The sequence below is a fragment of the Rhinolophus sinicus genome, linkage group LG06, assembly GCF_036562045.2.
Source record: "Rhinolophus sinicus isolate RSC01 linkage group LG06, ASM3656204v1, whole genome shotgun sequence".
Classification (NCBI taxonomy): Eukaryota; Metazoa; Chordata; class Mammalia; order Chiroptera; family Rhinolophidae; genus Rhinolophus; species Rhinolophus sinicus.
The window spans coordinates 154,851,836-154,923,924 of NC_133756.1; the positions used below are offsets into that span (position 1 = coordinate 154,851,836).

At 36.0% G+C, this 72,089-nt stretch overlaps 9 protein-coding genes and 1 pseudogene across 9 annotated transcripts in view; 3 read left to right on the forward strand and 7 right to left on the reverse strand.

Moving 5' to 3' along the window:
- Positions 1–526, reverse strand: part of OR8U3 (olfactory receptor family 8 subfamily U member 3) — a 960-nt gene extending 434 nt beyond the window's left edge. The window contains exon 1 of the mRNA XM_019713417.2: positions 1–526. This exon is cut by the window's left edge and continues 434 nt beyond it. Coding sequence (XP_019568976.2) covers positions 1–526 — 526 coding nt within the window.
- The window catches only part of LOC109435463 (olfactory receptor 5AL1), a 5,185-nt gene extending 4,418 nt beyond the window's left edge, over positions 1–767 (forward strand). Inside the window, exon 2 of the mRNA XM_019713398.2 lies at positions 675–767. Coding sequence (XP_019568957.2) covers positions 675–767 — 93 coding nt within the window. The remainder of the gene's footprint in view (positions 1–674) is intronic.
- A 5,126-nt stretch (positions 768–5,893) lies between these two features.
- On the forward strand, positions 5,894–6,846 carry LOC109435485 (olfactory receptor 8U3; annotated as a pseudogene).
- A 7,203-nt stretch (positions 6,847–14,049) lies between these two features.
- LOC109435482 (olfactory receptor 5M5) lies at positions 14,050–14,988 on the reverse strand. Its single transcript, XM_019713419.2, has one exon. The coding sequence runs from the start codon at positions 14,986–14,988 to the stop codon at positions 14,050–14,052; it is 939 nt and encodes a 312-aa protein (XP_019568978.2).
- Positions 14,989–21,479: 6,491 nt separating this feature from the next.
- On the reverse strand, positions 21,480–22,415 carry LOC109435477 (olfactory receptor 5M8). The gene has a single exon (XM_019713413.2). It carries the CDS (start codon positions 22,413–22,415, stop codon positions 21,480–21,482), a length of 936 nt encoding a protein of 311 aa, XP_019568972.2.
- Positions 22,416–30,294: 7,879 nt separating this feature from the next.
- Positions 30,295–31,281, reverse strand: LOC109435465 (olfactory receptor 5M5). Its single transcript, XM_019713400.2, has one exon. It carries the CDS (start codon positions 31,279–31,281, stop codon positions 30,295–30,297), a length of 987 nt encoding a protein of 328 aa, XP_019568959.2.
- Positions 31,282–39,956: 8,675 nt separating this feature from the next.
- On the reverse strand, positions 39,957–40,925 carry LOC109435476 (olfactory receptor 5M11). The gene has a single exon (XM_019713412.2). The coding sequence runs from the start codon at positions 40,923–40,925 to the stop codon at positions 39,957–39,959; it is 969 nt and encodes a 322-aa protein (XP_019568971.2).
- A 6,546-nt stretch (positions 40,926–47,471) lies between these two features.
- On the reverse strand, positions 47,472–48,460 carry LOC109435466 (olfactory receptor 5M5). The gene has a single exon (XM_019713401.2). It carries the CDS (start codon positions 48,408–48,410, stop codon positions 47,472–47,474), a length of 939 nt encoding a protein of 312 aa, XP_019568960.2. The 5' UTR covers positions 48,411–48,460.
- Positions 48,461–55,919: 7,459 nt separating this feature from the next.
- LOC109435481 (olfactory receptor 5M10) lies at positions 55,920–56,867 on the reverse strand. The gene has a single exon (XM_019713418.2). It carries the CDS (start codon positions 56,865–56,867, stop codon positions 55,920–55,922), a length of 948 nt encoding a protein of 315 aa, XP_019568977.1.
- Positions 56,868–68,361: 11,494 nt separating this feature from the next.
- LOC109435484 (olfactory receptor 5AR1) lies at positions 68,362–69,306 on the forward strand. Its single transcript, XM_019713421.2, has one exon. It carries the CDS (start codon positions 68,365–68,367, stop codon positions 69,304–69,306), a length of 942 nt encoding a protein of 313 aa, XP_019568980.2. The 5' UTR covers positions 68,362–68,364.
- Positions 69,307–72,089: the final 2,783 nt, after the last annotated feature.

Genomic DNA, 72,089 nt, shown 5'->3' on the forward strand with positions numbered 1-72,089 from the left:
GATTAATGACATTGGGGCCACAGTAAGTTAGACGGAAGGTGATAATGGTGTGGAATAAGGCAACCAGAAAGCTGTATACATATGGAACTGCCACCAATTGAGTGCAGACTCTTTTTGACATCAGTGTGGAATAGTGCAGGGGTCTGCAGATGGCTACATAGCGATCATAGGCCATGGAAGCTAAAAGGAAACACTCGGTGATCATGAAGGTGAGAAAACAGCCCAGTTGTACTGCGCAAGCGTGGAAAGGAATAGTATTGTATTCCACAACAAAATTCATCATCATCTTTGGCGTGATAGCTGAGGAGTAACAAAGGTCAACAAAGGCCAAGTGACTCAGGAAATAATACATAGGTGTGTGGAGCTGAACATCAATTCTGATTAAAGTTATCAATCCAAAGTTACCTAGCACTGTGACCACGTAGATGACTAAAAACACCACAAAACATGGGGCTTGAAGCTCTGGCCGGTCTGTAATTCCCTTGAGAATAAATTCAGTGACATAAGTGATATTAACTTCTGCCATTTATTCTGGTGGATTTTGTTGCAAGTTGAAGAATAAAATGACAATTTTTCAAGGCTCCTGCCAGGGCTGAGGAAAGGTGATTGTGGGTGTCTTCTCACCTTGAATCATGTCATCTTAGCTCTCTAATGACATGCTTGTCTTGCCCCAGGGAGAGGAGTCTCTTACTCTCAAAATAGTCTTCTTAACAAATATTTTGCTTTGTAATTTTAGAATAGAAGGGAAGATGTTGGTTAAAAGTTAAATATGATCTGAAAAAATCTCTTGAGACTACTAACACTAATATTTCAGTATTTTTGCACTACTATCCTTTTAATGCATATATAAATATGGCAGCACAAAAGTATGTAATTCATAAATGAGTCTGTATTAATATTTCCCTATGTTTCAATTCTGTGCCTGTTTCCACAGCTTTAAAATATATCAAAATAATCTATTATGACTTATCCATTTTCCTATAATCCTCCCCACTATACCTTAAGCACTTTAAGCTATGTAAGCTAAAAAAATTAATCAGAACTATATGAAAACATACAATTTTGTTTGCATAGGAATTAAAAAGATGATTTTTGTTCAATTCAAAATTCACCACATTTTGAAGTTTGTTGCCCAAAGAGTTAATCAAGTAGATTATCAGATAGCTAGTTATTCTAAATTACATGGAGATAAACATCTTTCCCCATAAATACCTGTCAATCTATTTCAAGGGCTTAAAATATCCAGAGCACTTACTCTGACAGGTTTCACTTTTAGCAACATATCCTAAGGAAATATACAGTTGTAAGCAAAATTTTATGGAAACATAAATAGGTAGGTGAAGTTCCTGATGCATACTTCAAAATAATTGTAATTATTTGTATTTCTGCCGGACCAAAAAAGAAGATTACTCTCATTAAGCTCAATACTAGCCTATTTGAATTTTATTTTTGCTCCTGCCTTCATTTTCCTCAAAGTGGAACCACAAAATATTAACAAAGAAGGGGGCTTGAGAGATCTTAATGTCTAACTCCTTCATATTTCAAATTTTATTTATTACTACAACTATTACTTATCTGTTGCAATTGTGTGCTGTGCTTATCAGATATTCTACTTAGTGAAAAACATGAATTAACTTATGATAATCTCTGTTAACACTATGAGGGAAGTTCTATCCCATCGTCCATAATTAACAATTGAAAATAGCCAGACTTATGGTTATGGTGGCAGAGAGTAGATGGTAGAGTACGAAGGTCATTGGGTTTGTTTAACTACAGAGCCCATATTCCTAACCATCAAGCTCTGCTACCCAAAACGTAGCCACTTGCTCCTTCAGCTTTAATCGCTTGGCTAGAACAACAATGCTAGCAGATGCATCCATTTTTCTGTAGTATTAAGCTAAATGTTTAAAGCATAGAGAAGACAAACATGGAAGCTGCAGTTTATTAAAGATTGCTAAGCTTTGCATGCACTTTGCCAAGGTAAAATGCAGGAGCCAGAGCTTTTAAAAAGTTATTATGTAGTTCTGTGCTTCCTTGTAAATAACTATTTACTATCTGTGCATTAGAGTTTCTTTAGTTATTTATTTTATATAACTTCAGGATTTCTAGTAGTTCCAAAATACATATCAAACCAAATCAGAGGGAGCCACATGAGAGAAGAAATGCATGAGTGAGAACATTAATTATAGTGGATATTTACTATTAAGTGGCATATTTAAGCACCAAATTAATAGTAGAAAAACAAAGTTTACAGTGGAGTTGCATATCAAGGTGGAATTTGATTCCAAATTCAATAAAATTAAAAATCACCTGGAAACAAAATTACTTATAAAAATATTTTAAAGAACTCATAAAACATTTATGATTTTGCATCTACCTCACAACTCTCTATATTATTTTATAAATTCCTCTAATTTTTTTAAAAGTAATTTTTTGATAGCCTTCAATTACTTTCTGCAAGTTGTATTGAAACATTCACCATCCCAAAGTCCCAGCATTTATTCAGTCATTTCCACACCTCTGTCAATTTTTAGAAGAAATCCTGAAAATCATTGACAATTTTTACCTGGAGATTGCTTTAATAAACACCATTGTTTCTTGTCTCATTTCATCTTTCCCAAAGCAAGTTTTGCTTCAAATTTTACTGCACACTGGCATCCCCTCTGGGGTTTTTAACATCCTAATGCCCAGGCACCCCCTTACCAATTTAGTCAGAATGTCTGGGTAGCACCCAGGCATCAGTATTTTAAAAGCTCCCCTGGTGGTTTCAATGTACAGTCATGTTTGAGAGTCAGTAGTCTAAAGAACAAATTCAATGGTTAGAATGGCAATCAGAGCTCAACCACACTTTCAAAATCATTTACTTCTCTTTTGGTTTTGTTTGCGTAACCTATAGTGGGTCAGTTGGAGTACATGATTTCACCATGCCAGTGGAATTCAAATTGAGGTGCCTATTTTTGTTCATGTAAAAGGACTCACCAAGAGTTATAAAAATAAGAATATTTTAAGAAAATTAATTTTCATTTCTTATATTTACTTTTTTTAAATCTGAAAATGATTTGCCTGAAAAGGCACTTGTGCTTTTGGATATTATTTTTCCTCTTCTTTTCAAAATCCATCCTTCTCCCACTTTATAAATGAAAATATTTCTCACTTATCTGGAATCTTATATGATTTCTTACTCCAAGGTGTAAACATATTCAGGGGTCTAAATGATTTGGACATTTAGATAATTCTTTTCATCGAGACACTCCCATTGCATTAAGAAGACAAATTTCAAATGAAAGTTAGATTTATATTTAATGATTATTCATCAAAATTGGAAATACATAGGTTATTTTATACTAAGAATAATTGTAATTAAAAATCAAGTGTAGCAAAGAAACATTCACAGGTGAACATAATACACAAAAAAGGAAGCTGGTCTTTTCAAATTTTGAAGTTGATGAAGGTGTATGGGCTTTTATTTTTTCCTTTTATTATGGATGTACAAGGAAGGAAAATATACCTGATTCTAGTCTATGATGTGCAAAGAAAAGTAGCTCAATACTAAAACGTCCATTAATCACCTATGAAACATCTAAAGTGAGGTTTATCATGAAATACCGAAAGTGGGGCCAGAGTCAGAATGTTCCTATGTCTGGAAGAGGGCAAATGCTGGCCAAATAATTACTTTCTCATTTCCTCTTCTATTCTTCACCAAGAATAGTGAGCTATAGTACTAATAGCTGTAGTACTAATAGCTAAGATTCCACTTCAGGAAGACAAGTCAGTTCAACAATTTTATCCAAACACACCTCTCACAAAGTGAGCTTTGGCTCCACCAAGAAGAAAGTAAATGGATGTGAGAGAAAATTGTTTACATGTCAGATTTTATGTATATGTATGTGTGTGTGTGTGTATATATACATACAAATGTGTATGTATGTATGTATACACATGTATATTTGTTTTATTTTTGGAAAACACATTAGGTACAAGTTACAATATTAAGCTGAGTCAATAGAGGAAAAAGAGAAAATTATAAGGACAGATTTCCTGACCACTTACACCAAACTGTTTAAAAAAAAATTTTATCTTTGGGCTACATGTTTAGGAAGGGAAAGAGATTATTCCTTCTACTTTATACACTTTATTTATTCAAATTTGATATGGTGAGGATTTCTCCCCCGCCCTTCTTCAACACCCCCGCCCCCCCTCCCCATTCAAACCATTGTTTCTCAGTCTAGTTGTGTAGGACACAGCTCCCTGGCCCATGCTGGTGTTATGAGCCTTGCGCTCCACTGGGCTGACGCAGTCAGTCCACGGTCATCAGTCAGCCACTCACAGAAGCTCATGGCAGCTCTGCCGGCTGCTGGCCACTCATGCTGGCCACCAGCTGCTCACAGCAGCCCATGGCAGCTTATGCCAACCCTCACGGGGGCTCACGGCAGCCCAGCTCCAGGGAGAGCCGTTATTCACAACCTTAGCTATAGAGGGCGCAGCTAACTGGCCCATGTGGGAATTAAACTGGTGACCTTGGCGTGAGGAGCATGGTGCTCCAACCACCTGAGCCACCAGGCTGGCCCGAGAATTTCTTATCCTTTATTTTCATCCCAAAATTTAAAATAGCTTTCTCAGTCTCAGAGGTGGAAAGAGGCTTATAATTCCCAAAAAGCATATCATTCAGGTTGTTATCACCATAGGCAAGTTACATGCAGAAAAATAAGATAATGAATTCTGTTGTGGAGATGGAAGTGGGAGGGTACTGAGGGCCAAGAATCTAAGGAGGCTTCATGAAGACATTGGTAAATGGAGGAAGACAAGCCTTTGTATTTCCTAGGAATATAGAATCCAAATAAGGACAAGCAATTTTTAGCAGTCTGAGGAAAACTGCCCATGACTGGCTCTATCTTATGTCCCTGCTTCTTTTTCCTACAGTTGCACAGGTTGCAGACTGACTGACAACTTGGACCCCTAAGTACGGACCAAAAGGCAGTTCTAATATATTCACAATTGCTTTAACAATGATAACTTTTCAAACATCATAAGACCGGAGTATTACTTCCCCAAAATTATTCTTGCTCTCACCAAAGAGGTCACCACCATTTGAAAGCAGAAATGTATGCTGCTTCACTAAAAATTTTATCAGAGAATGTAGAAAACATTTCTGACTCTAAATGTTGGAAGTAATTAAAATAGAACTCTATAGAACAGTTTAACCTAGAGAACTACACTTTTCAAAATCCATATATTCTAGCCCTACTCACAAGTGTTTTGTTTTGTTTTAATATTTAGGACTTTGTATATGAAAATGAATTAGTTATATACAAATTCAAAATTTTCCAGATCCACCACTAGAAACATTTACTGGCCTCTTTTTTTTTCTCCTCATTGAATATCCTGCTTACTTTTCCTTTAGTATAATGTATAATAGTTAAAATAGAAGAAAAACTATCTATTCAAAAAGATTTTTAAAATTAGTACATTAAGCTCCACCAAGAAGAAAATAAGCGTTCAGGAAAGAAAAATTTTAATAAATAAGGGTTCAGGAAAACAATTTTTTAATTGTTTTCTTTTTCTTATCCAATAAAATTTAAAATGACCTATCTAAAATATTAAATATATTTACAAACATATAAAGTTTTTTTTGTTTGCTTTTTATCTTTACTATGTACCTTCAATTGAGTTATTTTTTATTGGCTCTCAATTTTTGGCCTCATAAAATGAGATCTAGTGAGAGAAGAGAGTCTGAAATGGGATATATTTTTTTGTTCTGATATTCTACTTCAATGAACGATAATTTCTGAAGCTAAAACACAGTGGAGTTGGCATCTGATGACAATTCCTTCATCCCAATAATTTGTTTCAGTCCCCATCTTGTCTTTTTTCAGCAGTTGAGATATTGGAATAAATGGCTGAAAGGAATAGAACCAGGGAGATGGAATTCATTCTTTTAGGCTTTTCAGTCCATCAAGAGATTGAACCCATTCTCTTTCTGCTCATTTCAGTGGTATACACTCTAACTTTGGTGGGAAACATTGGCATGATTTTATTAATCCAATTGGACGCTCGACTTCACACAACCATGTACTTTTTCCTGAATAATCTGACCTTTATAGACCTTTGTTACTCCTCTTCAGCAGTACCCAAACTCCTGGAGACCCTGCTGACCAAGCATAGGTCCGTATCTTTCTATGTATGTGCAACACAGCTGGGCTTTTTCCTGAACTTCCTGATTTCGGAGATGTTTCTTCTGGCGGTAATAGCTTATGACTGCTATGTGGCCATCTGCAATGCTCTTCTCTACATGGTGCTCATGTCCCCAAAGGAGTGTATGAAACTGGTAATGGGCCTCTATTTATACAGCTTTTCTGTTGCTTTGCTCCACACAGTCGTTACTTTCCAATTGATCTATTGTGGCCCCAATGTCATCAATCCTACTGTGATGATGTCCCTGTAATCGCCCTTGCCTGCTCGGACACCAGGGTCAAAGAGATCTTGATTTTCATCTTTGCTGGATTCAACACGATAAGCTCTTTGACGACAGTCCTAAATTCTTTTTTATACATTGTGGCTGCCATCCTGAGGATACAGTCTATGGAAGGGAGGTGCAAAGCGTTCTCGACGTGTGCCTCTCATCTGACCACTGTGACGATATTCCATGGGACTCTGATCTTCGTGTATCTGCAGCTTAAATCGAACCACTCCCTTGACACAGACAAAATGGCCTCTGTGTTCTACACAATAGTCATTTCTATGCTGAACCCCATGATCTACAGCTTGAAGAACCAAGAGGTAAAAAGTGCCTTGATAAAAGTCATTGAAAAATGTTATGTCTTGCCTCTAACAAATTTTAAAAAGTGACTTGGAACAATACCTGCCTTGAAACAATGCCACAAGCACCTATGTTGTTGTTTTTTAATAATTTTTTGATGAAGTAAATTTATTTTCACCATTCTTCACATGGGTAATATTATTTTGTACATGAGCTCTACTTTTGATACAATCTATAAGATGAAATGTTTAAAGGAGTAGAATTTAGATTTTTAACAAATTGCTACTTATTTAGGTATGTGACTCTGATAGCTTTGACCCGGATATTTCCTATTCAACTGATAATAAGATTTAGCTGTTCCTTTTTAAAGTGTTTCTGTTTCATATACTGGTGAAGGACAGAGAATGGGGCAAGGAAGGTGCTGAGGTAAGTTTCTTGTCCATCCCCCTGTCATTTCATGCACTAGCCTGTTCCTTGACTGCACCCTGCCTGTTAGCCACCATCCCTCACTCTGCCTCTGACCACCACTAGATTTATTACTGATCACTCCCTGCAATTACAGAATTATCATGGATTCTAAATAAATTATAAGACCGTGTTACTATGACCTATGTACTGTGATAGGTGTTAGAATTAATGTAGTGACTCAGGAAATGCGTTTTGTTGATTTGATAATAAAGTTAGGAATCACAAACAATGAACAAAATGAAGTTCATTATCAAATAAACAAAATGAAGTCATGACAATGGTATGTGTCAGAGTTGCTTGTGAACCCCTTCCTACCATAAACTGATTTTCCTTTTTATTCTCTCTGTCTTTCCTGCTTTCATCTCACCGAGAGCTGATGATTCAAAACCAGGCATGCCCAGTAATCAAAATCTGTCCACATTCAAGATATGGCATCTCAGTAAAATACAAAGAAGTTAGGACTTGGAATCTTATGGTCTTGGGTTCCAACCTAAGTTTTACCACTTCTAGCTCAGCGACATTGGGTAATATTTCTGACTTCTATCAAATAGGCTCCTTAAAACCACCTCTTAGTGGTAGAAAAAAGGTGAAAAGTTGCTTTAACATTATTGAGTTCTCAGTAAGGGTACTTAGGAGTATAACGCTCAGGGACTCAAAGCTGCTTCTGTCCTAGAGTTATAGCTCATTAAACAATGTGGGAACATATTGGATTCCTGAGTTCCCTTCAATTGTTTGAATATTATATGACTAAAATTAACCAATAGTATAACAACAGAGACTTTCAGAAGAGACTTACTAAATTTTGTCTTGCTAGAAACACATAGTAGTCTTGGACATTGCAGGAATTATTGAACTCTGGAAAAAAATCAAAGTGGTGAGGTTTAAACCCCATGGGAAGTAGTACCTGACAGGCAGAGTTGCTATATTATATATATATATATTATATATAATATGTATTGTATTACTTATATATTATTATATATATTGTGTATAATATGTATCACATATATATTATTATATATTACATATAACATGTATCACATATATATTATTTATATATTATATATAACATGTATCACATATATTATTTATATATTATATATAACATGTATCACATATATATTATTTACATATTATATATAATATGTATCACATATATATTATTTATATATTATATATAATATGTATCACATATATAATATAATATATTATATATTACAGTATATATAATATATAATATATATATACAGTAACTATATATATGATAGGTGTGTATGTGATTGCGGTGACTTGTCATAAGGTTATGTTGTCTTCTGATTTTTGGTTATTATTATGCTTTTAGAATGATTTTTCCTACATTGGCATATCTCTTTTATTTACTTAACAGATTTTTTGTTTAAATTAGCTCAACCTTGTTTAAATAAATCTGAAAACAAAACTCTATATAATCATTGCAAATGAAAAAGAACTATGCCAATCATCATAAATAGAAAGTAACAACAATTATAAATGTACAAACATTTAAAATAACCAAATGTATGTAATATTTAAAATTATGTATTATATTTTGGGAAATACTAGCAAAAGAAAGTACTGTTTAGGAGTTAATCAGAAGTTCATAATAACCACTTTAACTTAAATCATTCCAAGTTATCTTACTATAGGTTTAATAGTTAAATTTAAATTTTGGATTTATGTGATGATATCAATACTGTCATATTAAACTACGTATTTTTAAAGTTATATTTACATCTGCTTCACCTAACCCCAACACCATTATTAAAGCAGAAATAAAGTGTTCTAAGTGATGGAAATGGTACAAATTCTGGACAGGAAGCACTAAATTATAATTATAACTTTCAAGCTTTTAAATTAATTTCTGTTTTGGCTTGTGGGGGCACCATAGCAGAGAAATGAATCTTGGAAGTTTTGACTGTCATTTGTCAAGGACAAGAACTCAAGAAAGGAAAATATCTTTGTTGTTGTTTTGGTGTTGCTTTTTTTTGTAACTCCAAAGCATAATATTAAATAGCTAAGAGAATAATAGTACAGAGCTTATGCAGTAAACTAAAGAGTTGGGGGGAAACTCGTAATGGCAGAAGAGCCATGTTTCTGACCGCAAGCAGTAAGGACTCAAGATTGGCAATGTGAGTAGGATTTAAAGATTAGTGAATCTAAGGAATTTGGTATCCCTTCCTCTTGGTAGCATACTGGATTCAGGTGAGGTTGCTGCAAAACCACACAGCTACCAAAAATAAGTTCAAAGACATTTGACGAGCTCCCAGAACAGAAAGAGTGATAGCTTACCTTCCAAAGTTTAGCCTGGGAGACTAACAGAGCCTCATAGAAAAACCAGAGTTCCAACTTAGAAACTCTCAAAACAGTATTATATTATTCATTTTATCAGGGTGTCTCAACAAAGTACCACAAACTGGTGGCTTAAAACAACAAAAATTTCTTCTCTCATAGTTCTGGAGTCCAAAAGTCTGAGATCACAAAGTCTGACATCAAAGTATTGGCAAGGCTGTGCTCCCTGTGAAGCCCTAGGGGAGGTCCTCCCTTGCCTCTCCCAGCTTCTAGTGGCCTCAGGCATCCCTTGGCTTGTGACAGCATAACTCCAATCTCTGCCTCTGTCTTCACATGGTCATCTTTTCTTTATGTCTGTCTCCAAATTTCCTTCTTCTTATAAGGACACCAGTCATATTGCATTAAGGGCCCACCCTACTCCAATACGACCTCATCTTAACTACTTATATCTGCAATGACTCTATTTACAAATAATGCCATTCTGTGGTTCTTGGGCTTAGGACTTCAATATATCTTTGGGCGGGCGAGACAACTCAATCCGTAATAAGTAGCAACAGCTAAAGATTTGTGTTGGCTAAAATGTCTGATGGAAGCTCACTTAGTCTATAACTACAAACACGGTGCAGAGAAAATGGCCGAGAATTCCCGAGGCCAAGAAAGAAGCTTGTAAGTATCTGAAAATACTAATGGAGAGTAGTGGGCTAGAAGTTGGGACAAAAGGGGTTCATAACCAACTAATGTGACAATTGGAGACCATGAAAAGGCAAAAGTGATACAAGCTAATACCTAAGATCAGAGAGTTGAGCTTTTACCTCCTGGTTAAGACAGAGGACCAGATATACTTCACTCAATACCAGGTGAATAGGCAAAACATCGGAGGAGATTTAATCATCCTCAAAGCAAAATGTGCCCTAGGAAGTAGCAAGCTGCAGAGGTGAGAGGTCAAGGATTATGTCTCCAGAAAGTACTATTAAAATGCTTTGAGAGAGAATTAAGATACTGGCTAAGTGCTACAATTAGTGAAACCCCCGCATACGTGACTTAATAAGATAGGATTTTATTTATTTTTCAGACAACAGTGTGAGTTACGGATTAGGGTAAGGCAATTAGACCCTCAATATGTGGCTTTCATGTCTAGGGCAACCATTTTAGTGGCAACATTTTTGAGTAGGAAGTAGGAGGAAAAGTCCAGGTCTAGTGTATTTGACCTTGAGGAGATGACCCTTAGGTTTTATACATTACTTTCTACCGACAGCTCATTGCCAAAACTTCAAAATAAGATTACAGACCTGGCTAATCAGGGAAGATGGGAACTGTGGTTAATAGCTGGATGGCCAGTGTTTTATTTCTAAAAGGAAAAATGAAACAGTAGGCATGTCTCTCTATATGGATCACAGAAAATATGGTCATAGACTGTCAGTTTATAATGTCAATCTCTGTGAAAGCAGTTGTTCCTTGAGCAGTCCTACTTTTTTCACTTGACACTAACTCTTTAGAAGCAAATTTGAGTGGTCTAACAACATTAAAAAAAATATTTGAGGGTAAAAGGGATCAAATATATGATGACGGAAAGAGAACTGACTCTGGGTGGTGAACACACAATATGATATATATAGATGATGTAGTACAGAATTGTACACCTGAAATTTATGTAATTTTACTAACAATTGTCACCCCAGTAAATTAAAAAAAAAAAAAAAAAATTCTTGACTTTGGTGTCATCATCTATTAACATTGATATTTACTTATTTATTTATTTATTTCTCCATTTACTGTGTGCCTGGGATAAAATTTTAAATATATATATATATATATATACACACACACATATATATGTATATATATATACATATATGTACATATATATGTGTGTGTGTGTGTGTATATATATATATATATATATATATATATATATATATGGTACCTGCTCTCACGAAGCTTATATTCTAGTGATATATTCTCATTCTGATGAGTCTTCCATATTTAGAACTCTATGACCTCTTAATTATTGCCAACTTTATATACAGTTTTTTGTCCCTTCAAAACCAGGGAACATTTTGGAGCTACCACACTATACTTGACCACAGAAGGCTTTGGGAGACTGAAACTCTACCTCTCTAGACACATGCTGTAATCATTGTTCTGTTGGGAACTTGTATCTTACAATAGTGTGAGTAGAAAGAAAAGAAAATACAGGACATTCTAATACTGAGTTCTACAAATCTAATAGAATGGATGTTTATCTCCCATCAATTCCCAAGCCTAGTGCAGAGAACATGGATAAAGGACATAGATTCCTCTGTTTCTCTGGCAAACACAGCCTGAAAACTTCTAGCTTACTCTTTGTCTCTCCCCTTCCTCCAAATTAGAATATTTTCCAGATGTTTTAATAAACTCAGCTTTCATATTTATTATTTATTTCTGTGTCAGTTTCCTTTCTTAATATGTATGTAATATATAATTGTATAATATTAACTAACATTAATTAAATAGAATTATTAATGATCATAACCTAGAGAGCAAGACTGTTTGGACCATCTAGGTGTCAATAAGTTTTTAATAAATGCTCACAAATGCCAATGACCATATTCAATTTTCTCATAAGCATAACAATTAACATATTAATAAATTATACCTCTACTGGCAAAACTGTTTCAAACCAAAGCCTTATTTATTGAACTGATGGCTAAATTTTATTGGTTAACATAATTTAACAAAACATTGATAATTATTGTGTATGAACTTCTACTGTGTTCACTGCCTTATCTTTTATAAAACATGGCTAGGTGTGAGAGGAAACACCATCAGGTTTGACTAGTACTTAGCATATCAAGTATATCTCTCTGCTACATGTTGTTTCTCTCACTCCATAGTAATTCAGTCTGTGATTCCAAAGAGTTATGTTTCTATATTCAGTATTTGAGGATTGGATAATGTGCTTTATGGACAAGCCACGTAACCTAATTCTAACTCTTTCTTGATTCTTGAGTTTGAACTCATTGACACCAGATAGCTTTACACTTATGGAATATCCTGTCATGGCAATGGTCCCTGAAGACCACAAGTCCTCTCCTCTGACCCAGATGATAATTGTATCTTTGCTTTTATTGCTAAGACATTTTAAGAGATAACATCAACCAATAGAGAAGCTAGGTAGAAAATTATAGTGCATCCCTGTTCTTCATTGATTAAATATTAGCAGTTTTGACCATTCTCTGTCAACCCCAAAAGATTAAGGAATATTATAATTTGCCTGAGATCATGTTAGAATCCCATGTACTAGTCTAGTGAAGGAAATGGTGGAAGGCAGGAATGGGAGTAAGTCTCTTACTTGCATATGACTGAGTCTTACTGCCCATGTTGACATCTAAGCTCAACTAAACCAAAACTTCACGATTTATAAAATAACTTTAGTTAATACTAATAAAAATTATTCATTTGTGATTTTTTTTAAGAAAAGCTCCTTGAATACACACACACACACACACACACACACACACAGAAGTTGGGGAAATTAGATACCATGCACCATCAGCCTACATAAAGGAAACACAATCTTCTATACAATCTTGATTTCTAAAACAGCCAAATGCATTAAGAAAACACACCCATAAAGGCATTTTTATGATGCTGTAAGAAAAGCCTTACTTAGTTGTAATATTGAGCCTCTAGAAAAATGTTTACATGACAAAATATTTTTAAAAGAGATTTCATTCAACAATATTTGTGGAGACTTTATCAGGTATCTAAGATCCTCCCATCATCTGTGAAATAAACTGTTATTAATTTCAAGTGTTGGAAATCACTGGAAGTGGGTTAGTTATGAGTAAGGGGTGAAAGTGAGATATTTTTAAAGGTGGGGTTGAGATTGCTATTCACCAATGGGGTGGAGGTAGAACCCTCATCATTTGGCCTGATATACAGTGTCCTGGAATAAACTTCTCCCATACACTCTTTCAGGGAGATCTGACTAAGTTTGGCCCAAGAGATCTAAGAAAACATGTCGTATAGAACAGTTAGAACATCTGAAGAACATTTGCACATGTGCGCTGGCTTCCAGCAGCCGTTTTGCAGCATAAAGTGACCTTAAGAATGTAAGCCATGTTTAAAATAAAACAAGCTGTAGGGGGTTCAGAAACCAAACCTGGTAAAGCTGACACACAAACCAGAGACTGCTAACCTCCAGACTGCTAACCTCCAGACTTCGGACAGAAAAACAAAACAAAGTGAAAATTCTAATTGGCTTAAGGCACTATTTTTTATTATTTTTATTTTTTATTTTTTTTTTTTGGTAGGAAATGAGACTAGCAGTTATGGGAATGTGAATGAATCACATAAATGTTACCTCCTATTCTTCCCGTTTTCAAACACTGCTTTCAGGCATTTTTACCTAGTCAGCTACCCAACACGGGAAGTTAAAAACGTAGTGTGCAAAACTAACTTAAAAAGAGATGTCTAACCCAATAACATCATATCTTACTATATCTGGGAATGTTTTTAATGACAGTTTAACACTTTCATTTCTGCAATTTTTGTTTCTCTATTGCTCTCCTCAATGCTCCTTTCACATCCTTGTTCCTCAGGCCATAGATCATGGGGTTCAGCATGGGGATCACTGTGGTGTAAAACACGCCCACCATTTTGCCCTGCTCCACAGACTCCTCTGTGGGACGTCTCAAGTGCATGCAGAGGAGGGTCCCATAGAAAACTGAGACCACTGTCAGGTGGGAGCCACATGTGGAAAAAGCTTTTTTTCTGCCTTCTGCAGAACGGCTTCTGAGGATAGCGACAAAGATGGACACGTAGGACGTGAGAATGATCAGGAGGGACTGCACGTTGCTGTAGCCAGCTACTATGTACATCGATAACTCTTTGCTGTACGTGTCAGAGCACGCCAGTTTGATAAGAGGTGGATCAGCACAGTAGAAATGATTAATTTCATTAGCATCACAGAAAGAGAGGTTGTAGGTCCTCAAGGTTTCCATCACACTGAGGAGGAAGCCATAGACATACGGGATAATGACCAGGCGGACACAGACACTCTTGGACATCTTGCTACTGTAGAGCAACGGATTACAGATAGCCACGTAGCGGTCATATGCCATGACGGCCAACATGCAGTGCTCTGTGAGGACCACTGCAATGACGATGTAGCACTGTACTAAACACCCTGCATATGAGATGGTCTTCTTCTCCGATAGGAAATTTTCTAGCATTTTGGGAGTGACATTTGTGGAGAAACATAGATCTAGAACAGACAAACTTAAGAGAAAAAAGTACATGGGAGTGTGAAGTCGAGAATCAATTTTTATCAAAACAATCATGCCCACGTTTCCTATCACAGTGACTATGTAGACCCCAAGGAACAACACAAAGAAAGCAACTTGCAACTCTGGACGGCTTGTCAGGCCCAAGAGAATAAATTCTGTCACTTCAGTGTAGTTTCCTCTGGACATTTCTTTGTCTCGTATGTGAAGCATTGGTTTGACTATCGAAGGAAAGATATAAAAGGATTCTTTTAATCACTGAATATTGTATCAGGTTAAATACTGTAAAAAGATCCAAAAGGCCTTAGTTATGCTATCTCAGTAGCATTTCCATAAGTAGATATGAATGAATATACCATGAAGGAAGTATACGAGTTTTTCAACAAATGAGTTTCATTCCGGTTGTATTTGTAATCACACTGTACAATTAAGTTGAAGTCTAAAGACAAAATTATAAATTTAAATCTCCCTATACTTTGAGAAATTTTTAAAAATCGAGATAACCTATATGTCAGAGAGGAAATTATAACATAAATTGAGAAATGCTTAGAATTCCTGTCTGCATTCTTTCATATGAACACAAGATACATAGAAAGTGAGAAAGGACTTTGAAGGTAACACAGGTGAACTTCATTCTGAACACCAAGAAACTGAATTGCAGAGAGACGAAGTGACTCAGCTGCCAGAACTTCATTTCACATTTCCCAGGTGGGTGATTCACTGATGTATTATACGTCTCACCAAATACAAATTTATAAACAAATGTTCATAAACTAACAATTGCATAAAATGGAGCTTATATTTAAATATTCTTTTTCCACGATTTTGGCATTAGCAAATGTCATTATCAAAGAACTTGTCCGAGGCTGTGTAAAACTTCTCATACCTTCGGAACAGACTCAGGATATTAGTGTAAGTAGCACATTTTTCACCTGACCTAAGAAGATAAATGAAACTAATAGATCTGGTTAATTTGCTGCTTGAAAGTTTAACTATGCAACAACATTTGCTGGGTTCTTATAGTCCATACACGATATTAAAGGACTTTCCAGGTATCATCTTTAATTCCAACAACAACCCTATGAAATAGATACTATATCATTCCATTTTACAGTTCAGGTACACAGATGGTTTCTTGGATATTCTCATTTCAAATCTCATCTTCTTAGCTATTAAATACTATGAGGTCTTTCAATAATTGTACCCATCTTATTAACACTACATTTTATAGTTCAGAAACACCTTAAGTCACTTTATAAAACCTTGTAAGTCATTCATTCATTTGTGCATACATACTAATAACAAGTAATTAATGGGTATCTTTCAAGTTCCAGACATGTTATTGGACGCTAGAAGTAAGATGGTGGGCAAGATAGAGGTTCAGTTAGGTGAGTCATCAGGTTTACAAAATTTAACACTGTGACCCTGGCTTACAACTCAGAAATGGAATAACCAGGAGATGAATCAAATTTTACAGTTCCCCACTTAGTGTCCTTCATCTGTAACATTACTTCCCCAGGAAAGTTCATCAATTCCTCTCACTTGAATGGACTGCTTGGAGAAAGAAAATAACTGTTGCCAAAAGTGTTAAAATTCAATATCTAACATTATTGCCTCCTTATTCTGCACCAGTAATTGTACTATAGGCTACTGGAAAAACAAATATGAATAAAATAGAACTTGAACTAGAGTTGTTTTTGTTTGTTTGTTTGTTTTTGAGGTATAGATAATAAGGACAGACCAGACATTCTAACAAAGATGAGCAATGGAAGATTGAAAAGAAAGACAGGCAGCCAAGGTATCAGTGCCCTGTTAAAAATAAGATGAAATTTTGGCCCAAAGTCTAGGATGCTGCCTAGACACTGTGTGATTCAACGGGCAAGAAGGAAGCTAAGAGTTCCTCTTCTAACTCTCTGCTCATGAGCAACTAACTTCTCCAGTTCAAGATCTAGATGATAGTACTGACTTAGAATCTAAGGAGCTCTGTATTTCTGCTGAGATCTCACTAGCCATAGGCACATGTCATTTTTTAGTGGAAACCGTTGTCACTAACCATATTTTAATCCTAGAATTGTGCGACCGTGGCAAATAGAGACAACTAATATAAAGATATAGCCTGTGGGAGATCTGCCAGACTGCTGCTAAGAATCAAGAAACACTCACAGCAAACATTCAGATACGGTCAGCAACTTTGATGATGACGTATGTGACCTGACCAAACAGAGATGAGAATCCTTCTCTTCAACTAAGTGTTGTAATGTCCTTGACCCAATTTAGTTCTTTGAGTATCATCAGGCTAACTCATATTCAACTATCTTGGTTGAAAAAAAAAATTCGGAAAAACAGAGTCCCTGGAGTATAAAGCATGGCTTGTGAAAAAACAGGTCCTAGGCAGAAACAGAATATTGGAAAAGAACCCAGAATCTTATAAACAAGAACCATAAAGGACTCAGAGATCTTCTAGTCTAAACCCTTTAGCTACATACACTGAAGCTAATTTCTCCATATGTTTAATAGTCACAAGATATAGTCTATTTGAGCAACAGAAAAAATTTAAATCATTAATAAACTACTTAGGCTAAATTTTCAATTTGTCTTTTTCTTATGGAAATTGGTGACAGTAAACACCAAGACATTAAGGAAATGGACAACACAAAAGGAATACTATTTGAAATTAATTTTAGTGAAACATCTTCAGGAGATCTATAGTATGAAATTCTACCAGAATGACTCAAAAACACTGATAATATAAAGAAAAAGACAGAGCTGAGTGAGCACCCTATAGATTTTCTCTCATGAATAATGCATTGTCTGTGCAAATTTCCTGTAAAACTGCTTATTTCAATACATCAATATCTAAAAAGTATGCAATTTGCTGCAGAGAATAAATTACAAGATATTGAAAACTAATATACAAACACATTTCCACTTCCACCTGTGAAAATGTCTTCTTAATGACACAAAAGGTCAAATTTTGGCCAGTGCTGTAGAATTTATGCCCCAGTTATTGACATCAGCATTTATCTCAGGAGATTTCCCAACTGTTTCAAGAAGAAGCAATTAAAAAATGGAATCCCAATGGCGAACATCCTCACAGGGAGAAACATTAGTTAGAAGCACAATACTCTCAAATCACATTTTTGGGGTTTTTTTAAAATCCATATTTTATACTTCACTGATGTTCAAAACAATTGTCCGCTATGAGTATTAGGGCAATACTTTAGACAATAGAAAGGCCAAATATAAAATGTTCTGGGGACACAACTCCTCATGAAACTGAATTCAGGCAATTGTCTTCTTCACTTCAAAATCTCTAACATATTTCCTACATTGTTCATCCTTTAACAAATTCACATAAAATATGTACTACTTAGTGCAAAGATCAAGGCTGGTTAACCTTCAGATTACAAATATGAAAAATATATCTTTACTCTAAAGGATCTTTCACACTGATGGGATACTTAAAATGTATAAGTAAATAATACTTGGTATAAATGATTAATTTCACAACAAAAAATACATGGGATGCAGCAGGTAAAAGAGACTCATAACTACCAATCACAACAGTGCCTGACATAGGTAATAATTAACAAGTATATTTTAAATATATGAATGACTAAACAATATATTTAATTTATTGTTTCCATCATGCCTCCCATGTTGGGAATATTTTCCTAAAAATGAGTCTAAAACTGAACTCAGAGCACACTTGCCTCGAAATGTAATTGAGGAAAAGGTAATTTACAAATAATTTGATATTCACAATAATCCCACTAGATGGGTGCTGCTGACTATATTTTGCAGTTGAATAAACTGATCCTGAGAGGTAACTACTCTAAGCTTACCCAACTAAGAAATAAATAATAAAACTAATACTTAGACTCAGGTCTGAATAACTCCATAACCAACCCTTATCCCATCCATCATTCTGTTTCAATGTGAAGAGATTTTTTTCAGTAGATAAGAAATTGAAGGGAATATTTCAACAGGTGGCATGAATCTTGAGATGGTTGGTTATAAAAAAGCAGCACACAAAGTTGTTATTCACCATATCTAAAGGAACTTACGAATTTCCACCCTAAGTTCACAGCCATGTTTTCTTGGTGAGTTCAGTGGTATAAAGAGCATGAAGAGACTGTATTCTTTTCCGGGACTGAACCTTTCTCGGTCTCGGTAAATGCCTGCTTTATGATGATTCCCACCAAACATTTTCCCAGCCTGAGCAGCAGTAGAGACCCTTCTGTCTCTAAGTTGTTTCCCAAATGTAACCTGTAATTGTGAATGGCTATCAAGGAAGATGCACTGTCGCAAAGATTGCTCAGAACTAGTTCCCTTCAATCTTTTCACTGTGATTCAACATTTACGTTTATGTCTCTATTTAATGAAAATGGACATTTAGTGCATGATCATTCCTGTCTGGTGCCAATAAAATCATCATCTCAAATTCCTAGTCAGAAAGAATTCCCTTCAATGGGTTTGTAGCAGGCTATTTACGATAAAGAGCTTGGATATGATTTCACTAAACCAAAGTAATAAGCTATTGTTTTTCCACAATTACATGTTAGGATGGGATAAGGGAGTATCACAGAGAAAAATCTCTAATTGGCCATAGACAAAGACAGAGGCAGAAGGAGGAAGGAGTGACACATTCTTACTCTTTCAGAAAACATAGCAGGCGATAGCAACTGAAACATGGAGGTGAAAGCAAATTATTGCAGTCTGTTTGCCTTGTCAACTATGGGAATCTGCAGTCCCTTCCAAAACTAACGGAGACACTCTTCTGGCATCAACATGTCCTATTTCTCCTCGCACTTACTAAGTTCCAGCCACAGGGTCTTTCTTTCCACTATTCCAACAGGCCAGGTTACATCCCGGAAATGTTGATTCTCCTGGTCACAGTTCCCCAAGATTTTGTTTATCTTTGGCTTTTTCTGATTATGCAGGCTTCAGTTTAAATGTCTCCTTCTCCAAGAGTCCTTTCCCATCCATGGAAACTGACACATTAGTACGAGCCTCACTTCTGACGCTGCCAAGTCACTGGCTTCCATTTTACCTCGTTATACTTTCTCCACAGGACTTACCAAAGCCTGAAATATTTTATCTGTTTTGGTGCCTTGCTGTCTAACTCCCCATCTCCTAAAATGCAACAAAGGACATCTTCTGTCTTGTTTCTTGCTGCATCTCCATTTTGTAATATGTTGTCCAGTAATCAACATAAGTTGAATGAAGGAACACTTTAAACCAAATAACACCTGTGCAGCAGATGGAGACAGCAACCAGTGCAGACTCCAACGGGAGCACAGAGGGGCCCTAGGGAGAAAGCACGCAAATTATAAAGCATTGATTGGTTTGTCTCTATAAACTGTGCTTTATAGTTCTGTGAAAGGTTGGGGAAAAGTGGGTACAAAAAGAAAAAGGAAACTATGAACTCTATGGAAATCAAATAATTGTGCAAGAAAATTGCATTCATAATATTACTCATAGTGTTAATAATTCCTATTAGTAATGCTCATTGTGTTACTCATAGTATTACTCATATATTACTAATACTATATTCATAGTAATTTTAACAACAAATATCAATTTAAGGAAAAATTCAAATGTGACCATATTATGAAGATGGGAAGGAAAAAGTGGTGGTTCTTGGGTAGAGATGCAGGGATTGGTGGGAGAATTTTCATACTTTATCTTTAATAAAAAGATGCCAATCAATCATGTCCATGATTGAAAAATCAATAACTACACATATAAGCATATAATTTAAAATGAGTTAAGTGCCAAAGGAGATACCAAAAAAGGGGTTATCTATGGGGAGATGGGGCGGGAGAGAAGTGACACAGGAGTTTATATGTTTTGTAATATTAGTTGACATTTAAAACAATATACATGCTCTACATTAATAATTTTAAATAATTATTGTAAGTAATTTTAACTAAACACATGCATATATGTAAAAGCAGAGAAAAGACTAGAAGAACATAAAACAAAATGTCAAATATGATTTTTTTATGGTTGTGGTTTTTAATTTCTATATTATATGCATCCACATGTTTGAATTCTGTATAGTTAATATTTTGTCAGTCAGAAGAGTCTACTTCTTACGATGGAAAAAGCAATTCAACATATTGTACTAGCTTATAAAGCCAAAGGGCATTTTTCATCCATTCTACATTTCTTTTGTGAGTTGGAAGAAGGCTGTATTCCATGTCTCCTCATTCATGAACTGATGCTTACATGATGAATCTTAAATCTTGCTGGTCACCATGGTAAGAAAAAAACAAACACGAAAAAAAACACTAATGGGTTCTCTCACCAACAACCAAATGCTCAGCTGAGAAACAACCCATACAAATTCTAACCTAACTCATTGTCCAGAAATAGCCAACATTTCTACTTAAACCCCAAAGGGAAGAAGCATAATGCTGTCATGTGCACAAAAGGCAAAGAAATGAAAACAACTGATGAACAAAACAAATGACAAGTACAAATGTGTAAACTTTTAAAATGAAACTTTTACTTTTGGGGTTTGGATTTTTTTAAAAATCTTTAAAGCTTTTTTAAAAATGCAATGTTTTCCATTGGTATACCACATTTCTCATGTCACCATCAATTCTGTCCTGTAACTTAGGAAAGAGATCTAGAATACATATGTGTGGGGACTAAAAGAATAGTGACGTATTTTATGGAAATACTTTTTTCCTTAACAGTTCTCTCATTAATGCTTCTTTCACATCTTTATTTCTAAAACTATAAATCAGGGGGTTCAACATGGGAATTATTGTGGTATAAAATACAGCAACCATTTTTCCCTGTTCCACAGAGTCCTTTGAAGGGGGTCTAAGATACATGAAGAAAAGAGTTGAGTAGAATATGGTGACAGCTGTCAGATGACAGCCACAGGTAGAGAAAGCTTTGCGCCTGCCTTCTGCAGAACGAATCCTCAGGATAGACGGGAAAATGTAAGGGTAGGAAATCAGGATGATGAGGAGAGAAAAGGAAAAGTTACATCCAGCCACAACAAACATTGACATTTCTTTGTTGTAGGTGTCAGAACAGGCCAGCTTAATCAATGGTGGGTCCGCACAGTAGAAGTGATTAATTTCATTGGGGCCACAGAAGGCTAGGCTGTAGGTCCACATGGTCTCCATCAGCCCCGTGAGCATGCCATACACGTAAGGCCCCGTGATGAGGGATGTGCACACACTCTTGGACATTTTGCTGCCATAAAGCAGAGGGTTGCAGATGGCCATGTACCGATCAAAGGCCATCACCGCCAGGATGTAGATCTCCACGTGGACCAAGGCAATAAAAAAATAACACTGCACCAAACAAGCAGGATAGGAAATGGTTTTCTTCTCTGATAAGAAATTCTCCAGCATCTTTGGGGTCACATTGGAGGAGAAGCACAGATCCACGAAGGATAAGTGGCTCAGGAAAAAGTACATGGGCGTGTGAAGCCGGGCATTGACCTGGATGAGTACAAGCATGCCCACGTTCCCTGCCACTGTGGTCACGTAAATGGCCAGAAACAGCAAGAAGAGGAGAATCTGCAATTCCAGGTGATTGGTCAATCCTAGCAGGATGAACTCAGTCACTGAAGTGAAGTTTCTTCTCATAATTTCCTTCAATGGGAAATGAGAGCTCTGGATCAGTACAGAATTGTTGTTTAATAGCATAAATACATTCATAGTTTCTTAGGATAACACTTTGGTCTTTTTCTCTGCATTTTTGTCTTTCCTTTTCTGTGACTGTTTTTGTCCCCAGAGACACTAGAAATAGTGGTTTAATTAAAACAGGATCTAATTAAATGTTAGCAGACACATTCAAACTGGCTCTCAGTCACTAGTCAGCTCCAAGTCTTTCTTTTTTTTTTTTGTAATTGTCCTCTTATTTCTCTTTGTCTATTTATCTTTTTGGTTTATGTTACTACATTTCTTACACATCTCCGTTTCTACTTTGTTCTCTACATTTTATTTAATTAACCCTACATCAATTTTTTTATCCCAGATTTTGCCACTCAGTGGCAATAAGTAAACGAATACTCACCACTTATCTAAATGAATTTAAAAGACAACTGAATTAGAAGTTGAGGGCCTTGTACCAGAAACTGTTTTTCTTATAATGGGTACATCCTCCAGGCCATGCCAGATAAAATCCCTTAGGTTCTTTGTAAAAGGGCACTAAGTGACAAATTAAAAGGTATATCTTAATTCATTTTTAGTCAAATATAAAAAAGTCAGTACTTCCTATTTTAGACTGACTAGATGCTATTTTGGGGGGAAACTGAAGAAAAGAGAAATCATTGAAGGCTGAACAATTGTAAATATTTTATCATGAATGGGAATCAATGTAATGTACAGAAAAACTTCCAAAAAGTCATCTAACATTTTTCCAGTCAATTCAATAAAGTGTGGAGCAGCTAACTTTTCAGTCTCTCCCACCTGAATTAGACCTTAGAAATGACTTGGTCCAGCACGTCCTATATAGGTAGGAAATAGATTGAAGAGCAAAGTAAGCACCAAGCCACACATTGGGGTTTGACAGAGCCTTGGCTAGAGGTGGTACCTCCCCATAATCCACGCTAGTGTTTGCATCTTGGATCCAGAGTTTATCTTTATGAGACAGCATTAAAAACTAAATAAATAAATAAAACAAAATAACCATGAAAGTCCCTTTTCTTTGTTCATTCTCAAACTAGATTTGCTACAACCAAAGAGGAAGTTCTCAACAAAAGAAGGTGACAAGAAAGGGTGCAACCTCGTATAATGTGTATAATTTTATATATCGCTTTATGCCACAGGCTTGCCCTCCCCTTCCACTTTTCTGCCTCCCACTGTAATATGGACGCAGTGCTGAGCCATCCTGGATTATATGAATGAGATGGCAGAAAAATAAGAGGGAATAAGTTGAAACTCCTAAAATCATGGCAGCACTGAACTGACAGAGCAACTCAGAATTGTTTGTAAATGAGAATTGAACTTCTAACTTGTTTGACTATTATTTTGTTTTGCTCTTGCAGGAATTGAAATCATTATCCAATGAATACAGACCTCTAGGGATAATACTCAAGATATTCTAAGGCTAACTGCTATATACTATAAAACTATATCAAGTAATAATTATTTCTTTATTTATTAAATTTATTGGGGTAACATTGGTTAGTAAAATTATATAGGTTTCAAGTGTACATTTTTATAATCCATCATCTATATATTGCATTGTGTGTTCACCCCAAAGTCAGTTCTCCTTCCATCACCAAATATTTGACCCCTTTTACCCTCCTCTATCAACCCACCCTCCCCCCTTACCCTCTGGTACCACTAAACTACTGTCTGTGTCTATGAGTTTCGCTTTTTTATTTGTTTGTCTTGTTCCTTGGTTACTTTTAAACCATGAGCAAGATTACTAACAGACAGACAGAAGCAGGAAATGCCAACTCCTACACAGAATAGGGCACTACACACTTAAACATGACATTAAGGGTAAAGAAGATAACAACAAAAAAAGAAAGAGAGAAGAAGAAGACAACTTGCTACTGCAACTCAGAAATCTACTCACAGTATAAGTAGTGATAATTTGTGACAATAAAAACATAAGAGGAGAGAGAGTAAAGTAATAATTATTAGTTAGAATTTAATTAATCCCCCAGAGCTTATGCTCAAGAACCCAGCCATGACTTAGAAATCGTGATGATAATGCTTAGATAACCTCAATGTTAGCAATTTGAGACCTTTTAAAACTGAGTTGAACGTCCTATCCATCCTTTCCATGCCATCTAGAAATCCACAATACACACACACACACACACACACACACACACACACAGCAATTCTATAGAATGCAGGTGAAAGATTGTATTCATTGCAAAAACAAATTTAAAAATTAAATTTAAACAGTGGGTATATTTATTCTTTAAATTCCCTTCTTGTGCCCTAACCACAGAGGATTTTTCCGTAGGCTACTTTAGAGTACTTAATTCCCAGCTCATAACACATACCTGGCTTCTCTTATTTCTTTGCTCCTTCCTATTTCTCAACTCTATCTCTTCTTTCCTGGAATGACCTGAAGAACTTCATGTTTTCCTCTCGATATTATTCTGAGCAGCTCATCTTTTGCTCCAGTGTGTGTGCGTGTATTGTCATGTTGATTGGATGGTGGGATGTCTCAATATCTTTTTCCATCTGACTTAATTATGCTCAGCATAATAATCTTGTTGTCCATCCATGTTGTCACAAATGATACCATTTCATCTTTTCTTATGGCAGAATAGTAATCCATTGTGTATATATACCACAGACAAACAAATGAAGAAACAAAAACTCATAGACACAGACAATAGTTTAGTGGTTATCAGAGGGTAAGGGGGGAGAGGGGTGGTAGATGAGGGTAAAGGGGATCCAATATATGGTGATGGAAAAAGAACTGACTCTGGGTGATGAACACACAATGTGATATATAGATGATGCATTACAGAATTGTACACCGAAAATCTATGTAACTTTGCTAATCATTGCCACCCCAATAAACTTTAATTTAAAAAAAAGTGTGTGTATGTATATATATCATCTTCTACCAGAGAAGACTGAAACAGCATGTTGTATCCTTCTATGTGTTCACACCCTAGTCTTACACGCCTTCTTCCTTAATAATGGTCTACCAAGGCATCTTTTTGCTTTCTAAAATTTTTTAAATTATTTTGTGCCCAAACATTTCTGGTATCCTGAATACTGGCATGCATCTCACAAAATCAACCCTGGGTTTTGGAACTAGGCAGATTTGATTTGAAAAATTACAACTGCAGTGCATATTAGCTCTACAATTATAGAAAATTTAACTTCTATGAGCCTCAGTGTTCTCAGCTTGAAAATGTTGTTGCAGGGGTTTTCTTTGAGGATTTTGAAAGCTATTATATGTAACTATCTCACCATGTGTGAGGCATAGAAGACCATCACAGGAAATTTTTCATTTCTATCTCCCCTTTAGTTAATATTAAGGAGAAATAAAAATTCTCAAGTAGGAGCATTGGTGCTTCTCATATAATCAACCCTAATCCTTTCTATGGAGTAGTTTAAGAATTTCTAACACACACTTATTTTTATCAAATGGGAAATTGGATTCCAAGTATAAATATTAACACTATGGCTAGCTCGTAACACACACAATAGACAGCCCTACCTGTAAAGAAGTAGGAAAACCCATGAGCCTTCAAAACGAATAAGTGAGGGAAAGTGTTGCTTGTGTTTATAAGGTTGATTCCTTTTCCCTATGGCTTTTTTAAAAATTGAGATTAAGCAATCAATTCTGCCAATTAAAAGTTCTTTGAAGATGGCTCAGGGACTTTTCACGATGAAGTGAGGAATGGCTTTAGCATCTCTCCTGCATTATCTTCATCTCTCTTGGGAGTGACCTTGCCAGGCAGTGCTGGGCACCATTCTTTCTACTACCTTCATTACTCAGCAAAAAGAGCTGCATTCTAAAGAAAGTAACTCATTCATTTTACTTGACTACCATTGCAGCCCGAGGATATTCCACCACATGGTATCATTGCAGTGATCATACATTCATTTGAAAAAAAGAGGGCATTTTTAGCCCTTTTTTTTCTTGTTTTATATTGTTTTGTTTTGTGTTTAGAAAAGTCCAAGGGCAAACGTAAGCAACTGGAGAAACCTAAAGCAGGCACATGATGTACTTTGTATAGTTGTTGAATTTTATGTAGTTAAAGGTTTTTAATATAGTTGATTAATAAAATAACTGACTTTCATTAAACTAGATATACTGAATATGTTTTTCATGCATAATCTTATTAGAAACTCATAAAAATATCTTAGGTTAATATTAAACCCATTTTACAGTTGAGGGGATTGTGCCTTAGAGATGATAATCGATTTTCCTGAATTCAAAGAGCTACAGTGACTGGACTGAGATGAGAAAACAGATAGATGATAAATCTCTGTCTTTAGCCACTAACATTCGTGGCTTCCCTTACAGTTAGTTCATCTCACTTCATGAGACGGATTAAACGTTATATCATTCATAAATGGATTAAACATATGCTATAACAAGTCAAAAATCCCCATGCCTTCCAGGTTCATGGGAGCAATTTCTAATAAATCCATTACAATTCGTTTAGCTAGAGAGAGAACTAAGTACAATGGGTTTAGTTTCACTGAGTAATTCTGTTTATACAGCCTAGTCCATTCGTTTTAGATAAGTTACCATCTTTCAGCTTCTTCCTTTTTAAAATATATGCATATGTCTATCCTAGGTCACTTCCAATTCAAATATTCTACACTTTAAGTCTCTTAATATCAATAATATAAAGAAAATCAGTACATATTGAAGTATCTTGTCTGGGAGTCAGAAAACACAACTTATTATTTTTTCTGAGATCTTAGTGGAACTCAGCTTCTGTTTGACAATTTGGGGAATAAAGAGAAATTTATCACCATGTATTTTTGGGCTTTGATAACAGGAAATTGAGCAGCACAACAATAAATCTGTAATGAAATGGGGTGCTGCATAAATCCGTAAGAAAGGTGGCAAAAAAAAATAACAATAGATAAATTAATAATTAATTCATGTTTCTCCTAAAGTTAATTCCTAGATGGAAGCAAAGAGCTAGAAATGTTGGATGGGAATAAAAATGGCCTGAAATAGAGACTCTCATTTTCTGGATTGATAATGGTGACGTCGTGTAGTCAATGTCTACTTTTAGTTAAAAGAAAATCACTGCTCTTCACAGAATTCTTCTCTCTCAGGCACATGCTGAATGATGACTGAAGTCATATTTCCCTTGGGTCACTACTCAGGCTAAGAAGTGTTAATGGTTTGTCATCTACACCAAATTAAATCTAAACATGTTAGCAAAACATTCCTTCCTGAAATACACATGCATTCATTTTCCTTAAAAGAAAAAAAAAGCCCACCAATTAGAGTCATGAACTTTTAGATAAGTGGAAAGAAAAATATGAAATATTATCATTATTGTTCTTTATGGAAATAGAGTAAATATTCTCTATTTTCTCATAGATTCTTTTATCATCACATTGCTCAATTTTTTAAAAATAAATATAAAAACCAGCAGGATTAACTTTCAAAGGTGAAACACAAGGATTTAGGAGCCTGTTCCTAAAAGCCCTCATCAGAGGCTTTATCACTAATGAAGGAATTTCTTAACTTTCACATAAAAATTCAGGGTCTACTACAATAATTCACTGATACAAAAAGGATTTAATCAGTGCATATTTATTCTATGTCCAGCACAGTGCACTATGAACTAAAAAATAAACTGTCTTCACAGGCTGATGGTGTAATGCCAGCCAGCCAGTCAATTCATAAAAGCACTTTATGTAATTCCTCTCTTCTTAAACTTGTGTGTATGTCGGCATCACTGTGGGCTTCATATTGCTACTATTTGTCATAAATTTCAATGACATTATGGGTTACTTGCATTTCTGAACATTTCTGTTGGCTTACAACTAATATATTTCCTCAGTCATTTGTTGGTCCAGTCAAAGGCATTTTTTCTGTGTATATCTAAAAACAGAGACAATGTTTTCATTTTCAAAACTGAGATTCATTTATTATTTTATGCTGCCATCATTACTGAATCCTTACTGGGTGCCAAACTAGGCTGTAAACATAGAAACATGGACCCTGAGATCAAAAAATTTGGAATAATAAAGGGGCTGGTTTTACATAACTGAATATGTGTGTATCTTAAATAGTAACAAATCTAGGTATATATTTAAGTAGAAGTCAACAAACTATCAATGGAATGTTAAAAGTTACAAAAATAGTTATTTGTTTATATGTGTTTTAACAGAATTTGTAGACAACCTGACTTTCAACATAAAGTTATTTAAATAACAACAACTAGTCGTAAAAAAGGTTGAAATAACTGTATGGGATAATATAGAATTAATGAATACTAAAATATTACCCTGCAGGAAATTTGAGCAAAAATAGGCTCGAAGGTAGAAAAGAAGCTTTGAAATATAACTGAGTCAAATGTGTCAATTGAGGAAGTGACTAATTACATGGCTTTTCCTTTTTCACTGAAAGTAACATTCACAGATACGATTACAATTGGTTCTGACACTTATTTTGTTCAGACCCTGCCTGGTCTGACATAACATTGTACTAGAAGCTAGCAGTGTGTTGCAGCAGGAGGATAAAGAATGAACAAGTTCTTGTCTTATACAACCATGAGATTAACTTCAATTTACTCAAAATAAATTGCTTCTTTCCTCTTTTGATCAAGACTTCTGTTTTCTTATATTATAGCACTTAAAAAATTGTATTGATTTTTCTCTTTACAGTTTCATAAACTCTACAAAACTGTATAATCCTAGAGCTCCTTAAAGGTGCCTTTGTACTTGGAGTAGTACTTGGCTTACTGTAGAGACTCAGTAAACATTCATCAACTTTCTAATGGGATATAGCTGCAAAATCACCTGAAATGTCAACATCTTTAAAATACCTCCTTATCATTTGCCTCCTTTAGCATTAAAATATTTACAAACAAGTCAACATATTTAATCCTATAGTTAGATATATAATAACTGTGACAAAGGACAATTGTGGATGAATTTGAACTATGGTACAAATAGAACGTATCTGTCTCATCCTGAAAAAGAGATTAATATGCAAAGATAAGGGAAGGCATGAAAACCGCAGACCCCAGGAGGCTAGAATGTCACTAATAAACTCTACAAAAGACACAAGTAAGGTAAGATTATACCTTTGTAAGAGTCATTCTTTGCCTGCTTTGGGAGTTAATATCTAAAACAAATAACTGTTTGGAGGTTCTTGTTTCTTGTATGGCAGGAGGAAGAAAGTGTTTTTGTGAAAGTGACTCTCACAAGTGGGGAGGAATACACGAATGACAGGGGGATGTTATCATAAGCTCTCTCTCCTGGAGGTGACAGCAAGTCTCATCGCCACTGAACTAACATTCCTCTCTACCATGGGACCAAAGCCCATGCATCATAAATGCTACAGGATTATGAAGCACTAAAAATTAGCTCATGACCTTCGACATGTGTATGCACAATTTTGTGTTGGTTTGGAGAGATACAGAAATTTTCAGAAAATATAAGACACTGTTCATAGTGGTAACTTTGAGGAGTGAGAAGGCTAGAAGATGAGCGTGGGGGAAAGTAAAGGAAATATTTTACTCTTTTAGTTTATATTCTTCTAAAGACCGAATGTTTTACTATAAGAAAGTATAATTTTCATAATGTAAAAGCAATATATAAAGTTATAAATGTAGAAGTGTATAAAGGAAGAGGAAGTGTTCCCCATACCTACATATATAATTCCATCCCTTTACGCTCACAATGCATTCATTGTTACACGTAGAACTATAAATCTTATATACCTATGTCTTTCATGTTTCGCCATTAGATTGTAGCTTTTCATCATCGATTCAAAATTGATTTTACTGTTAAGGCAGTTAAAGTCAGATCCAGTTCTCATATACATATCTTTTATTTAACTTATAAAGAAAGGTACACTGTGATTTTGCTCCGAACATACATTTCTTCTGATCAATTTCCGAAAAGCTATTTTTACATCCTTGTTCCTCAAACTATAAATGATGGGGTTCAACATAGGGCTTACAAAAGTGTAGAAAACAGCAAGGATTTTGGACTGCTCCACTGAACTGTCCGTGGGAGGTCTCACATACATGCAGAACAGGGTCCCATAAAACACAGTCACTGCCACCAGATGGGACCCACAGGTGGAAAAAGCTTTGTGTCTGCCTTCAGCAGAACGCATCCTCAGGATGGCCATGAGAATGAAGAGGTAGGAGACGAGGATTATGAGGAGGGAGTTGGAGAGGTTAAATCCTGCTACCACGAACATGGATGTCTCCTTAATGAAAGTGTCAGAGCAGGAGAGTCGGATGAGGGGCGGGTCGGCACAGTAGAAGTGATTAATGACATTGGAGCCACAGAAGGTCAAGCGGTAGGTCCACATGGTTTCCATCAGGCCACTAAGGAACCCATAGGCATAGGGACCAGCAATCAGACGAATACAGAGCCCTTTGGACATCTTGCTGCTGTAAAGCAAAGGGTTACAGATTGCCACATACCTATCATAAGCCATTACAGCAAGCATGTAATATTCAGTAATCACCATGGCAATGAAAAAATAACACTGGACTAAACACGCAGCATAGGAAATGGTTTTCCTTTCTGATAAGAAGTTCACCAACATCTTGGGAGTCACGTTAGTGGAATAGCACAAATCCAAGCAGGACAAACTGGCAAGAAAGAAGTACATGGGGGTGTGGAGGCGTGAATCCATCCTGATCAATACCAACATCCCGAGGTTCCCTCCGACAGTGATCAGGTAGATCACCAGGAACAGCACGAAAAAAATGGGCTGAAGCTCCGGACGATCTGTTAATCCCAAGAGAATAAATTCAGTCACCAAGGTGGAATTTCCTCTGACCATTTTCTTAGGTGCCAGCATTGTTCTCTTAGATGAATTAAAATAAAGATGGGAATGAGAAGTCCATCATGTGTTTCTTCTCTCTCATGCTTTCATTCTCCTTCTCTCTCCTTCCACTCTCCTCTCACACATAACTGTTATTAAACAGAGACCGAGACGATGGGAGCTGGGACAATAGTTTAGTGGTTACCAGAGGGTAAGGGGGGTGGGGGGGGGAGATGAGGGTAAGGGGGATCAAATATATGGTGATGGAAGGAGAACTGACTCTGGGTGGTGAACACACAATGGGATTTATAGATGATGTAATACAGAATTGTACACCTGAAATCTATGTAACTTTACTAACAATTGTCACCCCAATAAATTTTAAAAATAAATTAAAAAATAAAAATAAAAAAATAAAGAGGCAACCAAAAAAAAAAAAAGAAGAAGATCATGGCCCCTACTAGCTAGGTGTATAAAGTGCAGTTGATTCCCAAAGAGAACGACTCCTGTGACACCAACTTGCTTTGGAATGGGGGAAGTATGACCCAAAGTCTGTCTGAAAATGGATTGAGCCCCCTCTGCCACTTGCAATTCACTATAAAATCAGGGGCTTTATAATTGAGCCCAGGAATGATGTGAACAAAATGGTGATGGTGTATTTGAAAACATTTTTGCAGTCACTAACATGTGTGCATATTTAGAAGTTCAACCTTTGAGAACTGCACTCCTTACCTGCTATATTAGAGCCCAGAATTATAGAGGTTTGAAGAAAATGCTCTGGGACGTGTTTTACTGCTGTAACGATGAAATATAGGCGATTGTGGTATTCCTATGCAAACAGACCAAAGATAAGGACCACAGATTTGGAAATAAAGCCCTATATGAATTACCAATGAAAGAATTTTCAGAAGAGTTTGTATGAATGAAAACAAGAGAAGCATGGAGAGGGGAAAAGAGAAGTGGCCAAAACTTAGATCATAGTTTTACTGGCTTATCCATTTTTTTTTTTTTTTAATTTAACCAAGAAAGCATTTAAGTGGTTTATAGCATATAACAAAATTTGGCAAATTGTGCTGCTGGTGGAAAACAAATTTGTCTAAACTTTCTAGAGGGCTGTGTGGATACCTCAACCTTCTTTATCACAGACTATAATGTTCAGAAGTTATAAAACAAACACTAATTAAGAGAGAATTATTCTTAGCACAAAGGTCAGATGTTACTAATTATAATGAAAGGATTATACATTCAGATAATATTATCAGTTCAGATAATATTGATTATAATGGAAGAAAAAAATGAGAAATCTTTGTGCCAGGCATCTGGAGAATATTATTTTCATTGTGTATTTTTAATGTTGTCATGTGTTATTTCATAAGTGATAGACTAAATAGGATAAGGAATCAAATTTAAAATGCCTATGGCATTTAGAAAATAAGAATGAGTGGAGCGGTCTGGGTAAGAGTGAACTGAAATGAACAGAGAATTGTTCCCAGGCTACAGAGGCAGCAGGCCGGTTGAATTTTGTGGTAATGTGGCCCTATGTTCCAAGATCTTAAGACCAATTTTAAAGAGGTATCAGAATTCATTATTTTTACGTGAAGCCTATCAAATACAGCATTGGCAAATAATTCAATTTTTAAACCTATCTTTAACCAGAGCATACTGAAAGAGCATATGAAGAGAAAATTAAGAGTAAAGGAGATTGGTTCAGTAACAAAGATTTGAACAAAGTAACCAATTACATTCAGGAATCAGGATAGACATCAAAGAATGATAACCTTTAACTGAGGCTTAAAGAATAACTCTACTGTGTTTCCCCGAAAATAAGACCTAGTCGGACAATCAGCTTTAATGCATATTTTGGAGCAAAGTTAATATAAGGCGTGGTCTTATTTTACTACAATATAAGACCCGGTCTCTAATATAATAATATAACATTATAATATAATATAATATAATATAATATAATATAATATAATATAATATAATGTAATGTAACATAATATAATGTAACATAATATAATGTAACATAATATAATGTAACATAATATAATGTAACATAATATAATGTAACATAATATGGTACCAGGTCTTATATTAATTTTTACTCCAAAAGACGCATTAGAGCTGATTGTGCGGCTAGGTCTCATTTTCGGGGAAAGACGATAGGAGGACAAGTGTGGGGAGGATTCTCAGATAGTGTGAAAAGTATATGCAGTAATAGGAGGCTTTCAAGAGAAATCAAACATAGTCTACACCGATGCAGGGATGAATTTTCTATTGTGTCAAACAAAATGTTTAGGAAGCAGCAAGCTGCCAAAGAACCTGAAAGTCCCCATCACAGGGCAAGAAGTGTGAACATTTCTGAAAGCTACAAGGTAGCATATTTTTGAATTTGTCTTTGACATATTTTTTTTGGAGTGTGTGTGTTACAATCAAGTTATTGTGATGAATTAGAAACAACATTCCCTGTTAATTTGAAATAGAATTTGCAGGGCTTGAATCTACAACTTTGGTCTCTGGGAGGAAAATACAATAATTAGACAATCAGGATTTACGTAAATAGCAAAAGTGCTTTTTCCTCCCTCACCAAAAGGATGACTGCATTCGGAAAATATTTGCCTTAGGAATATAAGTCTTCCATTGTAATGACATAAAGATATCCATCTAATCTTGAAATCGGTACAACTATGCCCTAAAGAGCAGCACCAGGTTGGTCATCATATTACATTCAACAACTAATAAAGACAATAAAAATTATAACAAACAGGGGGCTGCCAAATGGCTCAATTGGTTAGAGCGCGAGCTCTGAGCAACAGGGTTGCTGGTTCAATTCCCACAAGGGCCAGTGAGCTGCGCCCTCCACAACTAGATTGAAGACAATGAGCTGCCACTGAACTTCCAGAGGGACGGCCAGATGGCTCAGTTGGTTAGAGCTCTCAACAACAACAAGGTTGCCGGTTCGATTCCCACATGGGATGGTGGGCTGAGCCCCCTGCAAATAAAGATAGAGGACGGCAACTGAACTTGGAGCTGGGCTGCGCCCTCCACAACTAGATTAAAGGACAACGACTTGGAGCTGATGGGCCTTGGAGAAACACACTGTCCCCCAATATTCCATAATAAAAATACATACATACATACATACATACAAAAAATTTTAAAAATATATGTAAAAATATATATGTATCAAGATTGGAATTTAATCTGCCTATTTCCTACCCTTTCCTGTAAATAGGTTCAGCTATCACACTCTACAGTTTGGGAAGAAAAGACTGTATTTTGATAATAAGGCTAGAAAGATATATTTCCTCTCATTCACACAGGCACTTCAGTTTTACAAAACAATTATGCTATTCTATTTTATTTTACCTTCAGGAAAATCCTCCAACTGATAGAGCAAGTACAATTAGGAATGGGGAAAATAGGGCACAAACACCTGAGTCTGTAGATTAGTATTTCCAAAACTGTGCTCAGTGGAACAAGTGGATATCAGACAACAAAACAAGTCTAGGATAAAAATAAGTTTGAAAAATGCTGAGTTTGGGGGAAAAAGGAGATAGGTTTCTCTGTTGCAGAGAATCTCAGAACCTTTTATATGTCCATATGGATTTGAAGCTACAGAAGGTGGGCACGAATGTGCAGCCTTTCCTAAACTTATTTGTTCAAAGAACCCAGAGCATCACAAATGTTCTCTTGAGGCTAAGAAAACCTCATGCCACAATGAGCACCAGAGATTGCTCGAATCCTTGCACTTCAAATGCTAAACAAAATATAAGGAAGTAAGCTATGTTCTGTGCTTGGAAAACCACCTTCATTCACTAATGCCACTGGTAGGGTACTAAAGCATGTTTGAATTGGTCATTGATTCATGTTCTCAAAAACAGTTGCTTGGAGAAAATACTGAGCATGAAAAAGGAACTCCATGAATGGGAAGAGAATAGAAACAAGCAGAAAAAAATCTAAGAGCTCTGAAGGAAATAGACTACCATGTGACATCAGTGCTCCGTACATCAATCACAGGTGGGCTCAAATCTTCTCTACCTGCAAACACATAATCTCTACAGGTAGATCATAAATACTAGCACCTGTTAGCTCATCATATCATTTCAAACAAATAGTAATGGTTGCTTACTATTTGGGATAAGGCATATGATAAATTAACATATATGTGAATATAAGAGGAAACGAGTTCCAACTATTTTAAATACTGTCATATAACTTGCACACATTTTCATTTTTCCTGTGTTGAAATTCCTACTTGTTAAGCTCTTTTTAAAATTATACAACCCTAGTTTCTCCTCCCCTCCCTTTTTAAAGCCCTTGTGGTACCATCCATGACTCTGTTCCAAGACCACTCTAATTGAGTTTCTTGTCTGATTCACATTATAAAGACCAAAAAGTAGCTGGAAAACATGATTCTCAATATCTCAAAAAAAAAAAAAAAAAAAAAAACTGAGATCTGAGGTGTGCATATGAAAAATACCATTGGCAAATTTTAAATATTTTTGGTAAATCCCTGTGATAATTTCAAACTTGCTGCATTAGAGCCTTTTTTCTACTGAAAGTATCTGAATAGAAACTCAACTGAAGATTATTTCTGTTTCTATAAGCAAATTTGTATACAGCATGCACTGTTAGGATGTGTCCAAGGCCCCTGCTTATTGGCTGTGGAAACTGCCTTACATAAGTTCCTGCTTAATTTTTACTACACCCAGTGTACCCTGTGGTTAGAAAGATTGTTCATTTATGTGATATATGCAAGCAGCAACAAACTTTATCCTCCATGACTCTTATAATTTCCTAACTCCTATTCCAATACAGAATTCCATGTAATTCCTATTGAATTACTGGAGATATTGTTGAACAAGTGTATAATAGCCATGAATAATTTGCTCTCTGAATGAGAAAAATCACACAAAAAATAATTAAATTTTAGTGAGGCAGAAAACCAGACATCTTTCAAACAGGCATTTCCCTATGGCACTGGTGTCCAATTTGAAATTTCTGGATCAGTAGGAGTCAGTCTAGGTAGCAATGAGTTTTTTTAAAGTCTATGTTCCTTATTTCAAAAAATATAACTAAACAAAAACTTCACATTAGATTTTACTGGCTCAGTAATGTCAAATTGCTTTCCTCTGGTTTGGAATGGTCACAAATAAACTAGGTAACAGAAACCACACAGATTTGTTTATGCTGATGAATTTGCTTCACAAAGATATCATGTATCTGTTTATTTTTTATGCTATAAAGATGCAAGAAAAAACATTACTTGTAGTTGAAAAGAAATTATTGAACAAAAAAACCACAGGGGCCATTTATGGTAAATTAGCAAACACAATAAATATTTGGTGAAAATCTGGAGCTCTAAGAATTTCTTAGTCTCCCATGGGGGGGAAAAAGCAATCAATCAACAAAAGTGTGAAGCTCACCTTTGCAAGTGTCACTGGTACCTGAACTACTACTTGGTGAAATGGTTCACTTGGGGACAAAGCATGCCCTCTCCAGGCTCCAGTTACAGTGCAAATGTCCCAGGATCACACTGAAGTGCTGTCACATTTACTAACTACTCCCTGTGCGTATGGTCACTGTGTTTGGAATCCTGTAAGATGGACTTGAGTGAAACACTAGGGCCTGTTGAAGCCACAGAAAGGAACACAGAAAATAGGAATAAGAGTGATTGAAATTTAGTTTTAGTTTCAGTCTAGAAACTGCCTCAATGCATCATCAACACATGGAGAAATTTGCAAGAATAGCTGAGCGAAATGATATTTTAAGGTAGGAAATGAAAGAAAAGTTAGATGAGGCATGTAGTTGGTGAAGCCGTGCATTTCAGGTGAATACAATTTCCCAGGAAGGAGCATCTTCAGGTCTACGCTGCCATCATGAACTCCAGTACCTTTCCCGTCTTTTGGTTTTCCATTCCACTGTCTCGCCAATATAGGGCAGGGCATATTACCTAATTACAATGCATGAACCTAAATTACAGAGCATGTTACACATTATGGCTTTGTACTAGCCAATAACGTATCAGTAAAGACTTCTTTGAGTCTTCATTTAGAAAACAATTTTTTGTTTTGTTTTGGTTTTTGGTTTTGGTTTTGGTCTTTTTTTAACATTAATATAGTGGCCCTCTTTGTACAGACTTCAGAGGTTTCATTTCTTCAGTATCAGAATTTGACTAAATAATTTCTAAAATTTCCATCATTTACAACATTCTGATCCATCATTTATGGAATTACAAACCCTATACTCATTGCTAGTCATGTATCTCTTAGTTAACATTAAATTTGTCCCCAAACTTTCCATCTCCAATAATTTAAAGAGATTTAAAAGCTCTATGAGAGTTTCATTTTTGCTAGAATGGGTATTATTATGTTTGAATTTGTCCCTCTTCTGAATTATTTGCCAAGATTTTTCTTTTGGTGAGGGGACTGTTCTTTCAATAGATATTAGTCTAAAAGAATGTTTAAGATTGTCAATTGTCAAGTGTTTACTCCAATACGGTTATTTAATGTGTGTGAAATTATTGCATGAATGGGGAGAATGCTATTTGTAAAGTAAAATGATTAATGTAAACACAATTCCAATAAAATTTTATATTTTCTAGTGACCAATCTACATAAGAAATACTGGCAAAGACATTACACTGACATTCAAAGCTGCTTCTGTTGTCACCAGAATCCTACTCATGAAGATCCAAAACTGAAACAAGAAAAGAAATTACAAACATAGAAGTCAGAATTTTCATTCCTACCTGACCCGGGGAAAAGTTTTCTCAGAGACACTAGCGGTCCAAGGGATGAGTTGTGAGTAATGATTTATAACCAACTTGTAATTTGAAACTTTTATCCCTAAAGTATTTTTCAACACACCCTGAAAAAATAATTACAATGTTGCTACAAGAGAAAACCCCAGGGAAATAGATATTTATGTAGATTCATACTTATTAGAGCTTCGAAATTTGCGCAATATAATTGCATCAATTCATAATCGTTTTGAGCTGATTCCTTTGAGTGATCAGGAATTTATTCCCATAGATATTCTGCATTATGGTTCACTATTTATTCTAATCAGATCAGTTGAAAATTAATAAAGATATAAAACAAGTTATGGACTTTGAGGTTTCTGTGACATTTTCCCAGTCTGAATTGTGTTTTGTACAGTCCCTTCCACAAAAGTATTACAGAGTGTTTGCTAAAAAACTTTCATTATTGAATAAAGTTACAAAATCCCATGAGTAAAATCATTTGGACAAGACATAATAAGTTGTAGTGGAGTTCATTCAAGGTGTTAGGTCCAGGAGTTGGAAAGTAATATAGCATGAAAAACCTGGTAAGCATGTAATTTACCAACATGTTATCTATTTACCCACACGTGGAAACAAATAGAGTAAAGGTGAAAATAGTAAGTCTACATTTTCTTCTTCCCACTTACCAAGTATCCAATTATCTACTACCAAAAAAATTGTAATTATGTGAGATGACAGATGTGTTAATTACCTTATTGTGATAATCATTTTCTAATATATATATTTTATAAAGCATCACATTGTACATCTTAAGCTTAAACATTGTTATATGTCAATTATATCACAATCAAGTTAGAAAAAATACTAGTCAATAAATTTTCAAGAATAAAATCATAAGGTGAGTGCTCATTGACAAGAGAATTAAATTAAAAATATATAACAATGAAATATATTTTAAAGTCCCAAATGTAGAGTAATTAACCACTCTCTGCTAAACAACCCACAGGTTAAAGAAGTCACTGAGAAAATAAGAAAATATTGCAAACTGAATTATAAAAAAATTAGTAGCTTTCAGCTAAAGCAACGTTTAGGTGAAAGATATAAATATATATGACAAAAAAAGTGAGACTGAAATAAATAATCCAAATTTTCATTTAAAAAAACTAGAAAAAAAGATGAACAATAACCCCAGTGAGTTCTAAAGTTTTGAAGTCCCAGTGATGCAGAAAACATTTATTCTTTTCCTAGACCTGAGTTTATGGATCCAGCATTGCAGGTCAGGAGGAGGAAGTAGGGTACTATGGCTCAGAGGCCACAAACTAGCTCCACAAACTCAGGTCTGGGGAAGAATGCTCAGAATGCTCACTCTATTCCTCTCTCTCCCCATTCCCATACCTTCAGAAGAACCTTCAGCAGTACATGATACAGGCACATTCACAAGAAACGGGAAACCACTATGATGGCCACAATGTCTTGTTTTAGTTGGTAAGTCGGGAAGGAGTACAGAAGGACCTGTTTCTTAAAGACTCCTACCCCAGAAGAAAGATGGTAATAAGAATAGAATAAATTCAAGGAACTGGGCTGATAGCAGGCTTATCCTGCCTACTGCAATACACAATAAAAGCACACCAGTGACCCAGGGCATGCCAAGAGGGAATTTTCACTTAGTGCACTGTTCCCCAACTTTCATGTGTTTACAGACCACCTAGGATTTGTTTCAAACACAGGTCTGATATAGTAGACGTGAGGTGCAGTATGTGATGCCACATACTAACAACGTCCAAGGTAATGCTGTGGCTGCTGGTCCAAGGACCACATGTTGAGGGACAAGTGCACAGACCAACAGGAGCCGCTCATTTTTCCCCACACCTGAGCTTTGGAGCTGAGTCCCTGAGGCATATCCATAAAGAATACCAAAGCACATCACACATGCAAAGACAGCTGAGCCAAAGGTTTAGTGTTATGGTTTATTGGCAAGTGGAGGCACTGCCCTCTTAGTGACCACATGTTGTCGGAGGACAGTGTTCAATGCTCGCTTTACATCTTTGTTCCGCAGACTATAGATCAATGGATTAAGCACCGGATTTGCAAAGGTGTAGAAGATAGCTATCATTTTGGATTCCTCGACAGTCTTATCGGTTGGAGGTCTCACATACATGCAGAAGAGGGTCCCATAAAATAGGGTAACAGCCAACATGTGGGAACCACAGGTGGAGAATGCCTTGTGCCTTCCCTCTGCTGATTTGATCTGGAGGATGGCAGCAATAATGAAGGCATAGGACACCAGGATGATGGTGAGAGAGCTGGAGAGATTGAAACTAGCTGATATGAGCATGGCACGCTCTTTCACGTAAGTGTCAGAGCAGGAAAGCCTAATGAGTGGCGGGTCAGCACAGTAGAAGTGGTTGATGACATTGGACCTACAGAAGGTCAAGCGGAAGGTCAGGATAGCCTGGAACAGCCCATCTGAGAAGCCATAGACATAAGGAAATGTGGCCAAGCAGATGCAGACACGCCTGGACATTTTCACACTGTAATGCAGAGGGTTGCATATGGCCACGTAGCGGTCATAGGCCATGGCTGCCAGCATGTAAAACTCAGTGAGGAGAAGCGCAATGAATATGTAACACTGGGTAAAGCAGCCAGCAAAGGTGATGGTCTTCTTCTCTGATAGGAAATTAGTCAACATCTGTGGGGTTGCATTTGAGGTATAGCACAAGTCCACGAAGGCTAAGTTAGTAAGGAAGAAGTACATGGGCTTGTGAAGGCGAGAGTCCAGTCTGATCAACGCAATCATGCCCAGGTTACCCACGAGGGTGACAAGATACACAACCAGGAACAGCACAAAGAGGAGAGGCTGGAGTTCAGGGCGCTCTGTGAGCCCCAGGAGAATGAATTCTGTGACTACACTGCCATTTGTCCTGGGCATTTTCTGAGAGTCTGTGCCTGCATTTGAAACAATGGAAATAGAGCAGACATCAAGGTAAAACTCATGCTACTGATGATTGAAATGATTTTTCCTCTGAAATCCTTATGTCGTTCAAAAGCAAACTATTATAAATCAACTTTGTATTTCTACTACGCCATCATCTCAGTTGCCTTTATATTGAATTATTAATTTCTACTTCTTACCTACACTTATACCTATAGCTATACTTATAGATAACTATCCTCATACCCATACTTATATTCACATATGCAACTTATATCTATGTATATATACACATATCCATACATATCCCATATCTCTCCCTGCACTATTTTTTGCCTCTCAAACTCTTACTCATCCTGTATGGCCCAGTTTAAAAGCCCATCCTTCGTGAAGAGTTTATCAATTCAGTCTTATCATACTTGAGGTTGAATTCATCCCTTCCTATTTTATGCTTGCAGTACACCCTGTAAACCTCTAGCTTATTCTCTGATACATCACATCTCCGTACTCATATACTAGTCAGGGGCAGGGACAAAATCCAGTCCATTATTGTACTATGACTTCTAAGCACATGGTTATACACTGGGTTTTAAAACGAAAAGAAAAAAATAGTGTAAGCATGAAAGAATGATTTACATGCAGTGTTTTACTCATCTCCGTGTCCTCGTGGAGATTTTCATGATGTCATATACTTAGGAGAGTTAAGTGCTTTTTGAACTTGAGTTCACAAAGCAATTATTTGAGAACCTCACTTTTTTTTTGAGAACCTTTTTAATGAAGCAAATCACAGAAAGTTGTTTTTTTTTTTCAGAAAGCCTAATGTGAGATACTGTTATCTTCATATTTAACAATTATCCAGAAGATTCTAATGCAGGTGTTCCCAGAATCACACTGTAAACAGGCACCGTCACAGTAGTACCATAAACATATGCCACATAAATGAACAAGAATCATTAAACCAAGTGACTATTTTGAGGGCACTCTATAGCAATGACATAATGTGTTTATAAATGTTTTGCATACTTAGTATTTAAATTATTAATCACAACTTGTCTCTATCTAGACATACTACAATCCCTATGGTTTTTTAACTCTCCTTCACATCACAACTAGCACTGAGTCCCCTCTTCCTTTCTCTCAAGATGCTTTTATTTTTTGGATTTTCTCTCATACTTATTTTTTAAAATCAGCCCCATTCTCGTCTCATTTCAAAATGAATCACTAAAACATACTTTAGTGGTGTAACTGGTAGAAAGACAGTGACAAAATCTTCTTATATCTCTATGTTCTTTACCCAGAATAGTAAATACTATAAATGTTTGCTGAATACACTAATAACAGTTATTAATAACTTATAATGATCCTTAACCATGAGTCACTTCATTCTCCATTTGTAAGTGGGAATAATAATATTCACCCTTCCTCTGTCTAGTCATTACAGATATACATGAAAGAAATATTTATGGAGACTCATCATATCGTATGAATAGACACTATAAATGCAAAATGAACAAAGCCATCAAAAAGCCCTGCCCTCTGGCATTCACATTCTGGTGGACAGTGACAGACAGCACTGTAAGTAAGTACATGGTGTTTCAAATGGTAGAAAAAGAAAGAAAATGGAGTTTGGGGACAGAGTGATCAAATTTTTTAAAAAGTAGCATCAACAAAGAACTCGTGAAAAGGTGACATTTTTAGCAACAAACTGAAGGAAGACGAGGACAAGCAATAAGGTTATTTCAAGAAGGGTGTTCAGAAAAAATAAAGAGCAGATGCAAAGATACCATGTGTGGTCTTCCTTTGGAATTGCTGGGGATATCTGTTTGTACAGAGTATACACACAGTGGAGCAGAAAATTCCAGCTGAGTTGTTCTCTAAAATACAAATGTTTCACTTCATTGACATCTGATTCAGCTCTACCTATGACTTTCCTACCAAGAATATCAAGAGCCTTCACTGCAGAACAGGAATCATCAATTTGCAGCTTTTCTTCAAGAAGCGTCCAGTACAAAATACTCTGAAAACTGAACTTTGATTTGTATGACAGCAGCAGGGTGGCTTAAAAGATATTTTCATTTTTTCCTGTACCCAGGAAATCCCAGAGAGTGACTAGGTGGTGGTTACCTGACCAGAGAAAACTGGAAAGGTTTGGGAATTTCAGGTTTTTTATAAAGATTTGGGAATTTCAGATTTATGAAGACACAGCTGGAAATTGGACTTGACGGTGTCATTTGCATAAGGGCCATTTGTTTCATGTCACTTGATGACTGCCTATGGATCTGAAATGATTTTGATCACAAGCTCAATGATTTGTAAGAGATCCAGAATTATCCAATCGAAGTAGATCAGAAATGCTGGTAAGTGGAGAGAAGCAAAAAAACACTATGAATAGTGAGTGTTTACAGAGAAAGAAAATCACAGCTGCTCTGACTTTTTGTGTCAGTCCAGATGGAAAGGTTAACGTCTTCTGAACGAGGCACTTGTGGGTTCCTAGTTCACAACCAGGGACAACCTCTACCTGATGGAGGCCAGCAAGGGAGTAGCTCAAGGACAGTAGAAAATTATGAATTGCAAAACCTGGACCTAGGACTAGCTATGCAATATACAGGGCCCAGTACAAAGTAAAATACAAATGATCCTTGTTCAAAAATTATTTAAAAATTTCAACACAATGACAGCAGGGCATTAAACCTAGCTTGAAGGACTTCCGAAAACTAGACTATGTCAACCGCACAAGTTGCTTCCCAATAAAGTCAGCCTAAGAAAATGAATAGAAGAATCCCTAACAAGAATCAGCTCCATCAACTAGCTCCATCAACTAGCTGTCTAGACATATTTCGTGAGTCATTAAACTACAAATGAATGACAAAAGACTTTCTTTTTCCAGAATAAAAGAAAGTAAAGTTAAGGAAAAACTTTCAGCAAGGATTCATTATAAGAAAAAGTAGAGTTAAGGAAAAACTTTCAGCAAGGATTCATTATAAGAATGGCCCTTAAGCCTCTTGTTTTTTAAATACTAATCCCACAAAAGATCTAATGAAACTATTGAAACCATGGCTCCTCAACCTGATAAATGCACACATTAAGAATCTAACAACAACAACAAAAGAATATATAAGGGGCTTATAGATTGTCTGTCTCTAACTATAAGAACTCCTGAATTAGGGTAAGCTCCGTCCCATGTCTGAAAATATCCTTACATTTGTGTGTGGTGCAGAATGCTGGCCTTTCTTGGTTCTTTGCAACAGAGACAGGTCTGCAAAATATTGTCCAGGAAGATCAACAGAAATTGTAATAAACCTACCATCATGGAAATTAGTTAAGGTTCAAACTCTGCCACTGAAAAGAGAAAGGATTGCATGAGGAATTGCGGTACAAAATTCGTAGGCCTCAGTGTGAGATTTTAATACAATTTCCTCCTGACTAAAACACAAAGAGAATAAAAACACAAAGACTTACTCTGGTTCGGATAAGCACCTATTTTCTCAGCCTCTGACTAAGTACTTCATAGAGGCCTCTCTAAGCTGTAAAAAGTGGCCATATTTATACACGGTTGTGGGAGGTAGGAACTGCTCTTAAGGCAAATCTCAGAAGGATTTAAAAGTAGCGGCAATGAGTGTTACATTGGGAATCACCTGTCTTAGGCTTAATTGGAACACTGGGATCAGAAAATGAATCACATGCCTCAGTGACATTTTCCATAATTTCAAATTTACTATTTGCCCTAAGAGCCTTGTGGAAGGCACACAAAAGGATGTCATCTTGAAATTTTATGATGGTCTGGTTGTTATGTTTTCTATTTCTTTTATACTAAAACTATCCTCTCTTAAAATCCAGAGCTCTGAGGAACATCGATGCCTTGGATAAGATCTACCTGAACAAGACTCAGCAACACAGGTCATTGGCAGAAATCGTGGTGAGCATTTCCTATGTGTGAACAACTGTCCCAGAGCTACTTTGGTTGACTTTTTTTAAATTAAAGTTTATTGGGGTGACAAGTGTCAGCAAAGTTACATAGATTTCAGGTGTACAATTCTGTAATACATCATCTATATGTCACATTGTGTGTTCACCACCCAGAGTCAGTTCTCATTCCATCACTATATATTTGATCCCCTTTATTGACTTTTTAACATAACCCTAAGAAGTAGGGGCTTCATCCTAAATTTTCAGCTAAAAAAACAGAGATTCCACTAAAAGAATAGTGATGGATAACTTACCCAGGGCCACGTACCTAGGTGGTGGCAGGGTAGGGTTTTGATGCCTGTCTTCACATACTGAGCTGACTACATTTTCAGTTGTGGGTGGCTGCCATTCCTGGACCTGTAGTCACAGTTTGTTCTTTGTTCCCTCACCATTTTTAAAACATTTCCTTAGCTTCCCTCCAATCAGTGCTTTCCTTATTCTCATAAGATTTAAGTGGGCCTGATAGTAAGATAGACTCAAATTAAAGGAAACAATTGTTTGGACAACATGCAATGAACAACCATAAAGAGAAGACTAATAAATTTAAACTGCATTAAAATGAAGTATTTCTGTACCAGCAAATATATTGTGCACAAAAATAAAATACAGGCTACAAACAGTTTGAAGATATTTGCCTTGAATGTGTAATTAAAAGATTAGTTCCTAGTACAGAATACATAAAGAGCTATTACAAATGGAGACAATAAAGATCAAATTACCCGGATGAAAAGTGAACAAAGAATATGAACAAACAACTGGAAAAATAAAAAGAGACATCTCTAATTATCATCAAAACATTTAAAAACACTTCACCTGTAATGACGATCCAACAACTTATACAAGAAATGAGAATTCATTTTGCACCATCAGATTGGAAAACATATTAAAAGTCTGACAATATATTGTGCTGACAAGAATGTGGAGTAAGGGCACTCTCAAACGTTTATTGTCAGGAGTACGAGAAATTACCATCATAGGTACATAGGTACATACATGAGAGGACTCTTTGAACTGGTACATATTCAGAATTCCATAAGAAAATCTATTGCTGGATTTTTATATCAAAAATTGGAAAAATATAGTTGTGCATCAATAGAATAATATATAAATATATCATGACGTATTTATATATCGACATAGAATATATCAGTAAAAATTACTGCTACAAAAATCAGTATAAACAAATCTGACAAGATTTAGTGAAAAATAAAATAAATTGCAGAAGGACACATAGATTGATTTCATTTCTATCACATTTTAAATCTAGTAAAGTAATATTACATAATTCTGTGGATACATAAACACCTAACAAATGTTAAAACTCTACATAAGGTAAAGAAACATTAAATTACATTATAGTTCAATGGAAGAAACAAAGAGAAGAGCAGAATCAGGCTGGGAGGACTCAATTTTAGAATATCTGAGTATCCAAAATATCAGAAACAAAGGTGGCATTGTGTGAGGATTTAATAATGATCAGTTAGCTTAAACCCGTGGTCTTTCTATTACTTTCTATCTTTGGCTGTATGTTGGAAACAGTACATAATAAAAAATTAACAGGGGAAACCACAAAACCACTTTTATGATGGGATGCATACCAATAAAACAAAACAATCTTCTGAAAGAAATTTGACATTCTGTGAAAAACCTGGTGAGTGAGGATTCTATTGGACCAGTACTATCATTCTAAAGATATTTCTTAGAGTAATAATCTGAGATACACATAGATCTTCATTACTATATGATTGCATGGGGGGGGGGGGGGAGAAGAAAAAATTCCCCTGCCCTGGTTGAGAAGTTTCTGGAATGTAGTTTGGAAATTATTAAGCACTATAAAAATCTAACAAATTCTCATTACCTTACCATCATTTGATGATTCTGTCTTTTGTAGCTTGGTAGCTCTCTGAGTATTATGGACTGGACCATCTATCCTTTTGATTTTTTTTTCATTAAAGTTTATTGGGGTAACAATGGTTAGTAAAGTTACACAGGTTTGAAGAGTACACTTCTGTAATACATCATCTATATATCACATTGTGTGTTCACCACCCAGAGTCAGTTCTCCTTCCATCACCATATTTTTTATCCCATTTATCCTCATCTACCACCCCCTCCCCCTTACCCTCTGGTAACCACTAAACTATTGTCTCTGTCTATGAGTTTTTGTTTCTTTATTTGTCTGTCTTGTGCCTTTGTTGCTTTCAGTTTTTTCTGGTTCTCAATTTTTTCTGACTTATTTCGCTTAGCATAATAATCTCAAGATCCAACCATCCAGGTTGTCACAAATGGACCATCTATTCTTTATTGACTTTAAAGAGTAATAATAATGCATTCTGGTGTTGTCTTTGAATTACAGTCCTGTTTTTTTTTCTTTGTTTATGTTTGTTTGTTTGTTTTTTTAATTCACGGACATGGTAAATGCTAGCAAATAGTTTGACATATTTTTCCAAGTCTAATATGTGAATTACAAAACACAAAACAGGCCCAAAAGTGGCAGAAAGTGATCTCTTAATTAAAAATGCTCATAATTGGTCATACAATTGGATATAATATATACCTGTGACCAAAATGTATACTTTATTTATCAAACAATTTCATTTGGATAACTTTCCTTATTGCTTCTTTAACATTTTTGTTTCGTAGACTATAGATCAAAGGATTTAACATGGGACTCACAAAGATATAAAACACAGCTATAATTTTCCCCTGTCCTACAGATGCCTCCGAAGGAGGTCTCAGATGCATACAGAACAGTGTCCCATAAAAGATAGTGACAGCCGTCAGATGAGACCCACAGGTGGAGAAGGCCTTGTGCCTCCCATCAGAAGAGCGAATACGCAAAATGGCCATGAAAATGAAAATGTAGGAGATGAGAATCATGGTGAGAGAGCAGGTGAGGTTGGAACCAGCCACCACAAACATGGCAGTTTCTTTGACATAAGTATCTGAGCAGGCAAGGACCAAGAGAGGTGGGTCTGCACAGTAAAAGTGGTTGATTTCATTGGGTCCACAGAAGGAGAGACGAAGCATCAGGATGGTCTGTGCCAGACCATTTGCAAAGCCATAAGTATAAGAAACAGCAACGAGAGCGATGCAGACACCTCTGGACATTTTGATACCATATAACAAGGGTTTGCAGATGGCCATGTAGCGGTCAAAAGCCATTGCTGTGAGCAAATAATACTCTGTGATGGCCAGGGCAATGAAAAAGTGGAACTGTACAAAGCACCCAGCGACAGAAATGGTTTTTCTCTTGGATAAGAAATTAACCAGCATCTGAGGAGTGATATTGGTGGCATAACAGAGATCTACGAAGGACAGGTGACTGAGAAAGAAGTACATTGGTGTGTGAAGTCTTGAGTCACTTCTGATTAACAAGATCATGCCCGCATTACCCATTACTGTGATCAGGTAGATGACTAGGAATACCACAAAAAGGACAGTCTGCAACTCCGCTCGATCAGTCAGTCCCAGCAGAATAAACTCAGTCACTGCTGTGTAGTTTTTCTTTAACATTGTGTTTTCTTGGCTTTAAAAGAGAGCTAAATAAGGGAAAAAGAAATTCACGTATTTTGTCATCCATCCATTGCTCCCCTCATGTCATCTGATACTTCCCCCTGTTCTCTCAAATTTATAAATACATGTGGCATAGAGAAGTAGCCTAGTATCACACAATTGGTCTTTTAAACATCTAAATTAACATAGAACTCCTCTGTATAAAGGCAGTCATACTATTTTTTGCTTTTCTTCAAGTCTTTTCATATTTAAAAACCTTTATCTTTTCTGCAAGTCTCTATCATATTTGATAATTTACAATTTCTTAAACATTGCTTTCCTTTGAAATTGTAAACCCATTTTTGTTAACAGTCCTCTTGGTGTGGTAGCTAATACATCATCATTGAAACTCATGTGTTTTTTCTCAGCTGAATGGACATAGGGAAGTGGAACTGATGTGTGGCACACATCCTTATGGAACTAGGATCTGCCTACCTGCCCCTCTAAACTCTGTTCGTTTCCAGGCTGTTCAGTCCCCCTGCAATGCATGTGCCTTTTCCCCTCTTTCATCCACCTCAGGTGACCCTCTTATCACCAAATCTTACTTAACTTTTAAGACTAAGCTCAAGATCCCCTTTGCTTTGTGTTTTATTGCCAATTATTGGGGGCAAAAATTCATTCATGGGTCACCAAAGCAAATCAGTATTTTTATATAAAAACAGATATACAGTCAGTGCCAAAAAAAAATGTATACACATTTTAAGAAAGAAAAAAAATTAAAATTTAACACTCAATATACACTGATAACAGACAATAAATACAAATCATGTTTGACTTCTGCAATTACAAAAGGGGCTCAAAGTGGTTGCCATCAGCGTCCAGACACTTCTGATTATGGCAAACTACTGCTTGAGCAACGTTGACCAAAGTGTCCACTTGTATACATTTTTGGCACCTCCGATATACGTGTGTGTGTGTGAGAGAGAGAGAGGGTGTGTGTGTGTGTGTGTGTGTAGGTATACATATGCACATATATCCCTTGTATTAAATATTCATGGGGGGAAGTGATTAGGGAAAAAAAATAATGTATTAAAAGGCTTTCAGCTTGGGGGGGAGATCATCACGAAAGAAAAGGCTCACAAACAGTCTTAATGATTTTGCAATTCTACCTCACTTTAACTCTTTCAAAAAGTAAATTTAAAAAAACAACCTCTATACCATAAATTCAACTTAAATTATTAAAAACATCTAAAAGGTCCACTGAAATAATCACCATATTATCCACACAACTGAAAGAGTACATAAGATATCATGAAATGCCATCCCCCAAAATTTATGTAAGATAAAAGTGACCATGAAGACCATCATGGAAAAATCTACATAATCCCTCAGTAAAACTTACCTAACATTCAACATTATACTGACTCTTGTTAATAGCTACAATGCCAACAATGGACCCAGGCCACTTCTGAGGCCCTTTCTCAATGCACCACTCCAGCATTCTGTCTGTTGCATTATCCCATTCTGCACTTGAGGGCTTTGGACTTGTCATCAAGAGGGATAAGATGCAAGGCAAGTCACCTAAATCAGCAAAATCTTAACAATTCTGTGATTTTATGTAAGTTCATATTTAAGATTATTGTCATTGCCATAATAAACAAATACTCTCTTGGTGCTGGGACTATATATGTAATAAGTCTCCATTATTAAAACATTAGTCAAAAGCTAAAATTATTAAAATCTCCATTTCTTTTTTTACCGTAAGGAAATGAGATGACGCAAGCAATGAGCATTCCACGTAATTTAGCCAAGTACTCCATGGTAATACCCTTCCATTAAAGAAACAGAATACAATATCCTAAATGACTTAAGCAAGAGAAACCCAGAAGTATTTCCAAGTGGACAAAGTGGCTCCGGGGACCCCAGAGGTTTAAACTTTTGACTTTCATCCTCACTCAGAGACTTTCTCATGTAGATGTTTGCTGCCACTACCAGTCACTCGAAGAGTCTAGAAGAGTTGTCTTTATCTTTAACGAGGATGATATCTTTTTAGCATGTGGTCATGGTTTGATTTGAAGAGGAGAAAGAAATTTAGAGAAAGCATCTTTATAATTATAAAGATTATAAGAGTGCCAATTCTCCATGAAGGGAGCATAGAACATTACATGATATGATGTTTATAAAAAGTAGCATTGTTAACTCAGAAGGAACCAAAAACACTGTTTCATATCACCCCCACTCCCCCACCCCCCATTTTTCTTCATGAAGCAAAAGTCAGCAAAGTGTTTAATGGTTACCGGAAGTCTGCTGTCAGACTTCCTGGCTACATTTCTATCTCTTCTAATTCCTGTCTCTGGGGTTTGGCCAAGTTATTCAACATTCTGTGAATTCTAAAATCAGGATATGGCATCTTCCAGTTGGGAAATTGACCCAGATGAGTACACCACGCTTGACATCATTCTGTGCCTAAGTCTCCTCATGCATATAATTTGGTAAAATTTTAAAAATATGTCTGACATGTAACCAGCACTTAAGTTGGAGCTGAGTTACTTGTTGGTGAAAAATCCACATCTAGCCTAAATCAAGACCCAGCATGAAAGTGTGAGCTCCTTAAGACAAGGAGTTTACCTATTCTGTAGGTATAGCCTCAGGCACCTAGAACAGTGCTTGTCCAGGTAGAGGTGATCAATAATTATTGAGGGAATGAATGTTCCCTTTGGTCCACTTTATTTTATTGAATAAACACCTATATCTAGATTCCAAAATATATTTTACAATAGCTAGTCTTACCTGTGAAAGAATAGCGATTTCCCAATGATAGGATGCATATAAAGAATCTGAAGAGTTTATAATGGAATTGTCATATAGGGACCAAATCCCTATGGTTCAATTATTTCTAGCAGAAAGTCATTCAGACTATAAACAACCACTACAGTTTTAGTCTTTTGAAAATCCTAAGCCCATTAAGGACATAACTTTTGCCTATGCCCCATGTCATCGGGGAATCAAATCTTCCAAGAAAGATGAAAACGTGGGATTTATTATTTATTTTAACTTATGTCTGAATGTCTTAATGTTTTGTGGCTCGGAAAATATTAAGTTCTCTTGTTTATAACAGGTGAAATAAAATAGTGCACTGTATAGCAAGAAAGTTTTAGAGTCTGGAAAACCATTAGATCAATTAACTTTGATTAAATTGGACTAATTATTTACTGTTTCTGAGCCTTGTCCTTTATCTTTTTAATAGGAACAACCCAGGTCTAGGCTAAAACAAGACTCAGCTTCAAAGAGTGAGTTCCTTAAGGTACAGCCTCAGTGAGCTACGAGAACACTGTGGATATAGATATTACAGAGGTGCTGGCGGGTCTCTCTTTGTCACCCTACCCCACCCAGACCTGTTGTGTTTTCTTCTCTACCTGGCTTTGTGCACCTAGAATTTAACCCTTACAGATTGCATCACTAGAACTCCTTTGGTAACTAGTACCCAGCTGAATTTGGACAATGAGAAAAACCAGCAATATGTCTGAGGTGGGACGAAGACAATAATAGTTCACTTTCTTTCTTTCTTATTCTCTCAGTTTCACAATAAAGGGGCTAGAGTGGCTAGACCCTTCAAAGGAAAACTCATGCTGAGATGTGTGTTGGGGAAGATGGCAGACAAGGACTTTCTTCCTGGTTCTCACTCTCACTGGTTTCTGGTGACAGTAGCCACTGCCTGACCAATACTGGACTAAGGGTAGAAATGTCACATAAGCAGCGCCACATAAACAAATAATTTCAGAAATGAAGATGATATGAGAAAAAAATTATCATGGTACATGGTTTAAGATCTATTTAGAAAGGAATTATCTTTGACAAGTGACCAGGAAATACCTTTCAAAGGAGGTGTTATTAGAAGAGAGATCTAAATGAAGTGACAAAATGAGTCAATCACTTAAAGGTCTGGGGAAAGAACATTCTAGGCAGAAGGAACACTGTGCAAAGGCCCTGAGATAAGAATGTGCTCAGAACATTCAAGAAATATCTAGAAGTCACTGTGGCAGGAGAAGAAGGACTAAAGAAAAAGTGGTCGAAGAGTTTGGAGAGTGGCATATGAAGACATCATATAAGATCTTGTAGACTCTGGTAACCAGTTTGGATTCTAGCCCAGATATGACGGAACATCTTGGAATATCTTACCAAGTCAGTAACATGATATGATGGTGTTTATAAAAGATCAATGGTTTATGTTGGAAGATAGAGTATTTCAAATATAGAATAGTCAAATTCATTGTAGTAGCTTATAGGAGGAAGAATTTGTCTTAGACCTTGCTGGTAGCAGAGGAAATGCTGACAAGTCTTTTTAAGATTCAATATGTAATATCTGAAGGTAGAGCAGATAAGATTCCTGATGGTTAAATATAAAGTGTGAAGTCAAGGGTATGAGATCAATTAAAATATGAATATAAAGTAAATATGAAATGTGAAATAAATTGGGATATTGTGATAAAAGCTATTAGTGAGATCAAAGGGGATATTAGGTGGGGTAAAAAAATGGACTGTTACTTCCTGATTTGGAAGAAAGGAAATGGAATGGACTGAACACCAAAGGACCAGGAGAGTTTCCTTGCTGTTGGACAGTAAATAAGCAATGAGGACAAAACTGAACCTGAATAAAAGTTCATCAGGTTTTCTAGAAGTATAGGCTACTCAAATTAAGAAGGTTTGCTCTCACTTACAATGGTAGAACTAGTCTATATTCTTCCCATTCCCTGATCAAGCATTTACGTCATGCTCAGGCTATGGCAGCAGCCATCTTTGACATCCTGGGTTCCAATTCCCTAGCCTCATTAGGAACACCAATGAGCTAAGTCAAATTCCCTATGTGCTAGCAGAATTAAGGTGGGAGTTGCAAAGCAGTCAGCACAGTTGGTACATGGACTTGAAATATGTTTCTCAAATGCATTGTCCACTTGAATCATCACTACCAGCCACCTGAATGCATCTATTGAAACTCTTCCATCTCTGAGCAAAATAACAACCTGCTTTAAACCTCTCCTTTCAAAACCCGTTGGTTTCATGCCCATTATGTTGTCTATTCTTGGAATGCATACAATTTATTTTTCTTTTTTATAACTGAAAAATTATTCTTTTCTTATTAGAGAATATGAAGATGAAGCTAGTTCCCCCATGGCATGTTGGCTGAGACTGACCAGCCAACGAGAGCTGCAGCCCATCTTTTTGTGGTCTTTCTCCTGATTTACCTCAAAACAAACAAACAAAACAACCGGTTAAACTTTTCTAAGCAAAAATATGAATATTCCTTATGTGAATAATCATCAGAAATCACGTAAAAGGCAGTCATAAAACAATATTTTCTTTATTTTTTAAATATATATTTCAAAAGAAAACAGAATTCTTTCCTAACAATTTCAGTTAAGACAACAAAGAAGCAAATAATCTTAAATATTATTTCCTAATAATAACGGTATAGTTAAATGATTATTCTCTAATATTACTATTCATAAGTGTAAATTGTGAGAAACTTTCTTGAGAAATATTTACCCATAGATAAATTTAGTAAGAGCTTTAAAAATGTTCAAAATATTTAATTCAGCAATTACACTTCTAGGAATATATTCTAATGGATATAATGAGAGAGATGTACATGCAGATACTAATTGACCTCAAAAAAAATAGGTTACATCAGCACGGCGGAATAATATTTTGCAAAATAAGCCAAGTGGAAAAACATATGCCAAAATGTGTTGAGAGGAGCTCTTTTTAGGTAGGAGATTACTCGAAAATTTTGTTTTCATCTCTTGTATCTTTTAGCATTTTTCAGTTTGTTTTTCTATAATCGGTATGGATTATTTTTTAATTAAGTTCAATATGAATTAATTATCACACTACATTAAAAATGATGTTCCCAAAATGTTTAGTCTATATGAAATGCAAATATTACACTACCAAGTGAAAAATCAATGTTCATGAGATTATCATGCTAAGTGAAATAAGTCAAACAGAAAAAGTCAAGAACCATAATTTCACTCATATGTGGGATATAAAACTGAAAACAAGTGAACAAGACAAACAAACAAACAAAAACTCATAGACACAGACAACAGTTTAGTGGTTACCAGAGGGAAAGAGGGGAAGGGGAGGTGGTAGGAGAGGGTAAAGGGGGTCAAACATATGGTGACTTGACTTTGGATGGTAAACACACAATTCAATATATGGATGATGTATTATAGAATTGTATATGTGAAACCTATATAATTTCATTAATCAATGTCACCCCAATAAATTTAATAAAAATAGAAAATCAATGTTTCTACTTGTGGATGGCAAATGATTCCAATTTTGTTTTATTAATTATAATAGTATGTATGTATTCTCAAAATCATTGAGAAGTATTTAAAAACACAAACAGAAATTATTCACTGTTTATGATATATCACTGATATACATTATTTCTTCTTTCCTGTCTGCTTTTCCTAGTTATTTATAACGAACATGTGTGCTTTTATTATCTGAAAAATATATTCATAAAATACATTCTAAATAGGTTTGCCATACAGCAAATTGCCTGCTTTACATGGAACAGTAAGAAAATTATACTTAAATTGAATACAAATATCATGTTTACCCAAAATATAAGAGGATATCTATGCGGGTGATTATTAGGTATATCACTCTCGTCATAATCACCATGATTTCATATGTAGCAGTGACTTCATCAGTTCACTGTCCCCAATATGGCCCCTACCATTTGTAGTGTGTTGAGGGGTTTAAACACTGCAGTGTGAGTTGGAAAGAGAATTTGTAATCAAAGGATTTGTCTTTGTGCTATTTAGTACCCGTGTGACTTTGGGTTGGTCCATTTAATCTCTATGTGCCTAAAACTTCAAATATTATAAATGAAGATAATAATATCCTACTAGTTCTCTTGTGAAGATTAAAAAAGTGATATAAAAGTGAGCATTAAACTAGAATTGAGTCTCATTTATGTTATTTTTATGCATGTTAATATAGGTTCTATCTATCTCAATAAATTTTGAGGTGGCTTTCAAACAAAGACTTACACAATTAAAAAATTAAATCACAAATAGAATTAAATAAATAGAATACTTTAAGAAGACATCAAAGAGGTCAACCATTGAGAGCAAGAGAGTTGCCAGGACTGAGTTTTTAAGTTTGGTTCCTAAAAGCCACAGTGACTCTGCAGACTAGAAACTGAAAGGAAGCATAAAATCACGTAGACAAAATATACAGTATTTTCACAATGATTCTAAAAAACATTTCAAATAGGATTATAAATCTGGATAGCAGTATATTCTGGTAGCTAAGAATGGAAACACAACTCTTTGCTTAACAAGAAGGGAACTTTGTTGTAAATTAAGAGAATGTCCCACAGACTAAATGGTGCTGATCTTCAAAAAGAAATTGGAACAAAGAACTCTATTACAGTTAGAAGCCCTCGCTTACTCATTTCTGGGCTCTAATCGCTATCTCATAACAGACACTTAGTAATTTCAAATTAACGGATGCCTAACCTGCATTTTTAGGGAAGAGATTTCCCTTCATCATTTGTTGCATGGCATGGATCACATGTGTGTTCCTTAGACTGTAAATCAACGGGTTCAGCATTGGGCTCAAAAAAGTATAAAAGACCGCAATTATTTTGGACTGTTCTACAGTCTTCTCAGATGGGGGCCTTAAGTACATACAGAAGAGGGTCCCATAAAATATAGTGACTGTTGTCAGGTGGGAACCACAAGTAGAAAAGGCCTTCTGCCTGCCTTCAGCAGAATGAATCCTCAAGATGGCTGCAATAATGAAAAGGTAGGACAGGAGAATAATGAAGAGAGAGCTTGACAGAGTAAAACCACCAACTACAAACATTGCCATCTTTTTGACGTAGGTGTCAGAGCAGGCCAACATTAGAAGAGGAGGGTCAGCACAGTAGAAATGATTGATTTCAAGGGAGCCACAGAAGGACAAATGAAAAGTCAGCAGTGTCTGAGAGAGTCCATTAAGGAAGCCAAAAGCATAAGGGACCATGACTAGAGAGATACAAATATCCTTGGACATTCTGGTACTGTAATGCAAAGGGCTGCAAATGGCTACATAGCGATCCAGTGCCATCGAAGCAAGGATATAAAACTCAGTGATCACCAAGGCAATGAAGAGAAGACACTGCAAGAAGCATCCAGCATAGGAGATGGTCTTCTGGTCTGAGAGGAAATTGTACAGCATATTTGGAGTAACATTGGAGGAATAGCAAATGTCTACAAAGGAGAGGTGGCTAAGGAAGAAATACATGGGAGTTTGGAGGTGGGAATTGGTCCTGATCAGCACGATCATGCACAGATTCCCTGCCAGCGTGACTAGGTAGATAACCAGAAACACCCCAAACAGGATCTTCTCTAGTACTGGGTCATCCGTGAGTCCCAAGAGAATGAATTCTGTTACGATAGTGTGGTTTCGGGAAGACATTTTCTTATCCGTTGAAAACTGAAAATGATAAGGAAAGTGAGTAGTTTTGTCTGATCCAGATTCTGCATTTATCTCACCCATTTTATCACTTATTCTTTGATCTATTTATCTATCAAGGAAATTACTCTTCTCTTTTCAACAAACACATCAAAATTTCTACATAAATATTTTCACCCTATATCTCTGTTATCTCTCTCTCTCTCTCTCTCTCTCTCTCCACACACACACACACACACACACACACACACACACACACACACACACACTCATACCTGTCTTATTGGAGAAGTCCATATTTGGTATTTTTTCAAATTTTGTGGGGAAAAAAACAAAAACAAATACACAGGCATTGATATCAGCCATAAAAAGAAAAAACAAAATACAGCAGGTCGTTTGGCACCATTCAAATGAAAAAATGAAGAAAACTGGATTTCTGTGGTTCATCTAGATCTGATCTCCTATTTGTCAGATACAAAATAGAAAATTAATATTCAGTACAACCTTTTTACTTGAAACCCCTAGTTGTTTGACTTAGTTTCCTTCAGAAGGCATTGAATTAGTAAATTTACCTGCTGATATGTAACTAAGACTGTACAGAATGAAGAATTGTTCTGTCTGCTTTGGAAAATCACTCAATCATTTATTCGTGTACACTATAGAGACTGATTTTTCTTTTCTTTTCTAGGTTCTGGGGTTACAGCATGACCAAATGCCCCATCCTCATGAAGCATATATAGGAGAAGGTGCAGATAGTAAACACAGAGCCAAACATATATAACATAATGTCAGTTAGAAGCAAGTAATGTCAGTTAGAAGAAAAATAAAGGTGGGATGCTGTTAGATGGCCATTCAGAGGTCTTTCTGAGAAGGTAGAATTTGAATAGTAAATAAAGAATGCAAATATCTGAAGAAAAATGTGGGGGATTTGTCCCCATTTTTTGTGCAACTAACACACATATGAAAATATCTGTTTAGGGGAGCACAGATAGTGTTTAAATGTGTCCTTGCTCCCTATGTCTCAATTCTTTGTGAAAATAATATACGACTGGAAAAATTGTTCCTCAAGAATTGTACCCTAAAGTTATTTTTATTTAGATTTTACATAAACATTAAAAGAGCTTGCAGATAATAATTGACTTTTAGAGATGCCGTTAAATATAATATAGAAATAGAAAAATCAAGTATAATTTATGAAAATAAATTTTTTCCACATTAGTGGGCTAGTGATCTTCCCAATCCAAAGAACAAACATATTTTAATGAACAAATGTAGAAAATGACCTACCTGTCAAAGTTGACTTGGCATATTTTGCAAAAACAAGGTGAGAAAATTTATAATGTATGTCTTGGGTACATTCCCTATAGTATTTTTAAAATAATTCTAAAGAACCAATTAAAACAGTCATTTCTTTCCTCAAGGGCATAAACTTAATTTGAGGCTTTGAGATCTTAGATTCTCCTTTGAGGCCAAAATCTCTAACATCTGTGCACCCTGCTTATGCTGATCTCATGAAGACCTTCAGCCACATAGAAAAACTGGCCCTCACCTTTAGTACTATGGAAGGAGGCATGGGTAGATAAGTTTTGTATTTTTAGTATAGTAAGGATGAGAGGCTTTAATGTTTCTCTGTAAGCACTAAAATGGGGTCACCTCCTAAGAGTGAGAAGACTAAAAGTGAAGTCCATGCGAGATTTGAGGAGCAGAAAAAGTGTGGAGAGCAGCAGAGTAACACAACCACTGGAAGGAAGTACAAATACTGGTCAGGGGTAAGGTGGACATTTGGAAGGTGGACACTGTGGATTTATACTGGAATCATTTTGCCCCATTGAGTTCATTTCATCAAAATGCTAGAGATCAAAATGAGTCTAAGAGCTAGGATCATTCATAAAACTGGTGATTCAGGAGGAGGGTTGAAAATAGAAGAAAGAATATTTCAACACTGTTTGGAGCTGTATTTGCTAGAGAATAAAAGACTCTGGAGATGCTTTCCTTAATCTGTATCTTCCAATGCACTGACAGTTCCAGGTCATTACAATCAACGGAATTCAAGTGTAGTTTGGCCAAGGCAAGGGAGGCATCTCTCATTTTGTTAGATCTCCAAATGATGGGCCACACTGTGAGAAATCAGTCAACAGAATAAAGCTGTATATCAATATCAAAATGTAGAATGTTATCAACTCACTACCTTTGAGAAGAGTTAAGCATTACTGCATTTTTTTTTTCCCAATCGAAGTGGAAATTTTTCTCTATCTCAATTTCTATCCTGATTCCTGGAATAAATAATAAACTGTAAAAAAAAAAACAAAATATGCTGCTTAATTATTCCCATAAAATGAAAGTTCCTTGTAGGATTATAGACCTCTTGGTTGGATTGTAGAGTCATTTTCTGATCCCTTAAGGTGGGGATTCCTTGCTTTACATTAAAATAGTTCAAGATTTGACCCTTCTTTAGACAGAATTTCAGCTTTTAGTAAGAAGAAAATTTGTCCTGAAGTAGTTATGTATGTATGTATTTAAGTTTTTCTGATATGTTTTAATATATGATAACATTGTAATAATCATAAGATTTACAAAAAAGACTTCCGACAAGAAATAGAAGTAGCTCAATAGTAACTGAATGTGTAAACAAAATCTAGTGAATTAACACTTTTGGATCCGGAAGGGCAAAGTATCCATACTTTTCAGTATGGGATCAATCACTTGAGCAGAAGTCCACAAATAAGAGGTTGATACTCATTTATTTATATAACAAAGGATATGATTAAAGGGCACAGACTTTACCTGGGTGAGTGATATCAACTCAAAGAGTTTTATGCATTCTAATTTTATTTTTCTAAAAAGTCATCAGAAGACTCTGTTTAAATTATACTTAAATACATGAATTCCTTGGTTAATATCACTCTGCTTCAGTTGTAATGACCAATTGATGTATGTCTGCTAAAAGGACACCTCATGACTTTAGCTACTAAAAAATCCCCAAAGAACACAATGTTATCATAGTTCTTTTATATGGTAGGTTAACACAAGTTTGAAAAAGGTAAACATTTAACTCATCTACTAATAAAGTTAACACTGGTTTTAACATTCTTGTTGAGGTGTGAACAGCATAAAGCATCAATTCCTGAAAGTGGAGTCTGTAAATGAAGGAGCAGCGCTACCCACCCACCACAAGTAATTCAATTTTACTGAGTAAATGAACAGTGGATTGCAGTAGCTATTCCAGAGCAAGATTTCCTCTGATAGCTGGCACTGCCCTTACCACCAACATACAGACACGCACACACACACACGAATACATATATACCCCCCCACACATATACACAATGAAAATTTGAGCAATTTCAGGTAATAGCTGTCCTTTCTAAAGAGATGCAGCTTTGCCTGTAATGCAATCATTTTAAGAGTGTAAACCTGAGGTCATCATGTGAAAAGTCTGTGAAAGAGAATAAGTGAATCCATAGTAGGAGAGAAGACATAGAGAGGCAGAGAGACAGAGAAAGAGAGAGCTGGTGGCACTGAGAATTCCAGTCCTACTAGGTTAGCGTGAATCAACTTTGTGTTCCTTCTTTGAAAAAATCCTGAATCCTCTATTACGATATGTTGAAATCACACATATGTAAAATGACCGATATAGAACATTGAAATATCATCTGTTTACTAAATGTTTAGTTTCAAAGAAGATAGGACAGCTTGCTTTGAAAAGAATAAAATATTATCTAACAGATGGTCCGACTAGATATGAGAACTTTTTATTTCTAACATTGACTTTTAAAAATTCTGGTTATTGGGAACTTTGAGTTCCAGATGCCAGATGCAACATTTTGCCTTCCATCACCCTGTGTCTTCAATTGGAATGATTCTGTCTTAATTTTAAAACTTTTATTGATGGTTTCCTATGAAGGCATGGAGATATGAAGGTAGATATAAAGAAGCTATTTTCTCAAGGTGCTTTCAGTCTATGTCAGGAAACATTACACTGTATTTTTATTATTTGTTTCTGTGGCTAAGGGCTTGATTATGGTTGCAATATCTCTAAAATCACAACAATGAGAAAAAAGAGGGAGGGTCAGGAAAATCATAGAAGAGATAATATGTGTGCTGTGTCTTAAAATATGAAGAGGTGTCCTGAAAAAGAACCGTAAGATGAACAAAAACCATTGGATAAGCAACAATATTGTGTATTTTTAACATACAATGTCTGAAAAGCAGAATAAGGGAGAATTAAATGATAAGATCTGGATTTGATTTCTTACCAAAAACCATAAGCTGTAACTGAAAGTAAAATTATTACTTAGTCTCTTTTAAGTGGCTATTTTTCTGTAGGATGACAATCAGTCTTTTGATGACAAAGAGATACACTAAGATCACACCAAGTATATTTTACCCAATCCTAAGCAGTTTAAAACATTTTCTGTTGACATGTCAGTGGCCACTTTCTGTAAAGAAAATCCAGTCCTACTGGGCAGATATCCCAGTAGGGATATGAAAATATCAGTCAAACCAGTTGAAAGCTTTAGCTTTGTCCCAATCAAATTGCAGCTAGCAGTAAACTAATGTGTGGTTATTTGTTAAGGCATTAGGGAAAGAATGTCTAATTTGCCCTAGTTCTTTAAACTTAAACTCCTTACACATGCAAAGATCAAACAACAGGACACTCTATTTTCAGGAATTATGAAGATTTACCTTTCAGGGTTGAAGAATTTATTTTTCCAGTTTCCTAGTGTATTGACACCTGACACTCCACAGCTGAGTTCCACCCCTGGAATTGCCCCTGCTGAAAGGAATTGCCAGGCCCAAATCATCCCCCTCCCAGTGACCCATATCCAAAACAGATCATTATAGAGGTACAAATACCTGAGTTTTTTCATAATTTTCACAATGTTTATATATAATAAAACTGAAATTAAGAAAAGGCAAATATTGAAAGAAACAGAGGACATTCCTAGGTAAGTAGCATGGTTCCAACTCTACCCTAATTTCTTAGTACCAGCATCTACAGGAAAAAAAAATGTGTCAGTTAAATATTGATAATTTTAAATAATCCCACCAATATTTAGTAAATTACCTTGTAAAATGAGTAGACATCCCAGATGAAAATAATATAACTCCTCTTACATCTATCTATCTATCTATCTATCTATCTATCTATCTATCTATCTATCTATCTATCATCTCCTATTGGTTCTGTTTCTCTGGAGGACCCTGACGAATACAGTAGTCTTAGTGGTGTTGGTTGCTGGAAGAAAGAGTGGAGTAGATAACTGTCTATCTTAGTAAACTATTTCACCTCTTAGTTGAGAAGAATTATTTAATATCAGATGCCTAGAATTTTAAGGAGAAGTTCTCAGTGGAGGCGGTGTTTTTGCTCTGAGGACATTATGAAAATTTATGGTTGTCACAGTGAGGGGGGTACACATGGCATAGAATCCAGTGGGTAAAGGGCAAGGATGTCGAAAGTCTGCAGGATGCAGTACAATCTCTAACAACAAAGAATTCTCCATGTCCCATGCAATTTCCACATCTCCTGTCAGTTGATGTACTTAATCAAATTATCTGAGCCTTGACTCTACCTCTATTTTACATGTAAACACATTTTACATATGCATATGGAGTATTATTGCATGAATTTTACATATAACACATTTGCCACAAATGCATCTATTAAGTAACTCAAGGAGAAAAAACTGGCTTGGGGTTTACCCAGAGCTATACATCATTTCAGAAATGCATGTCATGACCTAGGATGTTGCAAAATTGTTTGAGGTGACTATACAACAAATCTTTAGCAGCCTACATTTTTAACTGTCACATTTATGAAGATTTTAAATACATATGCAAACATCTGCCTTTCTTATTATGTAGTTATGCCTGACTAGTTAGTTACTAAAAGATGTATTATTTTATTACACATTTTTTTATTATGTGTATAGTAAATTAAATTATCTATGAATACCATTTCAGGAGCACAGAAGGAGCAATATAAACTATTTGCTATAAAAAGATGTCATTTGAGCCTGAAAGGGTAGAGATACACAGATCCAGAGGACACTTTACATACCAGTCACTAGCCTTCAATAGATTTTATATCATCTGGCAAATCCATGAAGAGAAAGAGAAAATTTAGTAAACTAGCAAAATGTAAAATTAACCTAATAACCTCATATAAACAATCATCTCCAGTTAAGAAATGTATGTGAAAGAGAAGATGCCATTTATGCTCCAAACATAAAATCCAAACAATAGAGCTATGCACAACCAAATGAGAAATGTGCCAAACCTCTGTGGAGAAAATGAGGAAAACTTCAGAAAGACAAAAGTAGATTTGAGTAAGTGTGAACACACGCATGCTCTTTGATAGCGAGACTTGCTGACATAAAAGTGGAAATTCTGCTGAATTAATTTGTAAATTTAATGTTGCCCCAAATACTTGTGGGAGTGCTTTATAAAGGGTAAGTGCCACAGGGTATCCCACAGGCAACTAGCTATCACATGCACAATTTAAATACAGCCACGCCACATAACTTGGAAAGGATCATCCTCTTTGAAAGGACTTTTAGGCATCAGCAAACAGACCTTTCTAAATTACCATCAAAATCTCACCATATAGGCAGCTTCGGACTGGTAAAGGGGTCTATGCAGCACTCATGGTTGACTCAATCAACACAACTAGAGTGGCTGATAAGCATTTCCTATGTTTATTGTAGCATTGTTTACAATAACCAAGATTTGGAAGCAACCTAGGTGTCCATTGGTAGATGAGTGGACTAAAAAAAATAGTACATCAAAGAGCATGTAATATTAAGCAGCAATAAATAAGAATGAAATGTTGCCATTTGTGACAACATGGATGGATCTAGAAGGTATCATGCTAAGTGAAACAAGTCAGGCAGAGAAAGACAAATATTGTATGGTTTCACTTATATGTGAAATCTAAAAACAAAACAAACAAAAACAGACTCAGACTCATAGAAACAGAGACCAAAGGGATGGTTACCGAAGGGAAGGGTGATGGGTGAAAAGAAAAGGGGAATACTATAGTCACTGATATTGTGATAAGTTAGCACGGTGACAGAGAATTACTAGAACTGATGGGGTGATCACATTGTAAGGTATAAAAATGTAACTCACCATATTGTACAACTGAAATTAATATAACAATATAAGATTGTATACCAACTGTACTTAAATCAATCTAAAACGAATTCCCTTGTGTTTCCTTTCATCATTAAGGCTTGAGGAAGAGAGAGTGAAATTCCCTAGAGGAGGGCAGGTCCTCAAATCTTTGAGTCCCCTGTGAATGCCAAAAGAATTTCATCATATTTCTCCTGGGCACTATTTGTGACTGAGACTTAAATACCTCCCTCACACAGGAGCAAAGGTGGGATGAGCAAGCAGCTCAGAGACAACTACCAGAGTGACTCACCATCTTTGCATCCTGCTCAGAATATTTGTGCGGTATAACGCATCAAGAGAACAGGAGACATTCAGCCTCTCACCAACACGTAGAAAACAGGTCAAGTCACAGGTCAGTATATGGGACAGAAAGAGAAGGAGATGTGACCTATTGGGAATGGAGCATAACACCCCCCAGTTCTCCTTCAAGCAGGGTTTGCTTGGCACCATGTCCATGCCATTTTAAAATTTCAAAAGGAGACACAGACTGTGGGTTTGGTTTTCAGATATCTCATAATAAGTCTGAATTTTTTTTAAAAAAAAAATGCTAGATTTGGAAAGTTCCAGAGAATTTGCATTCTCCGCCCCATTCACTTCACAGTGAAGAAAGCTGCATCTAACACAACAATTCATCAAATTCAAAAAAAGTTATTAGTGGAAAAAACCAGGACTACAAACAGGATTCCAGACTCTTATTCCAGTATTCTCTTCATTTAAACATGCAAAAATGTGATACATCGAAATCTAAAATATATTTGGTTTGTATTTGCTTCTATAAAACAAATTTGCTGGGCTTTCTAATATTTGAGTTTATTATTAACTGTGAAATATGCTTATTTACTCACTATTCTGCCAGTTCGTCAAGTGTCAGATCAGTTGAACTTTAGCCACACGTGACTCAAAAGAAAAATACAAAGGCTTTCTCTTAATGATCCCTGAATTTGAACTCTGTAGTCTCATCTCTGTTTATCATTTTAATAGAAGTGATGCAAAATTAAAATCACACCTTCCCTAAAGGTTAAGGCAGTCCATGATACATCACCTCTATGGAATAAGCATTGAACGATTTTTTCTGGGAGTTATAAGTGCACACTCATCGATTGAATGAAATCATCTCTACACTTACACACAACTGCCAAATGCATTAAGAACTTAGCACATGACAGTCACTGAATTCCGCAATGTATATACATATGTATATGTAGACACACATATTATAACCAATTTTTTGCAGAAAGCTATTAAGGTAGGTATCAATCTTATTTAACAAGTGAAAACTGATTTCTGGGTCAGTAGTTGTGCTAGAAATCAGCAGTAGTGTATGACAAGGCTTGGATTTGTCCATTATAAGAGAGAAGAGGCAGGGTGCTTTGTTATTGGTGAAACACCTTCTCCTATACTTCCTCATTTAACCAGAGCCTTGACTATAAAAAAGGAAGGAATAATGTTCTAATCACATTTTTCCATTTGAGTAAAGAAACTGGCCAGCTCATACCCAGCTGTGCGTCAGTCTGCCTCCCTGCATGTGTCCTTACCAAGCGTCTCACATGCCTCTAACAACTGCAGCCTGGTGTCACCCCTGCATTTTCCAGCTTGATGTCTGGGTCTGTTTACTGATTTATAAAATGATGAGATTGGACTAAATGAGTTCTTCCAGTGTCAACATGGTATTGTTTTCTCTTATTGAAGTGGAAGAACAAGCTGAAAAAATGGAAGGACTATAGTAGATCTTTTCCTTTTTTTTTTTTTTTTCTTTTTTCACAGTGGGTTATTTTCAAATTCCCATGTGAAGCAGTGGGGAGAAAACACAGCACTGTGTAACAAATGGGCAGTCCCAGATTCAATTGCTGATTCTGCAACTATCTTATGGTGTGGCTGCAAGTCCCCTCAGCCTAGGGTTTGTTTCCTTGTTAACTAATGTATGAGATGACGTGTGCATTCACATGTAGTGAGAGTGAGCTGAACTGGAGTACAGGGAAGTATTTGCTCTTTTTTAATGGTTTTATTGAGGTATAACTGACATACAATAAATTGAACCTATTTGAAGAATAAAATTCCATATGTTTTAATATATGTATACATGCATGAAACCGCCATCAAAATTAGGATAGTAAACTAATCCATCACCTGGAAGTTTCCTCATGCCCCTTAGTAACCTTCCCCCCAAACTCCTCTGCACATAGACCTCTACCCAGGCAACCATTGATCCTCTGTCTGTCACTATTGATTAGTTTGAATTTTCTAGATTTTTATAAATGGAATCATATATGGTATACTCTTTTTTATCAGGTTATTTTCTCTTAGCCTAATTATTTTGGAATTCATCTATCAATGTTGCATATGTTTGTTCCCTTTAATTGTGGAGTACTATTTCATTTTATAGACATACTATAATTTGTTTATCCTTTCATTAATGGATGGGCCTTTGGGTTGTTTTTCTGGAATGTTTGGATCATGGGGTGGATATGTGTATGTTTCATTTTACACTGCCAAAGTGTTTTCCAAAGTGATTGTACTATTTACATTCCCACCAACAGTGATGAAATTTCCAGTTCCTCCGCTTCCTTCTCAACACTTAGTATCGTCGATCTTTCAAAATTTTAACCATTCTAATAGATGAGTAGCAATATCTCTTTGTGGTTTTACTTTGTGTGGCCCTAATACAAATAATTTGAGTATTTTTTATACATTTATTTGCTATTCATATATCTTTTCTGCCGAGGTGTCTGTTGAAATTTTTGGCCCATTCTTCTTGGGTTGTTTTCTTAATTATTGAATTTTAAAGTTCTTTATATATTATGGGTACAAGTTCTTTATGAGAAATATAGTTTTTAAATAATTTCTCCAAGGTTTGTCCTTTCATTCTGTTTCCTAATTGACCTAATATATGAAATGACTCACACATTGACAATATATTAAGAATGAGTTGATTAGGAGTAGACTTAAGTACTTTATGAACTATCAACTCTTGGGCAGATATATGGTATTCATTATTCATTATTAGAGCCCCTTCTTTGTTGTAGTTAATTATATTCTTTGCAGAAATTGAAAGATGGGGTCGCTATCTTCATCCACCCTAGGATTTAAAGTAGCTTATTGTGAATGTCCACACCCCTGTGAAAGACACATTACACTATCTGCTTTCTTGTCTTTCCTAAACGGTAAACCAATTAAAGTGGATACATTCTAACTTCTGCCTTCAGTTTAGGTAGAGGATACTACTTATTTCTAAATTACTTCGTGTTTTGGTTTGCTTTGGTTTTGCCCATCTCCTTTTTAGTATTATTCAATGGACCAGATAGTCATCCAATTAAAGAGTAAGTAATGTAATAAATGCATGTTCCTGTGTGACCCAGAGTTGGATAATGTTCTCTCTATTCCCCCCAAGTGTGGAATCTTTGAATCTTAACTTTGACCTGAGCTATGCAATAGAATTATCCAATTATGCCCCATGCCAAATCCCTGGGTGCTTTTAAAGATCAGGGAAACCAAAGGACTGATTCTGTGTCCATGCATGATAGGCAAGACAGGAAACAGAAAGGCAGGCACAAAAATAAAGAGATTAAACTCCATCAAGTCATATATAAAAAGAGGACAATGAAGTGAAGTGGGCTTGAGAGTCAGAGAGACCCAGCTCTGCTGCTTATTGGCTGTCCACTTTGTTGAAGTTACTTAATATCTAGCCTTGTTCTTTTCAGATGTAAGATGGAAGTAACGGTGGTACCTACTTTGTAGAGTTGTTGTAAGGATGAACTTATGTAACGTGTATTAAGCACTCAGTATAGTTAGCACTCAGTAACTCCTGCTGTTTAAAATTTATTATTATCCACTGTCTTTTCTAATATTGTTCATCCTCGTCTCCAAGCATTTCACTTTCTGTAAAATATGTGTGTGGTGTGATGTGTTATACTGTGAGATCCATGGGTACTTTTGTGTGTGTGTGTGGTGTGTGTGTGCCTATCTGCAATGAGAGTTAATATTTATTCGTATGTGTTCATATTTCCTTTGTTTTAGAAAGAAGGGACACTCAAACTTCTCTTTTACTAACTACTAAGGTGGATAAATGCATAGATCAGGGCATGTACTGGTACCACATGCTAAATGACCTCAGAGCACCAAGGTCTTTGGTGAAACAGAATTTGCCATCCCCAAGACAGGAACAGTTTCTCATGTTTTGACTGGGCACCTGAAGAGGACATACAACCATCATCTTCGCCAAAGTCATTTGCGTTACCCTATGAGTCACAGAATCTAATTACTGGGAAGGATTTTAAGGACCACCCCCAAAAATAATCCAAATCCAGGCATCCATAAAATTGAAAAGATGGATAATCATAAAGAAAACCGCTCAGTGGTGACTGAGTTTATCTTTATGGGCATCACTCAGGACCCTCAGGAGCAGATCATCTTTTTTGTGGTCTTCCTCTTGGTCTACCTGGTCAATGTAGTGGGGAACGTTGGTATGATTATCCTGATCATAGCAGACACTCAGCTTCACACACCCATGTATTTTTTCCTCTGCAACCTCTCCTTTGTGGACCTGGGCTACTCCTCTGCCATTGCTCCCAGGATGCTGGCTGACTTCCTAACAAAACACAAAGTTATCTCCTTCTCCAGCTGTGCCACCCAGTTTGCTTTCTTCGTAGGTTTTGTGGATGCCGAGTGCTATGTCCTGGCTGCCATGGCCTATGACCGTTTCGTGGCCATCTGTCGACCCCTCCACTATAGCACTCTCATGTCCAAGAGTGTCTGCTTGACTCTCATGTTGGGCTCTTACCTGGCTGGTCTGGTGAGTTTAGTTGCTCACACTTCCCTCACCTTTAGTCTGAATTATTGTGGTTCCAATATCATCAACCACTTCTTCTGCGAAATCCCACCACTCTTGGCCCTCTCTTGCTCAGACACCCACGTCAGTGAGATCTTGCTCTTCAGTCTTTGTGGCTTCATTGAATTCAGCACCATCCTCATCATCTTCATCTCCTATGCCTTCATCCTCGTTGCAATCATCAGGATGCGCTCAGCAGAAGGCCGCCTTAAAGCTTTCTCTACATGTGCTTCTCACCTCACTGGCGTCACACTCTTCTATGGCACGGTCATGTTTATGTACCTGAGGCCAACATCCAGCTACTCCCTGGACCAAGACAAATGGGCCTCTGTGTTCTACACTATTATCATCCCCATGTTAAATCCTTTGATCTACAGTTTACGGAACAAAGATGTGAAAGCTGCTTTCAAAAAACTAATTGGAAAAAAATCGCAAAAATAACCAAAAAAAATGAAACTGTGCTATTATCACAAGTAAATGATAGTGGTACAAGGCAAATAACTTTCCAATAAACACTACTCAAGTTACCATCTATTTGCTGAGTGAATTTTAATTGCTGGAGAGTTTTCTACAACCCTTAACTCTATGATCTGAAGAAATTACATATTAATATTTTTGAAAGACATGCTGAGCAAGATTCATTAGTTTTTTTAATTTAAAATTGGGTTCCATATTGATTATAAATGGAGACAGGACTTGTTAGGTGAATAAATAGCCAATTATTCTAAAGCATATTTTTTCAGGGTCATGAGGAATGACAGGTCTGAAAATTGAACATTTCTCTATGCTGAAAGGAAGTCAGAGAAAATTTAGTTAAATACATCGGGAAGGAGACTGGCATGAGGAATGATCTAACTTAGCCCAGGATCCATTTACCTATATTCAGCAAAAACTTGTAAGTGCCAGGTATATGCCAGGTGTTGGAGCATACAAATATAAGACACACGTTTGCCAGCAGGGAATTTATTGCGCTTCCGGTTACTGTATCATCTCTCTGAAACTGCTGCCACCAATATCAAGACCCTTTTCTTTTCTATCCTCAGTCTTCCCTTCTGGCAAATGGTTGGTTTTACCAAATAATCACTAGATCCCTTTGATTTCTTCTACCTAGGATTTTAAAGGGTTGGGAATCTAAGTTTTGTCAGCTTCACATATTGACATCCTTTCAGCCCTCGGGGAAACCACAGGACTCTGGGACCCTAGGAAAGATACAGTTTGGATCAACGACTAAGGCTAACGTTAGCAAGATCGTCATGTCTACAAATTTAGTTGTCCTGCTCCCCTCGAAAAATTTTCCCTTTGTCTTTTTTCTCTCCTTCTCTTCTCATCTTAATTAGACCTTCGACTTTTCCTTGGGTGCTGAGGATCTCCTTGCTCTCCACCATCATCCCTAAGCCCTTATTAAAGAATTCTTATTAACCCTGATGTATCAATGACTGACAATAGAAGGTGATATAACTCCTTTTTGCATGTTGTCAAAGCTACAAAATTTTAATTTAGAAACAAGAACGTGAGGTATCAACAGCACATAAAGACAAAAGACTGAGATCTGGGGAACTAAGTTTCTATCAGATATACTTAAACTCCATTACACCATCAGCTTTGAGTACTTATAGTCAGTAATCTTTCTACCCCAATCTTTCCTCCATGCAATATAGTCAAGGGTCAGGGAAACACAATGCTTGTCCTAACATTCATTATGAAAGACACCAAAGAGTTCTAAGGATAGAAGATCCAGTATTTACCAAGCTTTTCAATGGGTGCCATTACATATGATTTGCAATTGCCATGGTTCAAAATTACCCAATCCTATCATGAATTTTCAAAAACACATCCTTGGTGTTACATTATGGAGAAAGAACAGTGGCTAATAGACAGGTGTAGAGTTGGCAGTCCAGAAACACTCCAGAGATTTAGCCTTCAGTTCTTTATTCTATAATCCAATGTGTGAATCTACATGCTGCATGAAAAATAGAAAATAGGGTGTTCCTTGCTAAAAAGAAAACCACAGGTCCAAAATGGTACCACTTGTGGTAAAGCCCATGATACAAAACCTAGATTTAATACCTGACCTGGTTGCTGTTTTAACCTCTCCCAGTTATATGGACCCTCTCCATTCCTCATAGAAAGAAGAAGCAATCTACATGATGAAAACCCTTTGTGATTCCCTTCCCTCCCAAAGGAAGATGTGCTGGTCTAAAAATAATCTTCTCCTTTCTTTTGTTACTAGCGCCCTTATCCCACACTTTTTCCTGTAAAAACCTTCCGTTTTGTACAACCCCTGGGAACACCCAACGACTTGCTAGATGAGATGTTGCCTGATTCATGAATTACTTAATAGAGCCAACTACATCTTCAACTTTACTCAGTTGAATTTTGTTCTTTAACAACTACAAACCAAGCATATGTTAAAATAAATATATAATTCAAAGAGGCATTGACTTAGAATCAGGAAGATCTTTGAATCTCATTTTTACATTTCTAATCAATGACCTTGATGAAAACTAGTTTTATCTCTTAAGTGATTGTTGTATCTGGTCAATAAACAAAGCAGTTTAAATCTCATTAAGTTCTTAAAACAATTATTAGAGCTAGGCATTATCCTCATTTGAAAGATAATACAAAATAGAGCTCAGACAGATCAACAAACTTATCAAAGCAATAAGATTACAAACTGATTCAAGGGCTATACTTTCCATTCTGACTAATGACAAGCATTCAGGTTTGGACAATTTAGCAGGAAACCCTCACCCAGTCTATGCTGTTTTCTAGCTATATGGTCTTTGGCAAGTTATTTGATCTCTGTAAGCCTCAATTTCTTCATCTACTAAATGGAAATAATAATGCTTACCTTTTGGCATTTTTCAAAGGATATGCTGTAATCTTGTAAAGAATTTGCTACATAAAAATACTTAATAAATATTAATTGCTTCCATTTTTCCTTCATTATATTTTAACTATCCATAATTATGCTATCAATGTGATGAAATAAAGTGAGTAAATTATTTTTTTCCATGTAGTTGGTGGTAGAAGCATACATATCAACTTATAATGGCAAGAGAAAAATGGATAATACTTTGATCACCTTAGTCTTAGTTCAGTCCCACCAATTATTACAGATAAGTACATTAATATCTCTACTTCAGTCTCTTTATCAATAAAATGGGGACTATTATTTATATCTTACCTATCCTAGTAGTTTACTTAAATAAGAGATCGATAAA

Bases quoted from the DNA above. Each gene is read 5' to 3' on its own strand.
- LOC109435482 (XM_019713419.2), bottom strand. From the start codon at position 14,988: ATGTCCAGAGGAAACTACACTGAAGTGACAGAATTTATTCTCTTGGGC.
- LOC109435477 (XM_019713413.2), bottom strand. From the start codon at position 22,415: ATGAGAAGAAACTTCACTTCAGTGACTGAGTTCATCCTGCTAGGATTG.
- LOC109435465 (XM_019713400.2), bottom strand. From the start codon at position 31,281: ATGCTGGCACCTAAGAAAATGGTCAGAGGAAATTCCACCTTGGTGACT.
- LOC109435476 (XM_019713412.2), bottom strand. From the start codon at position 40,925: ATGCCCAGGACAAATGGCAGTGTAGTCACAGAATTCATTCTCCTGGGG.
- LOC109435466 (XM_019713401.2), bottom strand. From the start codon at position 48,410: ATGTTAAAGAAAAACTACACAGCAGTGACTGAGTTTATTCTGCTGGGA.
- LOC109435481 (XM_019713418.2), bottom strand. From the start codon at position 56,867: ATGTCTTCCCGAAACCACACTATCGTAACAGAATTCATTCTCTTGGGA.
- LOC109435484 (XM_019713421.2), top strand. From the start codon at position 68,365: ATGGATAATCATAAAGAAAACCGCTCAGTGGTGACTGAGTTTATCTTT.